Genomic DNA, 72,089 nt, shown 5'->3' with positions numbered 1-72,089 from the left:
TAAAAGAATTAGAATCAATGCTTATCCTTTGGAATATCCGAAGGAACTTATCGAAGCTGGCATACAGAAAGCACGTTCTATAGAACAAAAAAATTCTAAGACAAACAAGGAAGAAGATTGATCAATTGAATAATATTGTTTTCGTATCTACATATAATCCGAATAATGGAGACTTTTCAAATTCTATAAAACGGTCAATGTCCCTTTTGAATAATGATGCTAACCTTAAAAGGGTATTTAATCAAACTAATTATGTTGCAAGCAAAAGACAAGCTCCTAATTTGAAGAAAATTTTGACAAAAGCATCGTTAGACAAATCACAAGGAGGGACGAAAAAGTTTGATAACCAAAGTTTTGCAAAATTTCTCCCCACACCCATCAATTCTTCCCTATTCTTTAACCCCACAAATGTTCAGGAAATAATTGAAATAACAAAAAATCTCAAATCCATCAAATCACAGGGATATGATAGAATTAGTACTTTCCTTCTTAAGCAGATCATACATTATATTGTCTCTCCAGTGTCATATTTTTAATCTGTCGATCAGCACCGGTAAATGTCCAGATTCCCTAAAAATTGCAAAGTAAATCCTGTTTAAAAAAAAAGACAATCAACACGAAATAACAAATTATAGGCCTATTTCTATTCTCCCCAGCATATCCAAAATATTACAGAAGATTATTTACAAAAGACTTTATAAGTTCCTAGATACTTTTCATTTTATAAATTCAAACCAGTATGGATTCAGGAAAGGGCATTCAACTGATCAGGCTTTGATACAAATATACGATAAAATTACAAATACAATGACAAATAAAAAAAACACATAATAGGAGTATTCATGGACCTAAGCAATGCATTCGACACTCTTGACCACCAGATTTTACTTTAAAAACTTGAAAATTATGGAATTCGGGAATCACACTATCATGGTTTGAGAGTTATTTGTCTGATAGAAAACAATATGTCACTCACAATAATATTTCTTCTAACTTTCAGTCAATAAAATGCGGAGTTCCACGAGGATCGATCCTTGGCCCCTTACTTTTCCTTATATATATTAACGATTTGACTACTGTAACGCCTTTATTATCATTTGTATTATTTGCCGATGACACAAATATTTTGTGTTCAAACACTAGCTTAGAAACTTTAGTAGATACATTTAATCGTGAATTACCTAAACTATCTTTGTGGTTTAAATGTAATAGGCTCTCACTTAATATAGACAAAACAAACTTTATGTATTTTAAGCATACAAGTTCACATATTACTGAGTTTCCGTACGACATAAGCATAGATAATATTCCTCTCAAAAGGAAAAAAGAAACAAAGTTTTTAGGTGTCACAATAGATGAAAATTTAAATTGGAATGATCATATACGTTGTATATCTAATAACATCTCCAGAAACGTAGGTGTACTTTACAAACTGAAAAACATAATTCCTCATACTACACTTGTTTTACTATATTGCCGTATATATCGTACTGCAATATAGTTTGGGCAACGTGTGCAAAAACTAAAATTAATACAATATACTTATTACAGAAAAAAACAATTCGAATTTGTACTAATTCGCAATATTTATCACACACAAATCCATTATTCCATAAACTAAAGACTCTAACTATTTTTGACATGAATTCATTTCAAAGCTTACTGCGTATGTTCAAATACGTAAATAACATGCTCCCACCTTCATTTCACAATTTTTATACTATGAACACATCTATCCATTCATACCCTACGCGGAACTCTTCTAATTTCCATTTAATCAACCCAAATTGCTTATTGCGCAGAGATCCATAAGACACCATGGTCCTGATTTGTGGAACTCTCTACCAGAATCTATAAAAAGATCCACGTCTCTTTACTCATTTAAGGCAAACGTTAAATCTATGTTGATATCAGAATATTTGAAGTAAAATTTCTGTGTCGATGTGTCAACTTTAAAGCATCATCACCATCATCATCATCGTCTCCATCGCCTTCATCTTCACCATTTCACCATCATCTTCATCCTTATCATCTCCATCTTCATTGCTCAAATTACATTACTGCTGTTTTTCATTAAATGTACTGTATATCGATTCTGCTGTATTAATGTATTTTCTCCTGCAAATTGTAAATGTTAGCTAATCTGGTATGAGATCAGTTTTGTTTGTAATGATAATTTTAGTACATTTAGTTATGATTCATGCCAAAAAAGTTATCAATATACTATGTTTGTTATGTTATGGAAAATGTATTATATACGAATGATGTAATTGCAGAAGTAAACAATAAAATCAAATCAATTATTATTTTCTTTCCGTGACGGGTGACATACTTTGTTATTTCATCGTATATATATATATATATACATATATATATATATATATATATATATATATATATATATATATATATATATATATATATATATATATATATATATATATATGGATCATTCTAAAAAAAAATGATACAATTCACAAAAAACGTGTCTCGACTATCTTATGGCCGCTAGCTTCACAACCATGAACATTTTCTACAAAATTTTTATCAAGAAAATGACAATAATAGACTAGTTTTACAAAGCATATGCGACCAGTGACTTGTAAAGCTCTAATTTTATTACAAAAGCCTTTTATTTTTGCTTTTTGTTAGAATAGACCTTGTCTCGGGTCAGTTTTAGATTTTACTATCATTCTCTTTTATAAGTACTCTGTATTTCTTACCTACATTGATGTTTGGTGAGGGCAGCATGGTGTAAACGTCTGACATACTGCGCTTATCCTAGTTTTTGATGATCACTTTGTGATTAATTTCACTTTTAACTTTGTCCCAAATTTATTTTAACCTCCGTAACGAATACTGCCACAAGTTTTTTCTCCCTTTCAAACTGAATTATATAACATGATAATGTGTCTGAAAGTAGAGTGATAATCAATAATGAATAATTGATAGGGAATTATCATATGTGTTTCCTGTTTTACACGAAAATAAAGGACTATTCTTACAAAATGAAATGTATGACTAAACAGATTTAACATCCGTAACGCATCTTAAGAAGATATGCACTTTAGCAGTTCTGTTGAGAATTCAGCATTATATAGAATAAGAGACACCTTTCATAATACAGTTTGCAAAGTTAGGGCTGCTACATAAGGACCAGGTTGGACCTTAAAGCATAAAGACATTAACTTTCGTAACGCATTAACTTCCGTAACATTTTTTCTTGAATATGCTACAAATTTGTGCTATAGTGAATCACTCCGGATCATATAGATATAAATCATATAATGTACTCTCCACCTACTCACCCATAAAAATTATAGCTATTCATCCTTGTAAAATTATTATTACACACCTTATTTTCGACATCACTTTGTAAAGAGGGAAAATTGCCAGCGAAAACAATTTCCCGCTAATTATATACGATATTTAATGCTTTTGGAATTTTAAATAACTCATACTACAAATTTTGAATATTGGCTTCTTCTTTAGAACTTAATAATTTTAACTTCCTTTGCTATATAAAGTGCATTAACTTCCGTAACAATTATTGTTACGGAAGTTAATACACTTCTTTGATGTACTTTGCTGAGATTGATAGTACGATTCTAGTTCCAGAACATTTGACATGGCTTTGTCTAATGCTGAAGTCGGCAGAAACGGTGGAAAGAGAGGGAATAAGGAGAAACAATAAAACTTTCATGGACAAGGAAACAGAACGGAAAACTATTTGCAATGACTCATGAGCAATGATGAGGAGGGTTATTTTACCGATCAAAAATGTGAGCGCAAAGCGCGAGCTAAAACTTGTGTATAGCCTTACCTGAAAACTTGAGATTCTAAGCATTTTTGTAATGATCAGGAGGATATCTGAATAAACTATTAATGTGAGTACAAAGTGCTAGCTGATTTTTTTTTAGTATTCTGACTGAAACCTTGACATTCTAAACAGTGTTTGTACCAATTACAAGGATGGGTATCTTAATTGATGCGACTGTAAATTTGTTAAGTTTTGATCTGAAAACAATCATTTTTGGACGTTTTAATTTGAGAACAAGATATATATCCAATAAACAATTATTGAAAAGGTAAAACGTGCGCTTTTTGAAGTTTAGAACCCAAAACGGGACATTCTATTAACTTTTTGTAATCATAAAAAGGATGGGTGTCTTGCTAAGGAACTGATGCGCAGCGAGTGCAAAGCGCTAGCTGAAAATGTGTCATTCCAATATAAAATACAGACATTTTAAGCACACTTTCAAATAAAGAGGATATAGATTGAATAAAAAAAAATAATTTCATGCAATAGAATACAAAAGAACAAGTGGGGTTACATGTATGTACACCATCAATCAACTCTTTAGATATTCATGAAGATATGCATAGACCAAACTGTTCCCCTAAAATAATGCAAATCTTTAAAATGGCATAACTTCGTTATTCCTTGTTCGATTTTGATCATATTTACAGTATTTTATTTTTTCAGATTATTATCTGTTCAGAACATATTTTTTTAGCCTGGATGACCCCTTTAATGCGCATGAAAAGAGCTGAAATATTTGATATAGGTCTACCTACATGAAAATGTAGAAAGGGGTATTCAAACACTCAAGGTTTGTTGGAATTTATTAATGAAATACGTATTTCGATAATCAAACATTTAGGCTATTCATCATTTTGTAAATCATTTTTGTAACAGGATGCGTAATTGGGTATCTCGATGAAACAAAATAATGAAACGAAAATCGCGATTAGATCATATAGATTCCATTAATAATTTATGTATTTCTGATATTTTAGCCTCTTGTTTCATTCACGTCACTTTATTATTATTCGTTTCCCCATGTCCTTTTAAACGGTTTTTTTTCTCTCTCTCTATCTTTTTTTGGCTATTGGCAAGCGGCGGGATTCCTCGTAACCCAGAGAACTCATCCTGGTTACGGGACTACGATTGTTATATTTTGTTTATTGCCAGAAACTTTTAAGATGAACTGCAATTCTGTGGCCCTGTTATTCGGTTTTCTCATTCCAACTTTGAACAAGAACGACAATAAAATTACAGTTTCCGTTTCATGTTATGTTTTCACATTTTTAGGGGGTGGCAAATTAAGCTATGCGCGCCACATTTATCTTTATTTATTAAAAAAAGGTAATACGAATACCTAAATATGGATTTTCCTAAGCTAACAATAAATATTGCAATTTGTAACTTGATTTAACTTCCGTAACGAAGATTGACAAGGGTAAAGGCCACTCGATGATTTGATGGTAAAGTATCTTGGGATTCCCAGAATTGGTCATGCATTTCTTAGGATCTTGCTTAGGATTACTTGAGGCCAGAAACTTCTAAGATGAACTACAATTCTGTGGCCCGGTTATTCGGTTTTCTCATTTTAACTGTGACCAAGAACGACAACAAAAATGACAGTTGTCCGTTTCCTGTTCTATTTTTAACATTTTTTATTTGGGGGGTGGGAAAGTTCCACATTAATCTTTAAAAAAATTATATACGAATACCTTGATATGGATGTTCCTAAGCTAACAAATTAAGTATTGCAACTTGTAACTTAATTTTAACTTCCGTAACGAAGATTGACAGAGTTAAATGCCATCGAGAGAATTTAATGGTAGACTATCTTTGGATTCCCAGCATTGGTCATGCATTGCTTAGGATCTCAGGTTATGGATGAAACTTATTTTAAGGTTCACTCATTCAAATTATGAACATTATACTGAACGAAAGATGTGCAATGATTTTTATGGTACTTTTTGTTATATGTTATTTGGTAAAATCCTAGTTCTGAAAAACAATATTGAATATTTTTCCATCTTTCAAACATTTTGGCTTCAGAGATAAAATTGTTGATACCACACTGAAACTAAATTGTGTGCATTTCAATTCCAATCATTTCAAAAGTGATTTAATCGAGTAACATAAGTGGGCAATGCTAACGATTAACCTCCGTTGATATACAGTGCTCGAGTTAATCCGACCAGTACTTCAAATTGACGCAACAGCGACTTGCCCCTTTTCTGTTTCCACTTTCTCATACATGGTACTTTCACAATATGCATCTTTCAACCCATTCTGTAGACTTCATTTTTACGATTTCCCCCCCCCCCCCCCATCAATTGGTGCATTTTTCTGAGAATGACCCATATATATATATATATATATATATATATTTGTTTTGCATCACTTTATTGTACGAAAAGCAATAAAGGAACAGTGTAAGAATGACAAAAATACATATACATTTACAGAGTAAAAGAGAGCCCAGGACATGGTCACATTACTGACGCAAGCAGGGCAGATTAACATAATGTTACAGTTATATATAGTTAAACTACCAAATAAGATGGAACATTCGGTGAAAGTATAATAAACTGTTAATCATCAAATTAATTTGTAATTAAAGTAATTATAGGCCTGTAGATAAAATCATTTTAGATAAAAACCAAACATTGAGAAAAAAAAAGACCATGACGTATGTGGACTCATGCATTAGCATGAATTACACTGTGAATTGATGTGTACAACTTTACGCTATGTACGCAGAGGAATCTGATTTTCCCATTGGACGTTATTTTTTGAGTAGTATATTACGAAAGATGATGTCACTGCCAATTTAGAAAGGTTGTCTCTGAAAATTTTGTAAGGGGTTGGTTTGCCAAATTCATTTAAAAGCATTTTAAGTCGTTTTGTGTTATCCGGGTAATGTAGCCTCTTGATCCCACCTACGCCTACCATTGTTCTCTTCATCAATTTATTTCACTATATACATATATATATATATATATATATATATATATATATGTATATATATATATATATATATATATATATATATATATATATATAGGCCTATATATGACTTATCTATGCTAATTTATTCATGAAATCGTAGTTTTTGTTCTAATTTTCTAAATCAACTTATATTTTTAGAAGGCTAATCTGAAGTGAAAATATTCTTTATTCCATTCCCTGTGTATAATTTTCTTTCATTCATACACGATGTACTTACGACCCATAAAAGCCCTACACACAGACCCTCCTTTGTACACTCAACCCAGTCAAACGAATACACACAGCCTCACACATTTACCATAGATCGTTTAAGATATTGACCTTGTTTTTCTACACAGACCTTTGTTAGTTGTTGGCAGGAGCAACCGCCTTTTGATAGGCGCCAAATGTAGATTCGCGCCGTAACATGTTTATGGGAATTCCCCCATTTATTCCGAAGGCCCGTTTCGAAGTGTTTTCAAATTATTTTGATTATGGGGGGGGGGGTTCTCCGCCATTAACGAAGGTTTCAAGGACAGAGAAAAATGTAGTAATTACGACAAAGTGCAACGAAGAATGTCTTTGATGTCTCAAAGATTGGCGAATTATGATTATGAAGAGCGTTGTGGCCCAGTGGATTAGTCTCCGGGCTTTGACCAGTGTGAGGTGAATGGTACCGGTACCGGCAGGATTTATTCCTTGAACGCTTTAGCGCCTATTAATATGGCGGCATAGCTACAGCCGGGAATAATATGATACCAAGTATTAAAGCGCAGTTGGGTACATGTATTAATAGACATATTATTATTATTATAACAGAAGAAGTATTTGAATATTCTCGACAGCTTAAGACAAAACGGCAGTTCCGGTTCATCAAATTTCGACAAAGACTTATCAGCTCTTCTCTGTCATGTGAGGGGCCTTTTCAACATAGGCGGCGGAGCAGAGGATTATCTTTTGTGTTTGGGAGGGGGGGCGCAACAATAGCCGCCCCCCCCCCCCAACACAAAAGATAATCCTCTGCTCCACCGCCAATGCTTTTCAATACACTTACTGTATTTTTGAACCCTATACGTAAGACACGAAGCAAAAGACTCTCCGTGAATGGGCCAGCAACTTGTTGATTAGAATAGTGTATTCCGAATTTCCAATTGTTTACCTACATTGCAAACATTAATCGCAATCATTGTCGGAGTGCGTGTGCATGTGAGGGTGTGTACGTATGTGCAAATTAAACGTAGGTTGAGGGTTATTAGATGACTTTGAAACCATTTCGAAACATGTTTATTGATTTAAGGGGGAGGTCTCTTCAAAAGCGCCAAGTACCCCGATTCGGTGCCTCTTCAAAAGATGGTTATTTTATTATTTGATTTTAATATTAGTATTCATGCCCTATTCTTTGTTTATATTGGAATATGTCACCATGTTTGATATTTGTGTTTGTTTACGAAGGGCCTAGACAAAACTGGGCTACCTTTTTATAAATATTTGAAATAAATAAACGTTTTAGTTTGAGGCAATTACATTTATGCATACTGCAGTCTATTTTTTTCATATTTCATTTCTATTGTGATTGCAAGTTAGTCATAATGTTAAATGAAAACATCCCAAGCCTTCGTTGTTTGTATACGTTGGCATGCTATCAGTTATTGCGACACTAAATCATGGAAATACCCCTTTTACGCTACGATTAGGAATTTTTCGCACCTTTTGAAATTAGATTTTTTTTTTTTTTTTTGGTAGACTGGGGCAGTCCTCAACTGGCGTATTATAATTTCTATGAATTTCTTGTACAATGTATAATGATATTCTCTATATATCTAAAAATTGTAAATCTAAAATTCCGGTGACCCGGGTTCGATTCCCAAGTGGTGCGCTGGTGCCCTTTGGTAAGGCATTTATCCTCATTACCAGGTCCTTCGGACAGGAACGTAAGCCGTCGGTCCCCTGGTTGCTTGCTCACAGGCATTCGTGCTTTCTTAGCAGTCAGGTAAAAAACCTCGGTATAAATTTAATTGTTTTAATGAAATCATTAATTTCATCGCTTGCCATTTGTAACAAATACCTAAACAAAACAAGAACAATATATTTTTACATGCTCCATGGATTACACAAACATATGATAAAATATCTATGTCCAAATTAACTGATGCCTTGTGGAAGAGAGAGTGAGAGAAAGAAAGATAGTTATCGACAAAGAAACAAAACATAGAGAAAAACAAAAGTCAATACAAAACGAGTCCAAAGAAAACAGCCCCTCAAAAATATAAGATATTTAACGAATATTGCTCAGCCCCATTTAATTGGTTTTCAATTCTACATCAGAGTCACAAATACATCCCTTAGTTAAAAAAAAAATAATTAATAAATTTCTGCAATACTCGTTGCAAACAGGTCAAGCTGAATAACTAATTTAATCATACTCGACTTTTGTGTATATGCGTATTATATGCCCTCATACTATGGACATAGTCATGTATATTATTTGTTTACTTTTTTCTTCATAAAATTACAATTAGCCAAAGTACATGCACCTGCTGCCCGCTTGCTTTCTTCTTTCTTTCTTTCTACTTAGTGTACTGCACTCCTCTGCCCCTCCTGTCTACCCACTCCCCTCCCCCTCTCTTATAATATTGTAAAACGTAATATTTTCTCACACAATTCATCAGTTACGTTTTTGTCAAGTGCACAAAAACTGTTTGTATTTATTTTTAAACAAAATTATTATTAAGACCCAATATATATTTGTTGTAATTTTGTAATGTAACTAAGAAACCGGCTTGCCTCTTGTACAAGCTTTGCTTTTTTCGGCAAGTCCCTCCGTTTTACATGTAAATACAAATGTCAATTGAGATAACTTTATTTACTGAATTGTGTTCCTTAAATTTAGGATTATGTTATATATATATTATATTTTGTCTAGTAGTATTTTCGACCTTGTTATGTTAATCATATCATGTATAATTGTGAAACGGAAATAAATAAATCAAATAAAATAAAATAAAAAAACAAATAATAAAATTTCCGATATTTGATTATATTCATTGGAAAACTCTGAACAAAAAGACTCAATAAAAAATAAAGGGTAAGGATTGGGAGATATCAAAGACATACATATATTTGTTTTGGTCTTGTTTTGTTCTTAAAGAAGTATTACAAGAGTTATGGCTCGACTTTGCAGGCGTGGCTCAAATCTTAGTTTCAAACTTGCTTGCCTTGAGGTTCAAACACATAACATTCTGATTACAGGGAGAGAGTCAGAAGTGCTACACCACGACGCACGGGCAATTTCAGATTTTTTATTTTTGTCATGCCGAGCTGAAAGACAATACTTTGAAGAATATTTCAGCAAAATATTTCATTCCGGAATTTGCATAAAAGTTGTTGATTTCCTACCTCAAATCGTAAAATGTGATATTTTGCGAAATGTCGCGTGTATGACATCCTAGTTGAAAAACAGGCCATTTCACAGGAGGTTTTTCATGTAGGAATCTGAAATGGCTCCCACATAATCCTGATATATTCTTTTTTCGTGTGAAAGGGTTCAAAGTAGATAAAAGACACCTTTTAAGAGGTTTATAGGATGAATTTTCCTCGAAATAGGCTGAAAAATCCATGTTTTTTGCATTTACAATAGAATAGTTTAGATTTCCGTGGATTTCCGTCTAAATTCTATAAACATCGTTTTTCCCGATGTCTAAGCTTTAAGTCGATACCAAATTTAGCTGCCCGTTTTTGCCCGTTTTTATATTAGAGCCGATTTAACTTGACACAAGACCCCCAAAACCTGTTCAAAAACGGTCATTTTTATACCGCGCAGTCATCGTAGCGCACCGCATGGGGGTACATTGCTGTTCGCTTTTGCACGGCGAGGACGATTCCCCTTCCATTCCATGAAAATGACATGAATTCCGGGCTTAATGTAAACAAAATAAATGTTGCTAAAGCAAATAAGGGCTATATCCACAACTCTTCCAGGGATAAAACTTACTTGTAGAATAATTTCAGCCCCAAACCCTCGTCATAGTGATACATTCGTGGTGTTATATACTCTGCGTTTTACACAAGTCAACACAGCTTGATATCGCACGGTTAATATTTTTCCGATTTTAAATTTTTTGTTTATAAATGTAATTAATAATCATTTTGATGCAGTAAAAATTATTTTCGGCATCTCTTAAAACACTTTTTAGGCATAAACTAACATTCACTCTGGCCAACTTTAAAGTAGCACATAACACAAAGTTTATATACTACACAATTTACATAGTGTAATTTGTCTTTTCACAGATATTTCAAGTAGCCAATCAAAATTTGGTATCAAGGTGACGTCATATCGGCTTAAAATTATGTTCAGTCGATTCTACGCCCAAAATTACCCATAATCAACATGTTAAAGTAAAAATCTAACACGGAATATAATTTTGGCGCACTTTCAACTCATTCTGGCCCACTGTGCGACGCCCCCACATGAAATGTAAGATAACATGTCTATTGCTTATAGACATGTATAAGTCCTCCAAGGTCTGAGTTCTTCAGAGCTGTATCAAGATCTACCATGAATCCACCTTTGTCCTTCCATTTCTGTAATACTTTTTCGAAAGCAACAGTCGGGTTCTCTTTATGTATCCATCCTAACCACAACATTTTTAGTCGGATGTTGTTAGTAAATCCCAAATTTGCACACAGCTGACTGTAACTTCCGTGAGGGAGGTGTCTTGCTAGCCTGGTGATCTCACCATCAGTCACTAGTCTCTCAGTAGATCTGAAAATTAAGTGAAATCAAAAATTCAAATTTGATGCTATTTCCAACATAACATAAAATATGATACGAATTAATTTCATACATCTGTACGCGATTAAAAATAGCAGCAGTATACTGGCTTTGAAATTAACTATTGAATAAATATTCACAGAAAACACTGTTCATATGATAATAAAAGACTATATTCAATGACATTGATCACTGTGCTTCATCATGTGACCTAAGACTCGTGCAAACGGGTAACTTGATTGACCATAAATTTCCTTTGACCTTGGCTATGTGACCTGAAACTCGCGCAGGATGTTTAATCATAATTCTTATGTCTAAGTGTCATGAACAAGGTCTACTAACTTGAATGTTATGGTGGCAATTACAATAATGACCCAGGAAGTGGCCAAAGTTACTTGACCTTCAGTGACCTTTGTCACGTGACCCAAAACTCAGGCAGAATATTCAGTGATATACCATACCATTTCCCCTAAGCCAAATTTCCATGAACTAGATTCGTAAACTTTCAAAGTTACGATAACATTTCAAAAACTTAACCTTGGTTAAGATTTCAATGTGGATTCCACCAACATGCTCATTGAACATAAATGACCTTTGACCTTGGCCATGGGACCCAAAACTCAAGCAGGATTCTTTATGATACAATCATTAAAACTTTGTTCAGTCTTCATGAACTTGATCCAACAATTTTAAAACTTACTGCACGATGTTCTTTCAAAACCTTAATCTTGGTTAAAATTTCAATGTTAAAGCCTGTGTAAAGCTTTGGTAAAGGGTCAATAATGTGATTGATAATCGAATATCATCTAATATGACAGTCTTACTGAAGCGTAGAGACCGTTAGATATTTTTCCAACTGCACTTCTCTGAGAAAATTTCAAATATTCAAATCTTGGATATATAGCGCCCTCTCTCGGCGATGCTTGTTTTAAATTTAAAAAAATGGGCATTCAAGCACTTATCTTATAAATTTAGTGATTAGATATCCAAAAGTTACAGACAAAGAACATATCTTGAAAGTTTCAGCCCATTCCATGATTTGGAATAGGATTTAATTGAAAGACAAAAACACACAGATATTTCAATTTGATCGGGTGACCCGATCAAGTTAAATTTCCATGTAAAATCGCAAATTTATCCTGTAAAACACATTTCATTTAATATCCTCCACATCATAATTGTTATAGGGCATATCCATTCATATTAGCTATGAATGAATTGGAATAGTGATAGGTGCATTTTGGTGGATTTACCAAAATATACACAAGCTTTAATGACGCCGCCGTCGCCACCGGCACTTATTGTAAGTCTCACTCTGCTATGCAGATGGCACGAAAATAAAATAATGGCAACTCGTTAATTATAGAAATGTATGCAAATGTATTATATTCATAACTGTCGATTGCTTCATCAAACATTTAAAAATGTCAGCATCAAATGTAAGTACCACACTTGATTCACGTTCATTCACGTTCAGGTCTATATTTTATATTGTGTTTATTATATCGTGTTACATTTTACAATCTACATTAACAATTCTTTAATTAAAGGTTCTATACTGGGCACACATTAGTAAGAAACAAAACAAAAGGGAAACCTTTTTCATTTGATGAATGAAAAGTAAAATTAATTCCATATAATAGAATGATACTTACACATGTGCATTGTCAGTGTTCGAAGCTGCAGTAGAAGGGTTTCCTGCACTTACTCCATGGGTTGCGACTAAAAAAGAAATGAACCAATATAAAGGGGAAAACAACAATAAAATCATTGGGAATTTTATCATAAAACGCAATTTTATTAGGGCTGCAAACAATCCGAAGAAACCCAATGCAATAAGGTAAAGCAGGGGTAACGAATTAAGAGACCAAGAAGGGGGTGATCGAGTTCTTTAAGGAGAGTGGGTTTCCATTCTAGGGTACAGAGCTTTGGCAAAGGCCCTCTACGTGTCAACATTTTAACATTATTTTTCAGGTTATAGATTTTTTTCAGGATAAATCCACTCTCTTGCGTTCATTTGTCATTTTTTTTTAATTATCATTAAAATGTGAAGTATATGCCAACACCATTTTTTCTAATTATGTATTATAAACTGATGTATGTTTTGATTCATCCAGGAAAGTCAAATATCGATGGAAAAAATAAATCTATTCATCTGGACTTACTTGTTGAAACAGAGGACAGTTTCACGTCCGATCCGGGACGCTTCTTCAGCTCTTCTGAACTGGCGGGAATTTGTCGTTGCCGATGGGTGCCGAAGCACCGTCGATGTTATTGATGTTATTCATGTCGATGTTATTCCTCGACGTCTCCAAGACAATAACATCGACGGCGCTTCGGCACCAATCGGCAACGACGAATTCCCGTCAGTTCAGAAGAGCTGAAGAAGCGTCTCGGATCGGACGTGAAACTGTCCTCTGTTTCAACAAGTAAGTCCAGATGAATACTGAGATTTATTTTTTCCATCGAAATTATGTATTATGTTTGTATTTTATACATTATGGATTACTTTGTATATTACAAACAGTGTAAATATATTAGATAATGTATTGTGAACCCAGAAATGAAAATAAAACAAACAAACAAAAAGAAGTAATAATTGTCCCAAGAGTGTTACAGTGACTTGCTTTCTGTTGTGAACTTAACTTTGCTGCCCCTATATTGGAAATCTCTCAAAAAACACCGGGAAGACGAAGGCTAGTGGGTGATAGAAGGAACCCCTTCCTGATTAAAACTTCATTTATTGCTCTCAGTCGTCATTCACTATCAATCTATCTGCCATTAACGTTTTGAGCTAACGTTTTGGGATCCACGCTCTACAAGCAATGCTTTTTAGTGGATCCCCTCATTTCCATATCAGATTCTGTTAAAACTATTTTACAAATGTTTTGGAATTTGCAATTGATTTGTAATCATTGTTATCATATTTAATTTGTATTTGTTTATATTTATAATATATGTTTGATTTGTATTTTCTTATAATGTTGATAATGGAAATGGAAAATAAGACTTGAACTTGAAGCTATGAAAGGAATCTTATCCAACTCATGGCAATGTGCATGCCATATTGTCACTTTAAGAAGCCTTCTTGCAAGATGATCCAATCGATCAGGACACTTTCTTAACATGTCATGATTAAAATAAAATAGTGTTAAGGTGCATGCAATTTAATATTATTCGTGTTGTGTACAGTACTGTTTGTGGAAGATAAAAAAATTGACATCAACAATTAAGGTCGACATTCGACAGCAAATAATCATGTTTTCATGCGAATTACTTGTACATTAGCATGTAGATAAGATTACACAAGCATAGCTTTTTACTCATATTTATCACCAAAATTTAGCATTGAAATCTGGCAAATATTTTATAAGCACAAAAGGGTCTGAAGGTGAATATTTTGTTAATGGAAGACGGAAGCTATCATTGCATTGCTCGCTTGGTTGTGAAATCATAAATGACCCCAAAAAGTACTCCATTGAGCTATGAATTGAAATCTCTACTAAAATAACTTTGGCATGCCAATTGCTTCAAGCAGTTCAGTGCTTAAAATAGCTGGCCTCTGCATGTTACTCAACAAACAAAAAGCATATCACATGCTCTATGTACTATTTATTCATCAGTATTTGTCAGTATTGTTCATCTCTTCTATTGTCACAATTAAAAATGCATTCATTTAATATCTTTGTTACTACATGTGTACATGTTAATGTATTATTGACTTATGGATACAATGCAGAAATTCCCCAAAAAATAATATATTGATATTTCACCAGAATTGATTTAACGATTTTATATTATTTTACTTTATTACCTAAAGGACTGAAAATGCAGGAATTCAATCAAAGTATACCAACACTCTCAATTCAGTGCAAGTTTAACACATTTAAGGTATTATAAATCCCCATGAAGAATCTAATCAAAGGAAGTGATTAAAGGAACCTACAGTAGAATTGTAAGAAATTTAAAGAAAATATATGAAACCTGTTTGCATGGTTTTTAAATTTTGGGAATCTCTTGTGTTCTATTTTTCGGTGATGAAAAGGAAAAGATAATTTTCAAATATCTGTATTTTTTAGATAAAGGATTCTTCATGTTTTAAACTGTACTTAAATGATTAGGACCGGGATCAGGATTAGAATCAATGAGAAAAAACATGCGTGACCCTTCCCCCTCTCTCCTCCCAAAGAGATTTTATCATCACTCGCTGAGAGCACTTCCAGTAATCAATTTTTACAATAAAATTATTAAATTGCATCATTTTATAGGGGTCTAGCTTTACATGTATTTTAGGACTTATGTTAGGCTACCTTACCACCTCCAGCATTTCCGGATGGAAAGAAATCATCAACTAATTCCGCAAATCCAGATTCATTCAGTGCTTTGATGAGATCAGGTATTTGCTGCGCTCTCGGTGTCTTTCTCTTCCAGTCGAACAGCATGGAGCTGGTTCCTTCCAAGCTGTCATTTCGTTTATTTGTACTGATGTACATTCTGACCGTGGGCGCCTGAAATCCCAGTTTCACACCGAGCTTCAATATTTTTTTATCGTCAGCTACAGCCTCTGCTAGGTCGATTAGTTTTTCCTCCGTTAAGGTCTCCGTCATGGTGCTTGGTTAATTTTGCCTGATTTTTTTGTTCGATTAGAAAGTAGGTTAAAAGAGAAGAGAAAAGGGCATGATTATATTTCTTCATGTGGGTGAGAAAACCGTGAAAATTTAATACTACTGCGGTCATTCTCTATGTGGACCGCAGTTTATTAAGTTTCCGTAAAGGTTACATGAATGCGAAGTACCCCAAGATTCTGTCGGGGAACCTATTCTGTTTTCCAGTAGTTCGAGGGTCCAACATCATAGTTTTGCCACCATCTTTCCAGGTGACGTGCAGATAACATTGTTCTTCTTCTACTGTTACTACTTCTATTTCTACTACTACTACTACTACTACTACTACACTACTGCTACTACTACTACTACTACTACTACTACTACTACTACTACTGCTTCTACTACTGCTACTGCTACTACTACTTCTACTACTACTACTACTACTACTACTACTACTACTACTACTACTACTTCTACTACTACTACTTCTACTACTAGTGTAATGACTCCTACTATTTCTACTATTCATCTCCTCCGCCTTTTCTTCTTCTCCTTTTTATCCGGATGACGCCATGATGTAAACATATTTAGCGATGTACTCATTTGCATTTGTATTTTTTTACTACTACTTCTACTACTACTACTTCTACTACTAGTGTAATGACTCCTACTATTTCTACTATTCATCTCCTCCGCCTTTTCTTCTCCTTTTTATCCGGATGACGCCATGATGTAAACATATTTAGCGATGTACTCATTTGCATTTGTATGTGTTAAACAATGGCAAATGATTCCAAGTAGTTGCAACTGTAAACCATAACATTCTGTTTTCATATGTTTATAGTCAACGGGCGTTCTGAACATATTCATAACCTTAGCTTTGATCAGAGATAAGTGAAAAGTATAGAAAGTGATAAAAATATCTACTTACCTCGACGTGTTATCCTAATTTTGACTTACAACACAGTCACAAAAATACACTTTTCATCAAACAGTCAAAGATACATGTAGATTGAGAACTTACATTATAATTAATTGAAATCGTTCTTACGAAGAAGATCAACGAGAAGCCTGTGATGGCGTGCTTCATATTCAGTAAAATTCAAACATGTAATATGTGTCATGCATGCTTTCAAGATTGTAAGCATCTCATTTTTCTATCAAGAAAATATTTGTTGAGCTATATGACCTAAACGATCTTACTTTATCCAAAGATTATAATGATAACTGTTTAGCTTTTTAAGAGATCTCATTAGAAAAGGAGATTTGTATTATTTGTTGTTGATACCATTAGCCTTTCTTCTCTTATTTTTTTTCGCATTGTTTCGAAAGAGAAATTGTACATTGCGTTGGTAGTGATACATTTCTTTGTTTCCTTTAATAAACAACATCTAGTGTTAGTTATGAATTGATCAATATAAAGAGTAAGAAATTACATAAACAATGTATTGTTTTAGTTGTTGTAAACTGATCGATATAAAGATGAAGAAGTGACATATTATTCCAAACAAAAACTTGTAGAAAAAAAACACGTAAGGTTCCATGAAACATCGCCCAGAAGGAAAGACCAGTAATTTTTTTTACTGGTTTCTAGTATAATTTTACTGGTTTCCAATATATTTTTACTGGGCCAGTTGATTTTTAACTGGGCCAGTAAAAATCAACTGGAGACCAGTTCCAACAATTGCATTCCTGTTGAAGCAATTAGTAATACCAGTCAAATTGTTTTTCATTAAACTGGTGTTACTGGTCCAGTAAATGGTTTCCAGTAGATTTTTACTGGTTTCTAGTATTTGTTTACTGGACCAGTTGATTTTATCTGGACCAGTAAAAATGAACTGGAGACCAGTTCAAACAATTGCATTGTGTTTACTGGTCAAATAAATAATGACTTTATTTTAAGACAGATCATTTAACAAATTAAGAAAAATGAATCTTGCAATTCAGAGAAAGTTATTATCGTTATCATTTATCATTGTAATCATCATTGCTAGTATAATTATCACAATTATTGTTATTATGATTATTATGATCATTGTTGTAATCATTCTTATTACTGCTATTATAGCTATTGATATTGTAATTATTATTATTAATATTATCATAATTACCAAGTATTAATATTATCATTAAAATAATTATTTCCTCTAATTATAATTAAGATCAAAGCAAGATGTATTCCTCTGATATACTCAACTGGTCTAAAGTAATTCAATGTTTGAAATTAAACTGGTCAAGAATTCTGATGATGCTGATCACGTGGTTTACCACATTTGCATATTTCCTGTTTTTTAAAGAAAAATCAGGATTTATAATGGTATATCCTTGCAATAGCACTCATTGTTGTTTAAAAACCTTCAAAATAAGTGTGTGAACTAATTCACAATGAAAATGTGTAATTTCATACATTACATTCAAAATTATGGTAGAAAGATTAATTTACTAGACATCTTTTCCATCACATTTCACTGGCCATGGTATATAACAAACCAAATGCATGTAATAAACTGATCCAGTAAGACCAGTACGAGGACCAGTTCGACCAGTTAGAGGACCAGTTAGACCAGTATGAAGACCAGTGAGACCAGTATGAAGACCAGTGAGACCAGTAACAACCACCAGAAACAAGACCAGTATAAAATTCCAGTACTTCAAGACCAGTTTAATTTTTAACTGGACCAGTAAAATTTTAACTGGACCAGTATGACAAGTAATAGACCAGTAAACCGATTTTCCAATTTCCAGAGTTACCAGTTAAAATTATTCTGGTCTAACTGGTCCAGTGGAAGTGGTTTTTCCTTCTGGGCGGGTAAGAAATTACAAAACAAACACCCCTCCCCCCCCAAAAAAAAAAACACCTCTGTCTACATGGTCTACGCCACGTCGCTTTTCCTGACCAAGGTTTCGAATTAAACTTAAATTTCAATTTTAGTGTATTTAGATTTCTTTGGGGGTGCATTTAGTCATTAAACAACTTGAAGGAATTGTCCAGGCTGAATGTACACCCTAATAAACAGAGTAAAATTCACTGAGCAAAATGCTGAAAATTTCATCAAAATCGGATAACAAATAACAAAGTTATTGAATTTTAAAGTTGAGCAATATTTTGTGAAAACAGTTGTCATAATGAATATTCATTACATGGGCTGTTGATGTTACATATCCACTTGTTCTTTTGTGTTTTATTATATGAAATTAGGTTTATCCAATTATTGTCTTCCAATTGGATTGACAACTGATTTAGTGCATTAGATATTTATTGCTGCAACTTATTTCATTATAAGGGATACATATTATTTACACAAGTATGAATAATGAACAAAAATTATGTAATAACATAAAAATACGGAAAGTGGAGATGTAACATCATCAGCCCACCTAATGAATATGGAAGCGTCGTGGTGTAGCGGTTCTGACTCTCGCCTTGTAATCAGAGGGTCGTGTGTTCGAATCCCACCATGGCCTAGCGTCCTTTGACAAGGCGTTAATCCACACTTTGCCACTCTCCACCCAGGTGTTAAATGGGTACCCGGTAGGATGTGAAAGTCTATAATATGTAGTATGCCTAGCAATTGAGTCTTGGAACTCTTCTTGGAATGCTCCCCAGGGAGTGGAGAAGGTGCACACATTGTATGCGGGCATGCAAGGATCCGATGACCGGGTAATAATATGTCTGTAAAGCGCTCAGAGACGTCGCGACGTGGGCCAGAATGAACCCAAAGTGCGACAAAACCCTTTTTTCACATATTTATACGATTAAATTTGGTAGATAGGGGTAATTTCACCCGTAGAATTCAATAAAAGTATTTTCAAATATTGATGACGTCATTAAAATACTGTTTTCTGATTGGCTGTTAACATTTGAGAAGAAATTACATGTTTCTAATTCTACAATAATTTTCAAATTTTCAGAAACTAGTTTTAGAGAAATTTCAGCAATAAGGAAGCATATTAGCAAACAGAAAACACATAAACAGGCAAACAAAAAAAAAAGTCTGTGCTCGGGGTACAAACAATTCAATTTGTGACTTGAGTATCGCTTAACCCTAAAAAGACTGGGGGCTGATTCAGCCCCCCCCCCCCTCGACATTTTTCGCGATAAATCCGCCGCGCAAAATTTTTTGACCGCGTCGCTCACTGACTTTTTACTTTCAAGTCTCGGGCAACTTTTGAGACCAAAATTGTGACCCCCGGGTACTCGGTTCCGAAATTACGCAACATTTTGTAAGTGCATGCAGACCCAAAATTACTCAAAAACGTGAATTTGTGTACAAATCCAATGCAAATAGTGTTTTCAGCCAAAATTCATAAATGTATCATTATTTTTCCTTTTACTGCTTAAAATCAATTAATTAAGCCCCTGACAATTTACATTGAAAAAACAATAAAAAACAATAATTCGAAAAACAAAGAAATACATAAGAAATTTAGAAAACAATAGAAAACATAAGAAAATAAATGTGATGTTGAAATTTTTTAAAAATAAATTTGATCAGATGCCTATCTAGAGTATGTGAAACAAAAATAAGCAATTCAGGGGCATTATTTTATTAATTAGAGCAAACTTATGGGTTTACGCATAAATTAGCATCATTAATGAGACATGAGATTTTTTGAAGAATTTGATGTTATAGTTTTGTAGGTAATGCCAAGGGTAATGCGTGTGCCAATTTTCGTCGCGATCGCGCGATCGACGGCCGAGATCATAAGGGGGGGGGGGCTGAATCAGCCCCCCCCCCCCGTCTTCTTAGGCGTCGAAATAGCCCAGTCTATTTAGGGTTAAAGAGGGCGCCCTACCATGAATCCGGAATTGTAAAATTCAAAGTGAAATTGTAAAAAAAAATGCAAAGGGGTATTTTTATTCAATGGGTACAATGATTAACCACACCTACATGAATTAAAATGGATTGATGCCAGTATTGGACAGTGAAATCTTTAAAATAATTATCCCAATGATGAATAATAGAGGCCGGGTCCTCTGCAGGTTAATCGGTACAAGGCCTACCTATATATTTTACCAAGAACAGCGTATACAAAGTTATTCCGAAACAGAGTCTCTCTCTGTTATCTCAACAACCATTATGTCTTTGGTGAGAGGATCTTTTAGCATACATGTACTTTGAACATCAGGAGGAAGAGGCTGTGCTTGTTGTACTCTTGAAAATTTGCTACTAATCACAATGTCACTTGTTACCATTAGTCTGTGGAATACATATAAAGTCAATAAGAGTCATAGACCAATCAATCCTTGAAATGATAATATGCACTTCCTTCTTGATTGATTTTAACAATAATTTATAGCAAATTTAGAATGAGCCAAGAGATAAACGAATTCATACGTGTATGTGAAGTTACAAACCCTTCATTTTCTTCTTCTTTTTTTTTTGGGGGGGATAAATACTAATAATGATAATGCAACTTTATACATGTATAGATCCCACGTATCTGTCATTTTCATTTTTGGCAGAAAACTGAGTGAAACCAATCACATCCCTAGTCATGTGTGTTATAGCGATATACAGTAGGACTTGCTTTATGATAGCGATATGCAGTAGGACTTGGTTTATGAACAACAAAACAAATTAATAATCTTACCCGGGAATCTTACCTTAAGAATTAATCTTCTCAGAATGACAGCATATATGCAACACGGGATGGAACAGTTTGACATCAAAATGAAGTTGTTTTACATGTATTACTATATAGTTAGTGGAAGTGGAAATGACAGCTTGTCTTAACGTATGTTTAACGAAAATATTTTAGGAAGATACCAGTCTAAAGAACCAGACACCTGAGCCAGACACCCCCCCCCCCCCCTCCCTCTCTCTCTCCCACCACGCGACGGTGAGTTTCACAGAGATACGGTCTTATACGGTCCCGAAGGGAGCGGGGAGTTTGTTTAATGTCACCCGCAACGTTCGGCACGCGTATAATGGGACACTAACTTGGAACGAATTTTTGTGATAAATACGGCGAACATGTGGTTGGAAAATTGGTTATATCTCCAGAAAATGCACGTATCTGCAGCTAAATTTGGTATCATTGTAAAGCATGAACTATAACAAAGACCGTCATGGTATTTATAGCGCAGCAATCGGCAGCAATTTGTAAAAGAAATGCTCATGAAAAAAAAAATTGCTAAAACCCCCCATTGTCAAATGGTTTCGTCCAAAATTACCTCTGAAGGGATCATCATTTTATCTTGAAAATTTTTGATCACTTAAAACAATCATTCATCAAAAAGTACCGTGAATTAGAAATAAATTAAGCTATCCGTTTTCTTGAAACAGTGAAATATCTAAAACGTGTCATTTTCACATGCGGTAGCCGTAAAGGGTCATTTTTCCGGTAATATTGAATAAAATGGGCAACTAATAATCAATTTCATGGAGAAATATTGTATGGAGACATCCTACAGGTTCTTATCTTTGCTTAGAACATGAAAAAAACAAAATTTGTTTCATGACCAAAAACCAGTTTTGGCGCACTTTTGCTCTCTCCTGGCCCATCGGAACTACGCGTCGTTCCGATGTATTAAGCGCTATATAAATGCGGAATATTATTATTATTATTGTTAATATTAATGACGACTGTTTTCACAAATATAGCTGAACTTTAAACTTCAGTAACTTTATTATTTGTTATCCCATTTTGATGAAATTTTCGGCATTTTACTCAGTGAATTCTACTCTGTGTACTAAGATATAAATATTTTCAGCCCGGACCATCCCTTTAAAACATGTGACACCATTTCCTTTCTCATTTGAAATTGGTACACATCCCCGACTTCTACTAGTCCTCTTTGTTCCAAGTTATAATTACATAGCTGCTTTCTCTATCCTCCAGTCATTGATGAAACAATCACCGCAGGGCCAGCACCGCCCCCCAAACTTAACCGACGTAGAGGGCGTCACCACACTGCCATTATAATTGCGTTCAAATCCTACAATCGCGCTCCGATTGGTCGAATATTTCATGGTTCCCGACTTAGTTCCCTCTGCTCGTTTTCCTGCCCAAGTGATCTTTTACCAGACGATTACCTCCGGCTAATTCAGGAATAAGTTACACGTTTTCCCCAATACTAAGTGGTATGATATCTCAACACTTTCAACTGACAGATATATTTACTACAAGCCATCGTAAGTGTTTTTACCCTGAAATTTGACATTTTGTAGATAATGCAATTCTGTATAATGTCATATTATGAATAAATAACGCCTACTGTCAATGTTGCTGCCCTCTACGTTTGTTGTGTAAAACATCTCTCGCCACACAATAGCTGATCGCACCAAATATAACAATATAGTAGTGTTAGTATAGCTGTCAGTTTGAACCTCTTCTCATTAACGGTTCTGATTGACAGTTGAGCATGGTTCCAAAAGATCTTATATTTGTCCCATTTATAATCACCATCACCATCATTCCCTTCATCATCACCGTGACCACCTGCATCATCACCATCACTACCACCACCTTCATATCATCATCAACGTCAGCATCACCACCAACACCATCATATCGTCACCAACACCATCATCACCGTCAACATCATCAACGTCACCATCATTACCTAGTCTGCTGTGCAAACCCTTCACTCGAGTAAAGAGTCTGAACTGCAGCCTACTCATGCCTTGTGTGTTGAAGGCCCTCTCACTCAGGCAAGTTTTGTATGTGTTAGTCTTTGCATGGAGACACACTTGTTGATCAATAAGGGTCTGTGCCTGCAACTAATCATTACCTTCATTATTATCAGCATCACTGACATCCCTACCACCATCATCATCAGCATCATCACCAATACCACCACCATCATCAACATCAGCATCATCACCACCATCATCAACATCATCACCACCACCATCAACATCAGCATCACCACCACCACCACTATCAACACCAGCATCATCACCACCATCATCATCAACATCATCACCACCACCACCATCAACATCATCACCACCATCAACATCAGCATCACCACCATCAACATCATCACCACCACCAACATCATCACCACCATCATCAACATCAGCATCACCACCAACATCAGCATCATCACCATCATCAATATCAGCATCATCACCATCATCAACATCAGCATCATCACCACTACCATCAACATCAGCATCATCACCACTACCATCAACATCAGCATCATCACCACCACCACCAACATCAGCATCATCACCGCTACCACCACCACCATCAACAACATCATCATCGTATTCATCAAACATTCTCTCACAGCAAACATGACCACACCGAACATTAAGATACTAATGAAGAGAACTGCAAAGCTTGATTTTTTTTGTGATTCACACACTCTAATTACAACTTAAATCATATTGCCTACATTAATGTGTAGGAACATTTTGAGGTCACAGTTAACAACACTGTGTTGCTATTACACAACCAAATCTCTCTTAAATGTAGTTAATTCTGTTTGAAATAGGTGCTGCAAAAAAAAAATCTAAATTTTCTTAAAATTTCAAAATGTGAACATTGCATAATGAAAAATCATGGTAATTAACAAAATGAAATAAAAACATTAATCTTCGTACACAACTACAACACTTCATTCTCGAAATAGATGTCTCTAGGCTCAAAATACATTTTAAAAAATTCATTGTTAAAATACAATCCTACAAATAAAATAAATTCTTTAATCTTTTAATGTCATTAAAAAAAAGAGAAGAACTCCCTGGATGGAATAGCCTTTTGGAGGAAAAATCACAAAAAATAATGAAAAAGAAAATTATTTTATTCATTGACAAGCATTCAGATCTGAGAAGAGAATAGTTTCGTAAAGTAAGCACAATATATGTGCAAGAATATTTTCATGAAAAAAAACTATTTTTAGCTGTATTAAAATAATTCAATGTTGGTGAATAATGCTATAGTGTACACCACAAAAACATTGATTCAGATTCATCTACTCAAACCAGCATTGTTGTGCATGGGATACGAAACACAAATTTGATGCAAAATCTACTATTGGCCCAAAGAACAGGCAAAACTTTACAAGCATCTTACAGTATTTCTGTTCTGTTTCTGTTTGTGGTAACTCCCGTAGGAACTCGGCAGGACAGCATTTTGCTGGTAAACGCCAAGCTGGTATATAACCAATTACCTATGAAACATTTTACGTCTAGGTTAATCAATCATAGTGACGACAGATATCACTTTCGGGCCTTTTATCAAAGTGGAGACAATGGCAGGTTGCGATTCGAACTCACAACCTTGCGATCATGAGCCCAATGCTCTAACCACTGGACCACGCAACCCGTAATTATTTACTAGTAGTTGTTTTTATTTTGTGAAACAAGATCATGAATGTGTACTGCAAAACCCTACAATCATTACTGCATTTGAAGGAATATGAGTGTTCATGTAAATCTGAGAGATATGATTCCCTCACAATGCACAATTGAGAAAACAATAGTTAGTGTGCTAAACATAGAACATGAATTAAAGTCAGCAGTACTTCATTAGACAAGGCATATTTCACAGAAATACATCAAACATGTGTGATCACCTAAATATCTAAATAGATTTTCTTTTGACTATATCAGACACTGTAAGACACCATTAGAATGGAATAGGTACAATTTGAATGATAAATGCATGTATAATTGACTTGAAAGACATTGGCGATATATCATCATACTTTCTTCAAAAAAATATTTAGCAAATTGTTTACAGTAATGCTATTGGAGGAATACAATTATTTATATGCCCAATTACATCGATTACCGAATGTTTCAAATATAATGGTAAATGAGGTCTAGATGATATTCCTAGAATAACGATCTTGAAATTTGGTTCGATGACATTTGCTCTGGTGACAATTGCTCCAGTGGAAAATCTGGAAGTTTAGCCAAACATGAAACCTAGCTAACCTTCAAAATTAAATAAAACTCTAATCCTAATCTTTACATTATTCTGAACCAAAAACTTGAATACAATGCTAATTCTACACACTAAGAAATAAAGGTTCAAAATTAAACCCCGAAAGGTTGATGCAAAATCAGCACCCTATGGGTTTAAACATTGAACCCCTGATTAGGGGGTTCAAAAATTTAACCCTGTGGCTGGGGTTCATTTTTGCACCCTGCAGGTTCAAAACTGCACCCCAAGGGGTTCAATTTAAAATTTAGGGGTGCAGTTATGAACCCGCAGGGTTCAATTTTTGAACCACAAATCAGGGGTTCAATTGTTGAACCCATAGGGTGCTGATTTTGCATCAACCTTTCGGGGTTCAATTTTGAACCTTTATTTCTTAGTATGTAACCCTATGCCCCTTTTAGATATTAAGATCAGTCTTACAAAGAATTACGATCAATTCAATCTATCGTAACTCTATGGAAATCCATCAGTGTCATAATTTCTTCTACAGGAAATTTGTGAAGTGTCCTTTTTAAACAAAAGAGAACACACCAAGATTGTTAAGAAATCAATGAATTTATGGACATACATTCATATCTAGAATTTTTTTTGAACAAACAAGCATCTTGTATGTTGACGCTGCTGGCCGTCCATAGTTGCGATTGATCGGATCAACCGCAACTCTTTGTAAGACGGGGCCCAGAGCAAATGTCGCAGGAACATAATATGTTGTATAAATGAGGAGCATGAATCTTAAAATACGGGTACAACCCATACGTTCAATTAGTCCACAGCGGCCAACCTTTCAAAGTAAAAAGTAGTAATCTAGATGCTCAAAAGTCATAATTTTGACCTAAGAGTCATACTTTCATTTTGTGGTATTGTAAATTTCCTTGAAGATGTAATATAAAGAACAGAATTCTATAAAAGATATGAATCTCCTTTCTTGTATGGCTTAGATTCAGAATCATCTCTAGTACTCTCTTGAGTCAGTATTAAAAGGACAAGTCCACCCCAATAAAAAAAATATTTGAATAAAAAGAGTAAAATCCAACAATTATAACACTGACAATTAGATAGCGATTTAGCTTTCGGTTACAAAGCACTGCAGACACCCACATCACATTAATAATTCACTTATACTTCTTTCCTTTAAAATAGGAAAAGGAATTTTAAAACTATGACAGAGAAGTTTGAAACTATGAAAACAGGTAAGAACTGGACGGAACATCAGTGTTTCCTACATAGATTTTAAAATCATAACAAGTGGAATGCCCCTGGCGGTCTCACCTGCATCACGCGATTAACATAGCAGCAGTGATGACTTTGAAAACTACTATAAAGTAATTATTCACAAAACACACCATTCATGTATGATACAATACAACATTTATTGACCTTGACCATGTGACCTAAAACTTGTCAGTGATACTTGATTACCCCTATATCCACATTTTATACACTGTATCTATAAACTTTGAAAGGTCATGTGACCTGAAACTCGCACAAGATGTTCAGTGATACATGATTACTCTTTTGTCCAAGTTTTATGAACTAGACCAATAAACATTCAAAGTTATGACGGTAATTCAACAAATACCCCCAATTCGGCCAAAGTTCATTGACCTTAAATGACCTTTGACCTTGATCATGTGACCTGAAATTCGCACAGAATGTGATGTGGTACTTGATTACTCTTATGTCCAAGTTTCATGAATCAGATCCATAAACTTTTAAAGTTATGATGGTAATTCAACAAATACCCCCAAATTGGCCAAAGTTCATTGACCCTAAATGACTTTTGACCTTGGTCATGAGACTCAAAACTCAAACAAAATATTCAGCAATACTTGATTAACCTTATGTCCAAGTTTCATGAACTAGGTCCATATATTTTCTAAGTTAATATGACATTTCAAAAACTTAACCTTAGGTTCAGATTTTGATGTTGATTCCCCCCAACATGGTCTAAGTTCATTGACCCTAAATGACCTTTGACCTTAATCATGTGACTTAAAACTCTGGCAGGATGTTCAGTAATACTTTATTAACCCTTATGGCCAAGTTTCATGAACTAGATATACTTTCTAAGCTATGCTATCATTTCAAAAACTTAACCTTAGGTTAAGATTTGGTGTTGACGCCAAAACTTTTTACTTTGTGAAAACCAAAGTAATGTTTTTTTATTTATGTTCAGTGAACTCTTACCCGCAGTTTAGAGTTGGTTTGGGGAATGCAGGTCATCGATAGTGCTCGGTCCAATCAAGATTTAATTTACAAGATAAGTAGAGGGCTTTGTCAAAGGCATAATTATCAATGAAGCATTTCATATTTGGTATCATCTGCATATCGATAGAACTTATCAATCTACAAGTACATAATGTCAATTTCAAGGCAGAACAAACTCTTAAAGTGTACTTCTATAAATATATTAATTCACAATATCCTCAATAATAATAATAATTACTCTGGAATGATGATATGTACATGAATATTTACATTACAAGTGGAATAGAAGACAGAATATCAAGGTGTTAGAGGTGAAAATAGTTGCATTTTTAGATTATTTTTCTATGATTTTTTTTCATCATTTTCCATCAAATTAAACATACACAGTAATACACAGTATGACAATCTACGATACTCTCTTATAAAAATATCAGCAAAAGTGAATGAACGACTGAATATCGAAACATTATAATAATAATAGGTATATTTACCCAGGCAAGCCACTTCAGGGGAGCGTTTCATGAAAGGACTTGTCAGACATTTTATCGGACAAGTCCTGTTTTATCCGACAAATCCCGTTTTATCTGACAGTTACTATAGTAACAGTACTTCTCAACCAATCAGAATCCAGAAAAGTTGTCAGATCTGACAACTTGTCGGACGAAAATATTGATGAAACGCCCCCCAGTTCTGAAAACTGTCCTCCCAGCTGGCCCTGCTATTATTATTACATGTACCCCAGCTGTAGCTGGGTTACCTAGGCACTCGAGCATTCCAAGGAATTTCTTCCCATCAGGTACCCATTCACCTCACCTGGGTCGAGTGCAGCACAATGTAAGCTTGGGTAATATATAGTATGCCACTGAATTTGCAACTAGATAATCAGTGCTACTGCTTCATAAATGCTATATATTAATATTATCATAACTTGTTTCTATTCACTCAAGCGATCTACACAACAAAGTTGTCTGCTACCCATTTTAAAAAAGTTTATATTACTCTACGAAAACAACCATTGGAATTACAAGCATAATTTGTGGTAATGTGTGTATCCATGACATAAATGCTGTACCGCGACTTGCTTTGAAAATTACACAAGCAAACCTCTACAAATGTTGTCAGCCTCACATTTTAAAAAGTTTACATCACTTTACAAAAACAATAAGTTGAACACAAAATGGTGCAAAGAATGGATGGAAAAGCATATCAAGGTGAAAAAACAACATTTTTAAGCCTCTATTTCCCTACAGCCTACATGCATATTGTTGGGAATGCTGATGTACATTACATTAATAATATCATTTCTTGTTTTAGTTATTTCTATTATACAGTACTTTAAATTCCTTATCAAGGTCAAATTTTGGTATTGATTTTCAAGGTGATATATATGTAAATATAGACGTAACACCACACATCGTATGATAAACTGTGTTGGTACACCATACATTTTCTCTCAGAGAAAAAGTGCATACTAATTTTACTTAGGTGAAACGAAATTGCGATACAATAAGTATAAGAACGTGTGCAAAACAATTCATCTCACACATTTATGCAACGAAAGATGATGCAATGTACCAATCATAAATGAAAGATAAATATAATATACATCATCGGCGGATCCAGGGGGGGTGCGCAGGGTGCGCGCGCCCCCCCTAATATTTGAGTGGCGCCGAAGGCGCCGCTCAAAATAAAAAAATAAAAAAAAGTAAAAGAAAGAAAAGGCGCCGCTTGAAAAATTAAAAGTAAAGGAAAGAAAGGGAAAAGGCGCTGCTTAAAAAAAATATACACTGATATAACATCAGCAACAGTAAAGGAAAGACTATCCCCAGCGAAGCGTAATCATATCATCTTCCTTATTTTTTCTTTTAACTACCCTTTTGCCAACAACTTCGCCGGTAGCAGTGCGCTGCCTGCATATAACTGGCGCCAATCAAGAATAATCAGCGCCACCTTAATCTAAATCGGTGCCGGACAAGAATAATCAGCGCTATTTAGTTATAAATCGGCGCCAGTCAAGAAAAATCGGCACTGCCAGAGTCTTAACCGGCGCCGATCAAGGATAATTAGCGCCACCTAAATCTAAATCGACGCTGGACAAGAACAATCGGCGTCATCTGGTTATAAATCGGCGCCAGTCAAGAATAATCGGCGCCTCCTGGTTCTAGATCGGCGCCAGTCGATTATGGATTGCCGCTGCCTGAATCTTACGTAACGTCGGTAAAAATAATCAGTACTACTTGTTTAAATCGGCGCCGGTCAAGACAAATCGGCGCTGCCTTTGTCTTAACCGGCGCCACCTAAATTTAAATCGGCGCCGGTCAAGAATGATCAGCGTCCCCTGATTTCAATAAATAAGCGCCGGTAGAATAATGAAGAAGGGCCTATTGCTAACCAAATCTAGATCGGCGCCGCGGTCAAGAATGATCGTTTTGCCCTCCCCCAATAATTCCGCATGTGCAAAAACAATAAGATGGTAATGTTACACAGAAATCAGCAAACGAGATTGAGCTACACAACTCGTTCTTTATTAAAAATCGTGCTCAAATTATCCGCTTTTCAGATTGGAACATAAAAATTTTCAGCTCGCGCTTCGCGCTCGCATCATTTCTGTAGCAAAACCCCATACTTTTCATGATTAAATAGGTGAATAGAATGTCCCGTTTTTAGTTCTGAACCTCAAAAGAACTCCCGCTTCGATTTGCAATATCTTGTGTTGGATATAATCTTGTTCTTTATTAAAACGTACATTAAACTGTAATGTTTTCAGATCGAAATATCAAAATTTTAAGCTCGCGCTTCGCGCTCGCATTTTTTTAGATACCCATCTTAATCATTGGTACCAAGAATGCTTAGAATATCAAGCTTTCTGGTCAGAATATAAGTAAATTTCAGCTCGCCCTCGGCACTCGCATTATCTGTGTAGTAAGATTTGTATCCTCCTCATGAGTTACTACAAACAGTCCTAAACAGGCACCTTTTTCCTGTTTTCAGGTCAGTATACTTTAAAAATTTCAGCTCGCGCTTCGCGCTCGCATTAATTTGTCGGTGAAATATGTGTCTCTATCTCATGAGTCATATATATCTATATGATATGAGTCATATATATATATATGCATGTGTGTGTGTGCGTGTGCGTGTTTTGACAGGGTCAGGCATTACCCTTTTTCTTTTTCAACATTTTCTTTTATGGCGCCGGTGAAGTGCAAAAATATGTGCGCCGCTCGGCAGTGCGCCCCCCCTTTCGCCAAAAGCTGGATCCGCCTATGTACATAATAGTGAATTCCAAAAGATAAATACTCACTGATACAATGCATGTAGAATGCACTAAAAATATAAATATAGATAAAGTGTAATTTTCAAGGGGCACACAAACAATTTGCAAAAGGTGTGAATTTCAAAACCTCCTAAAAGTCCCAGTTTATGCCGCAAAAGATTACCAAACCAGGGTGCCATCTTACAAAGAGATATGATCAATCCAATCAATCGTAACTCTATGGAAATCCATCAGTGCCATAATTTTCTCTGCAGGAAATTGCATCATGTCCTTTGTAAACAAAGGAGAACAGACCAAATTAACAATCAATCAATGAATTCATGGATATACATTCATGTCTGGAAAATCTTGGGAACAAACATGCATTTATATGTTGACTTTGCTGGCTTTCCATAGTTGCGATTGATCGGATCAATCACAACTCTTTATAAGATGGGCCCCTGACGTTTATGATTATGCTGTAGTATGTTTATTGCAGTCTGTGATATATGTGTACTTTTTAATTCTGTAAATAATTCCACTGTTATGAGACTGTACACAGTATTTAGGTTACTGCTTGAATCTTTATACACCAACTAGAGCTCTTAGATCGGCCAGTGATCACCTTCGCCTCACATATTCATTAACTCGTACATTAGCTGGTGACAGAACTTTTACGGTGTCGGCTTCAAAGTCCTGGAATGAACTGCCACTAATAATTAGACAGTCTCCATCATTAGCAATCTTCAAAAAGTCATTAAAAACTCATCTCTTTCATACTTTGTAATTTTTTTTATATTACATCTTATCAATTCATTGTAAGCGCTTTGGGCCTAATGGGAAAGGCGCAGTACAAATAATAAGTAATAATAATAACAGTAATAATAAATTGTATGTATAGCCATTTGCAATTCAGTCTTCGGCCTAGATAGGGCTAAGCAAGTACTGAAGTTTGCATGATTATTTTTCCCCAATTGTAAGGTTTTCCTTGCTCATATTCAAGTTGCGTGATCTTTGCTTGTAAAATTTTGGAATAAGTGTTTTGTTTGTAAATGTTGACTAGCCTGGTTCACCCACAGGCACAGTACACACCTTATTTTGTGAAAATTCCACACAAACTAGGCTTGAGTAATTTACAACTCTTCACTCCCAAGACGCCCAGGGGGGGGGAACAAATCTCAGAATTGTGGACATTCACATCCGTTATAAATTGTTTGTGCACCATCTGAAAATCGCTCATTAGAGGTAAAAAGTAGTCTTTGGTGTGTACTAAGCTTGCACAGTATCAACTTTCAAAACATAAGGTGAGTCTACATCTAAATTTCTATTCAAAATTTCTATTCAAAAGTACTATGGAGCATAGCAGTTGAAAGTCACTCTTTTGGAGATGGTCAAGTTTATATTTGATCCTTTCAGATGCAATGTGCAACAATCAATGGACGGAAAAAAAGTCTGTCCAATTTTAGATGTAATAACTTGTTTTTATGGATTTTCATTCATGTGAAAAAGTTGAACACATCTATTCATTCACTGTCAAGATATTAGTAATAATATTTTACTTGGAATAATTCTGGAAAATAGCATCCAAGACTGATGCTGATCTTGCTAGCATTCAGTTTTTGGTCTACATTTTTTTCTTTTCTACTTCTGATTTTTACTTTTCTTTCAAATACAGAAAACATGGAAATATCAAGGATATAACATATTTTTACCCAAATAGTCCAATTAATCTGCAAATGTCAGCACGGCTGGCAAACTCTTATAATACTAAAAGTGACAATAAAAATAATCTAAAGAAGCATCTACCACGGCAAAGTAATTTTTTGTTTTAATATATCAATTTAAGTACTTATCGATATGAAAGACGTGTTTTGCTCTCCCCTCTGGTAGGCAATGCAAAGCAACTAAGTGATAGTAAATTTGCTATCACCACAATAAATTGGGCCACGTATGTCTATCAATGCAATAAAGGAAAAACTTGATTCACCATCATTTTAAAATCAAAAGTACTTAAAGCTAAATCAAAGATTTATCACATGGAATGAATATGGTAATAGTCAGTTGCATTTAAAATGCACAAATGAGGTTCAAAACAATCTACAAGACAGTATATCGAGATAATTGCAAATGCATAATGAAACATTGTGAATGTGTTTGTAGATTTTGATTGAAATAATCAAAGGATTGGTAAAAAAGTTAAAGGAAACTGAGGAGCTGAAACAAAAAGCTTAGCGATCGATCATGGGCTTAATGTTACGTCTGATCATACGCAACAACCAACGCAATCAATCGTATAAACAGGCACCGTGATCAATTTTTTAATCCAACCCAAATAAAAAAAGATGTTTTCAGAAGAAAATGAATAATCACACAAGTTGAAAAATGAAAGTTTGAACAATATTGGACATAACTTTCTTCTTATTTGTCTGATTTCTTTCAAACTTTCACCATTCTGTTTTGTCATTTATCTCCTTTCCAACATGACATTTTAAGACCAAGGTTGAGTTCCCCTTTAAGTTATATGTTATGGGGCCATGGTGTGTTGACGATAGAGTGCTGATGTACTTGCAATTTGATTGCTTTCAACTTCTCTACCTACTTTGATCACGTTTAAACTCATTTTTTGTGGGTGTGAAGGCATCGTTTCACATGGCTGGCTCCTCATCTGGAATGAAAGAGGTCAGAAAGGTTAATAATGGTAGGATAGACAGATGGTATGGAGATAAAAAGGAAGACAGCAACAACAAAAAAACACTCTTGTTAATCTTCAAGACACAAATTTGCAATGGTTAACCAAAATGATTGTTGCACGCAATATTTGTTAAAATTAACTCTTCGAACCCTGAATTATTTGGGACAGTAGTGACCCTCACCTTTAACTATATGCAGATAAAGCATATTGGCAAAATGAAGAAAAATACATTTGAAATGACTTATTTCATATTCCATAGCCAATCAAAACCATTCATAAATGTGACATTTGTGTAAATATTTCACAAGATAAAGAAACCAATCAAATATATTGTACCACAGCCCCCTTTAATATTGATCGTATGAAAGTAATATCATTATTAAGATGCTTCATCTACCAGAATCTGGTCATTAAACATGCAGCGTACAAACTCACCTACTTGGCCATGAACATACTGGATACATCACGTTGTGGATTACGGTTCTGTTAAAAGAAAAATACAAATAAAAAAGAAATATCAAAAGTGCTTGCATACATGATGAAAAAGCATCTCAATAATTGTGAATTTTTTATAGTTTTGTCCTTGAATAGACAAATATATATTGTAATTATGAGGTGCTTATATCAGGTGACTACACAATGGTGCACAAAATATTTCCTCGGTTTTAGCAAACCTGCTAAAGGCACTTGGTGCAATCGAAAAATAATTCCTGCCGGGTACCCATTTACCTCACCTGGGTTGAGTGCAGCACAATGTGGATCAATATCTTGCTGAAGGAAAATATGCCATGGCTGGGATTCGAACCCACGACCCTGTCTCAGGCGAGTCAGAATTCCCTGACGATGCTCAACATCATTTTCAAAAATTGCACTTCGTTTGTCTATTTCAGGGTTCATCTCAAAGAAATTCGTGTATATTAATAGTGTAGCTGCAATACAGTTTATATGAATGGTCCATATTTTATCATTATTATTATGTAATTTAGATCTCTCCCCCCCATCAAAAAAAATCACCCTGACAAATACCTTAAATTCAATTGGGTGAGCCACAAGCTAATGCAAAATATGTACTATCTGTAACAATCTAAATTATGTACTTACAACTCCGTTAGAGGCGCCATTTACCATTCCGTTTGCATTACCGTTGGGTTGGTTCTGCGCATACTTGTTGGACTGCCCTACGGTGAACAGCTCTGTAAAGTTTGGTTGATGATCGTTGCTGAATACGTTGGCAGCATAGCCATGGTGCTCGTACGCATCGGGGTTATTCTGAACCTGGCCATCTGGGGTGTCGATGACACCGACTTGCGAGGTGCGGACGTGGTAGGGAAAGTTGTGATTGGCTGCCGACGGTCTGGTCAGAATCTGACCGGGAGATAAAGGGGATGGATTGTACATGTAGAGTCACATGCATATCTGACACAGTGGACGGACACTCTGATAAATAAATTCCTTCCCAATAGATGGGATAAAATCATTAGTGGAAAATGTTGATTTTAAGGAGCAGATTTTTAATAATTCTAAATTAATACCGGTAGGTCTAAAAAACAGTGATTGAATGTGAAGAGTCAAAATCATTAACTGAATATGAATCATATGTTTACATGTTTGCCCAGTATAATCTATTACTATCATATCTATCTACTATTATTATTATAAAAAAATAATTTTTTTCCATTTCATTGTCACTGTCACCACCATTTTCATCATCACTAAATATTCTTATCATTATTACCAATTTTATTATCATCATTATCATTTTTATTATCATCATGATCATCGCACTTTTCGTGCGGGATTGAAATAACTCCAATGACTGGGGTAATAATAAGCTGTAACGCGCTCTTAGCCATTCTTGGAAAAGAGCTTTATAAAAATTGGCTAATATTATTATCATCATCACTATTATTGTTATCATTACTTATATTTTACTATTGTTATCATGACTAATATTTGTATCATTACCATCATTATCATTAACATCATCATCAATTTCATTTTTATATATATATTTATCATCACTATCATAACCAGCCCTGGTTACAAACAAATATATGACTAAATAAATTACAAAAAGGATTGAATGACTAATGAAGAAAGTGAGATAAGACAAAGTAACAATTCAAATTGAAACTTACCAAAAAGCCAAGCTGTGCCACAAAGGCGATGATGAGTTCAATGGCATTCATGGCCTTCTCTCTCCACCATTTAGGCATGGCTAATGATGCTATAATGTTCATTACAGGCATTGCAAGAAACCTGTAAAGAGAGAAAAAAAGGTACCATTTTTACATGAACAATGTGGCTATGACGATAGGCATTGCAAGTAACCTGCAAACCTACAAACTGTACTACAAATGCAAGGAGTTCAATGGCATTCACGGCCTTCTCTCTCCACCATTTAGGCATGGCTAATGTTGCTATCATGTTCATTAGAGGCATTGCAAGAAGCCTGAAAATAAGAGTGTCGCTGGGGCGACCACATCATACACCACGGCTGTAATTCAGAAAATGGAGTTATTGGCCAAGAGCGGAAGGTGGCGACTTGACCTTTGACCTTTTGACCACAAAATCTATAGGCTTACTGGGATCAATGCTAGTAACATACACACCAAATTATATGAGCCTGGGTTGGGTTTAACTGAAGCTATCACATCTACAAGGACTGCAGAAGGGTAAGATGAAAAGATGTCACTGTGACCTTGACCTTTAGACCTCAAAATGAATAGGATTCCTGGGATCCATGCTAGTAACATACACTCCCAATTATATGAGCCTAGGTTAAGTAAAACTAAAGTTATCACGTTTACAAGGACTGCAGAAGGGCACGATGAAAACATCTGTGACCTTGACCTTTTGACTTCAAAATCAATAGGCTTCCTGGGATCCATTCGTCAACATGATTTGTTATCCAACAATTGGGCTAAGCCTGAGAGTCACTGTCGGACATTTCATTCGACAGTTACAATAACTATTTCCTAATCATCATTTTGTCTATGAGCATTTCACCTCATAACCAGTTCGTCTAATATCAATTTCATTAATTTCCCACAATAAACACTTAGTCCAATTAGTCCAAATTGGATACGTACTAAATGGCTATTGGACCAACTGGTTTATCAGACGAAATGGTGAGTGGACATTTTGGCAAATAGACTGTGTGGATAATGGACGAACTGATGGTAGACCAAATGATAGTGGACAAGTTGGCAATTGGACGAATTGGCATTGGATGAATTGGAAATGAACCATTTCACTTACCACATTGTATAGCAGAAGAAGAAGGGTATGTAGAAAGAATTCTTTTCAGGATAGTGCTTCAATGTGAAGAAGATGGCGTAGATGAACCACAGCCAGGTGAGCGCCCTCAACGCCACTAGGACGTACCCTGCAGGGCTCTCGTACAGGTATAGCACCTCTCCCGCATCAAAGGCCTTTAGGAAGAGAAAAGGGCATAGGATTGGAACTAGTTAGACATTGTGAAGAGACATAAACTACCATGCTATCATGCAGGTGTGACACATCTCTAGTAACAAATGCCTTTAGGAAGAGAATACTGGCATGGGAATGGAACTAGATAGAGATGTGAAGGGACACACGTAAACTACCAAGTGATCATACAGGTATAACATCTCTCCAGTATCAAATGCCTTTAGGAAGAGAAAAGGGCATAGGAATAGAACTATTTATACATGTGAAGGGACATAAGCACGACCATGGAAAATGTTCACTTTAGAGAAAAAAATGAAGTTTAAGATTTCACTTCAGCAGTCAAAATTTTTTAAAAAGTAATCTATAAAGTCTCAATTTCCAATAGAAAAATCGCAATATTGATAAAATTTTGTAGTTTTTTCAAATCATCAAAAAAATAGAATAGTAAATTGCAAAATGTAAAAAATGTGGCTATTTTTAAACAATTCATCTTTCCTGTCTTTACTAAAAGCAAACAAGGTCCCAGAGGTCTCTTTTAACTTTTGAATAGTTGATTAATGTTTAAATCAACAGAAAATAATCGTTAAATTTTATGCCATTCATCAATTTTAGAGAAATCTGTCTTCAGATTTGTGTGATTTCTTTACCATTATCAGTGTCATGTCCGTTACGTTTTTCACTTAAAGTTTTCACAGCTTACAGGAAATTTGTCTAAAGGTACTGCAGATTCAGATTCTATGTTAGAATTAAACCCCCTACCATGTGTAGCAATCATTTTCCCTCACCACTTCTCATTTTCATAAAAATGGCGTAACGGACATGACAATTCGCGTAACGGACATGACGCCTTATATATGGCAAAAGGCAGCATTCACAAAAACAAAATATTAGGCTCAGTGTCACAGACTGAGGCCAGCCTCAATTGTTTGAGGATAGCTGAATGTAATATTTCCTAGAATCTGCATGTCATTCAAGCTATTTTTAGAAGTTGGTGAATGATGAAAGTTCAGCTCTTGTTCTGGTAGATTTTTCTGAGAATTAACGGTATGCCACATAATATTAGGATAAGATGCAGCTAGATCTGGCAACATACTCAGATCACAATCTGCATCATTTGTGTTTGAACAAACATTTGATTATCTTAGGTTTTTGCACTGACAGTTTGGAGCATTATAAAACTCCAACTTGTGAATTCATGATCATTGATGATATTACTTCAAAGTATCTGACTTTCACCAACCTCTACATACTTCTTCAGTGATGGCATGGGCTCACATTTAAAAGCAAGTTTGTATTCGGATATCTGTGTTACATGATGTAGCTCTATGAATCCATGAATCTACAGTGGCATTTCTTTGCAGTATCACAAAGCAAAGGGCCGTGGAAAGAATGTGGCGCGATCAATAAATTATGTCATCATAGTAGTATTTTGGTCAGCCATAATCATGATTTGAATGATGTATCTTCAATTGTACACAAGCAGCGCGGACAATACAACAAAATTAGATACAGCCACATTTGTCAGCAAGCAAGATCGTACGATTTAGAACATCCAAGATTTGATGAAAGGATGATTATACTCAGGATGATAGTTATTTTGAATGAAAAAAAAATCTCAGAAGCTATTTACAAACATTCTGATTACCTTTCAACTCATACATAATCGATAATGAAAAACCGGTTTCCAGGTACTGCTATTGAATTTTTATTAAAATATTTTTTGATACCATTTTTTGTAATCTTAAAACTGACATTAATACGAGTACATGTTTTTATCATACAATACATTCCATAATATGTTCATCTTGGATTTATACAGGTCTGGTATATTTTGTTTTCTTCTCACAAAAAATGAGATTTGGTCTGCTCAGTGTGCAGTAGTGGTATGATAAACATTGTATTCAATATAAAATTATCACTTAGGCTATAGCTATTAAATTAATGATACCTGCTAATAATATCTACATATTTTTCTTTAGAGTGTTAGTAAAGGTACTTTGCTGCTACATAATTACTTTCATTATTCATATTTCTTTCATTTTCAAACTAAGAAGTGCTGATGAAGTTCACTTCATAAGGGTGTCATGTCCGTTACGCTAGTATATGATAAAATATTAAGGCGTGAATAAAAAAATAATCTTTTCTATCAACTTTTCTCCTTTAATTAGGTGTGGTGGATGGTAGTAACTTGAAAATACTCATTAACTGTTGTTAACCGGTGTAATTAATTTTTCTAAATATTTTTTTGTTTTATAAATATTGTACAAAAAGACCCCCTCTCAAATTGCAAAATAATAGGAGATATTACAGATTACCAGTTATGATATGTCTCTCTAACCTCTAGCCTTAACATGTAAACAATTAGACTTGTACCATATCTTGTAATAAAATAATTATATTCGCTTACAAAAAGTGGACGAGACTGTCATGTCCGTTACGCTTCGTGTGTCATGTCCGTTACGCTACATTTTGAGCTAGGAATACAGAATGCACTGCAAAACTGTTGTTAAACACCATTTTATGGATAGAGCATGATCTTAAGATTAAATTAACACCAACGTCAGGTGCATGCAATCTAAGAATTCACAGGAATTTTGATAAGCAATAGGAGGTAAAAATGCTTCGTCCATTTCGTATCATGTCCGTTACGCTCACGAAGAGTGCAATTTCTCCGCAACTGTTCAACGAAACGATTTGAAATTTTATGTGTATGTAACAGATACTTAAATGTGTCTGATAAGCTTAGTAACAATTATCAAAAGACTGCTAATTCTACTGTATAACTCTTTGAATTACAAAAATTTGTCTGAACGTCATGTCCGTTACGCTGGAATTGACCACATTTAAACTACCACACTAGAATAGAGGTGCAATACCTCTCCAGTATCAAATGCCTTTAGGAAGAGAATACTGGCATGGGAATGGAACTAGATAGAGATGTGAAGGGACATATAAACTACCACATTAGAATAATACCTCTCCAGTATCAAAGGCCTTTAGGAAGAGAAAAGGGCATAGGACTGGATTAGAATAATACCTCTCCAGTATCAAAGGCCTTTAGGAAGAGAAAAGGGCATAGGATTGGAACTAGTAAAACATGTGCAGGGAAATAAAAACTACCGTATTACTATAAAGGTATAACATCTCTTCAGCATCAAAGGCCTTTAGAAAAAGAAACAGACAAATGAATACTAGTAGCACCAATCTCAGTTCAGTTTCCCTTGGAAAATGTCTCTAAATATGACTCAGTTTGTTAAAAAATGTGACATCTTTAACCCCCCCCCAAAAAAAAAAAACACATTTGATTTGAAAAAAATACTTACATATACTTCATAGATGAATAAGGCTGCATACAGCATACAGTATATAGCCATTAGAATGGTGATTTTTACCGTGCCAGAATGACTGAGGCGTCCTCTGATAAGTGAAATGAAAAGATGAAGATAAATTCAACTGCATGTTTTCAACTCCTTTAATATCTTCACTTGCGTTGGTAAACAAAGGTACATACACTGAACATTTGTGATAATTTTTTTTCCAAAACCCCTGTCTTTAAAAAAAGAAGATTTTTTAAAAGTGATTACAAAATCACCAGCTTAAACTGTATAGGGGAAACAATAATTCAAAGATACCAGTTCAGAACAATTACGATTGTTGAAAATTGTTAACGCTGCAAAGTCAATTCTGCTCAAAACAGTAATTGACAACTACACTTAAGCTTTACATCAATGGAAACATGTGACAATGAATGGGAAAACACCAAATATTTGTACCAAGTGATTTTCAGTAAGAAATTCAAAGTGGTTTTGGTCAGCGCTGTAATTTCAGTTTTCAGTATTCTTGAAAGAGGATATTCTTACTATAGACAATAGGAAAAGTGGATGTACCAAACAAAACCAAAATTGCTGATTTGACAGTGTAATTTACATAGTGATTACGAAAACTCCCTTGTGAGTATGTAGTGACTACTTTCTTTATTTTCCAGTTTGATTTGCTACTTTTTTTTACCACCAAACAATAATTTTGGGTGTGGTGATATTACGTCACAGAGCGCAAAACCACATTACTTTTTTAGTCAGGTGGGTCTGGTATCATTCCACTGAGGGAAAAATAGTCCTCACCTTTTTCTATCATAATCATATATTGTTATATAATTGTCAAAAACATATGCAGGAATACAACACCTTAAAACCTAAAATAAAAACTAATTTTCCTTTTTGATATTTTACCTGGTAATGGTATATCCCTTTGCCATGAGGATCAGCTGAAGTAGAAAGAGGGCGTCGGCACCCGACTGGAACGCCCTGGCGGTGAACTTTAGCCCTCGGACCTCCGTCCCGTCATTTGCATAGTCAGCATAGAAGATGATGTAGAATACAAGGCTAAGAACTGAAATAAAGAAAGAAAAAATGAATACAATAATTACAGCTGAGCTGACAACCTTTAGAAGTAAGAAGTAATAATCCAGAAGCTCAGTCATCATTTTGACATAAAAGTCATTATCTCATATGCACCACTTTCATCTCTGGTAGTCTCTCATTTGCGTGAATCCATGATAAATCCCAGAGGAAAAAAGTAAAATGTCAAGTGGGTTAGCCATGCCCGTGTTAAAGGCAACTGGGAGTGGTAATACACGTTCATCTTGTCGCCAGGCCCTTAAAACCTAGTTTATCGAAAGAATAAAACAAATTTAACAATGTAGAGCAGCACAGAACCTATGTTTTAGAAAAGAGAAAAATCGTGGCAAACTTGTATCATACTTTTTATCATTCTTTTGTGCCAAAGGTTGCTACGAGAATGTTGCAACTCTAAAACCAAGCATCTTCTGAGCTGCCCTGGGGGAAAAAAAAGAAAATTGGGATACATGTACGAAGTTTTCACAGCCTAGCAATGATATGCCGTACAGGCCCTCTATAAACAGTATTATCTATTACAAAATATGAACACGAAATACATATGAGAGGCCAAAGTACATCTTGTAACTGATCTCGAATTCAATACGTACAGTCTTATCATGCAGAATAGCGAACTTTCATTTCTGACTGCTGCAAGAGCTAACCCTAATTTAAGTGGGCTATTTCAGAAGGGGATTCAGACCCCTTCACATCTCGGAAGCTGATTGCGCGATTATTTCGAAAATTGGCATGCGCGTAGAGCCGGATGTAAACTACATGACTATGTAGTAAAATTTTCAAAAAAAATGTGTATATTTTGGTGTTAATTCATTATGGAAATAAGCATATAAAATTTGCCCTACTTTTTGTTATGTTTCGCCTTTATATATGCATGTACCTAGTAGAACGCTAATTTTTGGTGAGAATACTAATTTTTACATTTCTAACAAATATATACCAAAAATTTGCCAAAAAATAATATCATATGTACTTTTTCATTCTGTTTTTTCAAACCTTTGATTTTTATTGGATTTTTTTTAATGAATTTTGTAGGGGACAATTTTGCGATAATATATAACATAAAATAAATTGATTCAAACCCAAAAAAGTAAAAATGATCAAACATTTAAGCTATTTGGTTGAAAAACACAATTTGCATTGACTTTGCACACGGAATCATGTTTTCAAGCAATGTTGGGTCTGATATGTGCTCACAAAACGTTGCGTAATTTCTGGACTGCACATCCGGACGTCATGAAGTTGGTCTCAAAAGATGTCCAAGACTTAAAAGAAATAAAATGTCAGTGAGTAGCGCAGTCAAACATTTTTGCACAGCAGCGTAAAAATGCAAAATGTTGAGGGGGTCAATTTGACTCCCCCCGCCCAGTTAAGTAAGGGTTAAACGCACACAAGGAATCAGTCTTGTTCTGAAGGAAAAATAGGACACACAAAAAATCAACACACACATCCACAAGGGCATTGATACGATGGCTCAGCCAAAGATACCATGGAGCCATTGAAATACACACAAGAAAACGCATCTTTTCAAACACGCTTGAAGGAATTAGGCAAATATAAAGTGCAGGTGTAACTTGCAATTGCCAAAGTGAGTGTTGATATTTGACTAATATTTGCACAGTTAAATCTACATTGTGTGCACAGGAATCGGGGGGGGGGGTGTTTCCATGAAGCACCAAGTCACTGATTTTCACGATACAGATTTGGTCTGAGCCAATCGGATGCAAGGATCTCAGAAGCTTTTGTGCAAAGTGGTGCTCAAAGTTACTTAACCCCACCAGAAAATGAACATATTCGAAAGCGGTCAAAGTCTGCCATCTTTTGGATATTTAACCCGAAATAGACTATGTCGACGCCTTAGACGATCTCGGCCATCGATCGCGCAATCGCGATGGAAATTGGCACGAGCGTTACACATGGCATAATCTACAAAACTATAACATCAAATTCTGCAAAAAATCTCATTGCTCATTAATTATGCTAATTTATGAGTAAAATCAAGTCTGCTCTGTTTAACAAAATAATGCACCTAAAATGCTGATTTTTGTTTCACACACTCTTTATGGGAATCTGATCAAATGTATTTTCAAAACATTCCAACATCACATTTAATTTCTTATATAGTTTATTGTATTATAATTTCTAAAGTATTTCTCTGTTTCTTATTGTTTTTTCAATGGAAATTGTCAGGGATGTTATCTTGACCATAAACAAGATAAAATTAATTGATTTTAATCAGTAAAAAGAAAAACAATGATACATTAATGAATTTTGGCTAAAAATACTATTTGCATTGGATTTGTACACAAATTCATGTTTTTGCGCAATTTTGGGTCTGCATGCACTTACAAAATGTTGGGTAATTTCTGAACAGCGCACCTGGGGATCACAATTTTGTTCTAGAAAGCTGGCAAGGCTTGAAATTAAAATTTCAGCAAGCAACGCGGTTATAAAGTTTGTGCGGCAGATTTATCACGAAAAATGTTGAGGGGGCTGAATCAACCTCCCCCCCCCCCGTCTTCTTAGGGTTAATTGTGAAGTCAGGTGATAAAATATTACATTCAATATAGTTTATTTCTCTGGGCTTATCGCCAGGAATTGTAGTATTGTTGTCTACGCTAAACACTCAGCATTAATTAGTGTGTTTTCTTGAGTTGTTCATTATTAACTTTACAGCACCACTGTATAACAGGTATTCAGCGACAGACAGTGAATACTTGCTTCGTGAAATGCTCCCTATATACAGGAGATATTTATTTATTTATTTATTAGAACATATTTAATCAGGTACAAAAGATCAGTATAAAACTGTTTTTCATCAATGACCTGATGAAAACATAAAGAAAAACATAAATCATCATATCATACATGAAAATAAGGTCAAAATCTAAATCAAAGATAACAAACATAAATAAACAAATATTGTTACTTAAATGATAATATGAATCAAACTAAAGTATTTCAAATTATTAAAAGGGAACAGTAACTAATTTTAATCCTATAATTTATTCGCTGATAAAAACAATGAACAATGAAATAATTCTGGCACAATAGAAAATCGAGTGAAAAAATGGCAACCAGTTATAAATGTATGTCTAACTATAAGATATCAAAGGGTTAGGATTATTACAAATAAAAGCAATGTAACATCAAAGTTAAAGAGGAATAGGGGAATTGTAGAATACAATTATGTTGAAGGGATTGCATGTACTTACTGTATAAGAAGAGAACCCACATGTACATCTTATAGGTGGTGTGGAAGAGGGACCTTGAAGCAAGTAACACTGTAGAGAGAGAGGGGAGACAAAGAGAGAGACATAGAGAAAGGAAAAGAGAGAAAGAGACATAAAGAAAGGGAAAGAGAGAAGAGACAAAGGGAAAGAGAGAAAGAGACATAAAGAAAGGGAAAGAGAGAAGAGACAAAGGGAAAGAGAGAAAGAGACATAAAGAAAGGGAAAGAGAGACAGAAAAAGTGAAAGAGAGAACGAGAGACATGAAGAAAGGGAGAGAGAGAGAGAAACAGAGAAAAGGAAAGAGACAAAAAGAGACATCAATTATAATAATAATTGGATTTATACAGCACTTTTTCCACAGGATAAAAGCACTGTTGATGGCATTAGACAAGTTAAGGTCCAAGTGTGTTATATAAGTGTTTTTTTAGATGTTTTTTGAAGAGGTCAAGGGTAGAGAGATTTCGCAGAGATGAAGGGAGTTTGTTCCAAGGGAGTGAAAAGAGTTGAAACTGGCCTTTTTTTCTGTATTTTCCGGACGTTCATGTAGAGAAAGGGGGAGCGAAAAAGAACAAATATTCATATTGTCCAATATGCGAATGGACAATGCCGTAAAATATTCCATGAAATATTCCAAGATTTCGGAGAGATGGAGTTTGTTCCAAGGGATTGAAAAAGTTGAAACTGGCCTGTTTTCTGTATTTCCTGGACAATCATGTAGAGAAAGGGGGAGTGAAAAAGAACAAATATTCATATTGTCCAATATGTGAATGGACAATGCCGTCAAAATATTCCATAAAATATTCCAAGAAAAAAGCATGCCCCAAAAAAAATTCACAGAGACCTACATGTAGGGAGAATTTGCCCAATAGATGCCAAAAGACCACTGGACGATCAAAGAAGAGAGTCCAAGGAAATCCCCCATTACCCATTAACTGCAAAGTTTAAACATATTGGCCCGAATTCACAAAGGTGATTTTTAAAACCACCTGTACTTCCTTGCTTGTTTACCGTGTATACTAAAAAATGTCCAATGATGATGCACGCTTTTGTCACAGTTTGCCAAATTGACGCCTGTTGCAATGGTTAAGTACGTTATTTAATAGATGATTCCACTCTTTAAAGTGTAGACTCATTAATTCAGAACAGAAAGCTCTTGAATAAAATACCGTGGGTAACCACGGCAACCGGTGTCAATTTGGTGCACGCTGACAAAAGCGCGCATCAGCATTGGACATTTTTTAATACACACACGAAATAAGTAAAATTTAAACAGGAAATCTATTAAACCATGGGTTCAGGAGATGGTTTTTAAAAACCACCTTCGTGAATTCAGGCCCTTCATCATATAGGCAGAAGGTTGACTGTGTCCAACTCCCTATATGTAAAGAATTCCCAAAATGACATACAGCATTAGACGTGTATCAGACTATTTATCCCAAATTTACCCTTATGCAATTAACCTGTGCAGATCAAAATCTTCCTGTCTAGTAGCAGAATAATTCCAAAACTGCCAAGTCTACAAACATTCTCGTGTTATACTGTATAATAAAAAGAAATGGCATGTACATGATGTAAAAGCAAAAATCCATCTAAGGAAATTGTCAGATACTGTAACTTGATTTTGACTGTGAAGCCTGCACGTTACCCAAGTAAGGGATATGACAGCTGGCCGCCATCTTACAAAGAGTGAAGACTGATCCAATCACTTGTAACTCTATGGAAATCCATCAGTGTCATAATGTTTTCTACAGGAAATTTGCACAATGCCCCTTGTAAACAAAGAGAAGCACGGTGAATTTTCAAGAAATCAATGAATGCACGATTAGCCAACATAGTTAGAAAATATTTTGAAGAAACATGCGTAACACTAATATTGACGTTGCTGGCCGTCCATAGTTATGATTGATCGGATCAATCGCAACTCTTTGTAAGACAGGGCCCAGAACTTACTTGCGACATATATAGAGCATCCAAAGAGGGCCATAAACATGAATAGGAATGCAATGTCTGTTGCTAGGATACCTGTAAACAAAATGAGAAGAGGTCATGAAGAAAAGAAGCAGCCATTATCATCAATATCATCATTTTAGCTTGAATCATTATTTCTGCCTCTTTTTTTTCTATTCATTTAGCCATAGCCGGGGTAATATATAGTGAGCCATTGAAGAGGCAACTTGATAACAGGCACCTATTAAATGCTACATATTACTATCATCTAGATCCCTTTGACTTCTACTAATCATTCTATTCTGTAATTAATCATATCAATAGTATTTTCTTAATAATAAATACATTCAATAGTGTGTGAGAAGGTCTTCATATCCTAGGTAAATCAAATTGTTCGTCTAACATGCTACACTGCTGGTTACATTTTCACTTGACTATACACAGAAGCTGACTGAACATCTTGTAAGGTTTCTTTTTGGTTTCATCTTCTTTACATGTATGTCTCCATAAACAGCAAGTTATGTAAATTGCTTTGTGGTATTCTTTACTTGTATTTTTTTCTAATTATGAAAATGAAACGAAAGTTCATAATTTATTGTTCGGAATAGAAATCTGAAACTAAAAAACTAAATTTGTTTCACCAAATTGATCATGGGCCGGCAGCCACTGTGCAGCACCAGATTGACGTACATGTAGCTCATCTCTTGAATGTTTAAACATCAAACAGGGTAGCAACAACTCCCACATTTTGACATCTTTGGTCTGACGCAGCAGGGGTTTGAACTCCCGATCTCCCTGTTGTGAGGCGGAAGCTCTACCAACTGTGCCAACGCACCGGTAATTATTTGCCTTGTCCAATAAAAAGCTTGAACATGTACGGTTTCTTTTTGTCTCTTGTAACCTTGCTGATTTCCTATCTACGTGTATGAAGCTAACAAACCTCTAACATTACCGGTATTACCTTTTTTTACCTTGAATTACAGTCTCTTTGAACATTGGGGATTGTCAGGGGGGGAATAGGAAAATGAGGATCTTCACCAAAAATTGGAAGAAGGGCAAGTTGAATAGCTGGGCTATCCTAAACCCAGTTGAGTCACTTAGCAGCATAGGAAAATTAGGATATTCACAAAAAATATGAAAATGGTAGAAAAAGTTAAACTAGTTGAAGGGCTGGACTATCCAAAATCCCGGAATGAGACACTTACTGAATTAGGAAAATTAGGGTCTTCACCAAAAATATGAAAACGGTAGGAAAAGTAGAATTAGTTGAAGGGATGGACTATCCTAAAACCGAATAAAAACCCCTAGGAGTCACTTACCAAACTGATCAGCAGAGAAGTGCTTGTACCACCAATCTTCACCATTGGTCATCGTCAGTTTGTAGTTCATCAGCAACCCCTGAGGATGATAAACCATTTTGTCCCAATTTTATTCATGGCATCATTTTGGAGATACATTTAGAAAGGAAGACCTTCTGGTTGGTGTATCATAAAGCTGTTTTAAGTTAAAAGCGACTTTACAAACGACTGGTGATCCTTTCTTGTGGCAAGTGATACACACCGCATTTCTCTTGCCGTTGATTTAGTTCCCAAGAAACGACTGGTGATCCTTTCTTGTGGTACATGTAGGTGATACACACCTCATTTCTATTGGCGTTGCTCTAGTTCCTAAGAAAAGGGTCACAAGTCGTTTGTAAGTCGCTCGTAAAGTACTAGCAGCTTTATGAAACACTAACCTGGGGGCCGTTTCATAAGGCTGTTTGTAAATTAAGAGCGACTTTAAGAACGACAGGTGAACCTTTCTTACGCACTTAACCATCGCCAATGAATATACCATTTTCCACAAGAAAGGATCACCGGTCGTTCTTAAAGTCGCTCTTAACTTGTGAACAGCTTTATGAAACACCCACCTGGGCCCTGTTGCATGAAAGCTCACCATAGGAACAATGCTAATCAGCCAATCAAAATCAAGGACTGAATGAAAGTTACTACTGGATGGTAAAGTTACCACAATAGTAACTTTACCAAAATAGTAAATTTTGTGCAAAAGGGCACAGGTTATTTTTTCATATCTTATTTCCCTTTCCCAGCGTCCATGTGATATTCCTCATGCTATTGCTAATATTGCCACTCAATTCTGTAACTGTATGATAATAAATGACTTTTTAACCTATTTGAACGCTGAATTAACTTTGGGGGGATAATAAAGACAATTGTTTCCATGCTATTTTCTTTGAATCAAGATTTTCATTTCGAACCATTGATACTGATGATTATTCTGTAGATGTTGTCCAAGAACTTTTGCAATTTATTCGCATCTTTAACATGATGTTACATGTAGGGGAGAAAACTAGTTATTAGGATTGTTGAATTTAATTGTACGAATGTGCAACATTGCAACATCAGTGTGCAAAGTGTTAATAATAGCTTTCTTCCGCATTAAAGGGGAAGTTCACCCAGACAAAAAGTTTGTTGTCAAAATAGCAGAAAAATTAATAAAAAAATATTGCCGAAGGTTTGAGAAAAATTCATCAAAGAATTAGAAAGTTATTAGAATTTTAATTATTTGATTTGTGACGTCATATGCAGGCAGCATTCCTACTTAGCGAATGGTAAGAAATTATTGAAATCTCATTTTCTTTAAAAATGGTTTTTACTGTAGTTTTCATATATCAATATACAAATCATTTCACACCTGGTCATGAATAGAAACAAAATTAAGTCATCAGGAACCATACAAAGTTTGAAATTCATGCATTTTAACCCTAAATAGACTGGGATATTTCGACGCCTAAGACTGGGGGGGGGGCTGATACAGCCCCCCCTTATGATCTCGGCCGTTGATCGTGCGATCGCGATGAAAACTGGCACATGCGTTACCCATGGCATTATCTACAAAATTATAACATCAAATTCTGCAAAAAAAGTCATGTCTCATTAATTATGCTAATTTATGAGTAAAATCTTAAGTTTGCTCTAATTAATAAAATAATGCCCCTGAAGTGCTAATTTATGTTTCACGTACTCTAGATAGGCGTCTGCTAAAATTTATTTAAAGAAATTTCAACATCACATTTATTTTCTCATGTATTCTATTGTTTTCTAAATTTCTTATGTATTTCTTTATTTTTTCGACTATTTATTTTTTATTGTTTTTTCATTGGAAATTGTCGGGGACTTTATTTTGACCATAAAAAAGATAAAATTAATTGATTTTAAGTGGTAAAAGGAAAAAAGATGATACATTTATGAATTTTGGCTAAAAACACTATTTGCATTGGATTTGTACACAAATTCACCTTTATGAGTAATTTTTGGTCTGCATGCACTTACGAAATGTTGCGTAATTTCGGAACCGCGTACCCGGGGGTCACAATTTTGGTCTCAAAAGTTGCGCGAGACTTGAAAGTAAAAAGTCAGCAAGCGACGCGGTCAAAAAATTTTGCGCGGCAGATTTATCTTGAAAAATGTCGAGGGGGGCTGAATCAGCCCCCCCCCCCCGTCTTTTTAGGGTTAAATCACATAACATATGGGGCAGCTGGTCGTTTATGACGTCACAAATCCAAAACTTTGAATTCTGATAACTTTCTTCAACCCCTGAAGGAGGTATATGACCAAAGATAATCAAACCATAGGTTATTGCATTGTAGCACGGTGCTACATAATTTGTTAGAAGCAAGTAAGTAAGGGTAAGTAAATGTTTAAATTTGACCTTTTTCTCTCTTTTGACATGAACTGATCTCTACTTTGTATTGTATTTCTTTTTCCAAAGCGATTTTATCTTGCCTGCTATGACCAAAATAAGGGTCAATATCATATCATATCGACCCTAATTTTGGTCATTCTACCGTGAGAATTTTGCTTTATCCTGTGTGAATTATGCTTGCCAAATTCGGGCAAGTAGTTTTGGTCTTCACTTCAAAAACACTTGCCCGACTCTCACTTTTGCTTGCCCCGGGCAATCGGGCTAGTGCCTATGTGGCACCCTGATTGCAGTATCACTGAACGGACAATCACTGTAAAGATCTTACGTGGCCGGCATTGCAGTTGGAGAGGACGATGTACCACCATCTGTCCCGCACAGAGCGAAAGCTCCGCCCACCCTTGCAGTCAAAGTAGTGAGAGTCGCCGAACAGCCTCCTCCAGTCGCTGTCCACGTCCGTTTCCAGCTGAACGCACCCCGACCAGACGTAGGACGTGGTCAGGTTCACCACTTGGTGGTTCTCGGGTTTCAAGACGGACTCTTTCTCTAAGCATGACTGGAGAATTGAAGAAAAGTAGTACATGTACCTCGAAGGGATGCGAAATGTGGTGAATAAGCCAAACTGTTTATACCCGTTAATACATGTATGCATACTTCTTTCATTGGAACCTGTCAACAATAGTTACCTACACAGGTCTACATGTGAATGTACCCTTTATTACTTGAAATCACTTTTATATTTGACTTGTTGGTATGGCTGGCAAGCTTTCGCGTTGTCAAGAACCTAAAAATATGCATACAATTTGAAGATGATAATAATTACATGTAGGTCTAAATTCTACATATACATGTATGTACATGACCAGTCCAATGGTTTTTGGCGGTATAATCTAATCATATTCATTAAGGGTATTCATACAGTTTTAATATTATCATTTCTCACCTGCAAATCTTAAAACCAGGCCAAACTTTTTTTGGGGGGGGGAGGGGCTACATTTCCCAACCTACTGGCTGAATCTGTGACATTGGGGAATCTTTAACATTGCAGTGAATGAAAGTGAGACTGGGAAACAAAAAAAAAAAATTTCAATCAGAAAACAAAGAAACCTTATAAAGTTAAGAATGGATTTAGATCAGCAGACAAGGACTATTCTCATCGGACAAAAAATTACACTGCCCCATATTTAGAACATTAGACGGAAAGGAAAGGCCAATGGTGACGTTTCCTGAAAAACACAAACGGTCACTTTCAAACGTGAGTGACATGACAATCTGAGACGGTAAAGGGCCCATATCTTCAAACTTATTTATCATGAATCGATCATGACTACGTATGTACATGGAGGTGTCTGTCTTTTACACTAATTAATCATATTACCAGACGTCTTTCCGAACTGGAATACTTAGCACAATGCATGTAGGGAGTTAACCTGTAAAGTCAGGGATACCAGGCACCCTGGTTTCACAACACACGTTACTTGGCTCTTGTGCTACAGGCTTTCATGTACATGTACGCAAGCTGGGGGTGTACGTGTAGGTCTATACAGATACATACATGCACATGGACAGTTTACATACGTTACATGTACATCAGGGGAAAAAATTATAAAGGGGGCCCCGAGGCAATTTCACTCAAAAAAAATGCTCAAATAACCACTGGAAATCCCCATTCAATGGAATGTTTAAGATTCTCAAATGTTGCAGATTTTATAGAAAGAAGGCTGTGAAAACTGTTCCCCCCACCCCCCCCCCCAAAAAAAAAAAAATTAATTTAAGAACATGTAAATGAAATGATAAGGAGCAATCAGCTTCAATGTGGTTACAGTCAGATGAACTGGGCATGCACACTGCTTCAACCTTCCTGATTGAAAAATAGGGACAAATTTTCTCGAAAATAGGGAAAAAATAATATTTCCTATATTTCCTATATAGGAGTGCAAATTTTTTTTTAAAATAATAATGATGATGAAATCTTGAATTAATAGCAAGAGCCCTCAATGGTATAAATTCAAAATGATTGAGATATATCTGGCGCATAAAGCTTAAGTACCATGTACATGTATAGGTCAAGGGTAGAAGCGAAATTAGGGGTCAAAGGTCACTACTTACCTGCAGAGGTGCTGTATCTAATGGGTAGACCGACGGCCACTGACCCGGCTCATCGTAATACAGAATTAGGTTCTGGGTTTGAAAAGACTGGATGGGAGAAAAAAAAAAACAATCTTAGAACTACAGCTACATGTATTGAGATTTACATGCACAACTCTGACCTGGCAAGGTTATCTGCTGCATGTACTTCCATCATTCTCAAAGCACTATTTGATTTTAGGACTGTCCAGGAGCCCTCAACAACAACACCAAATCAGGCACAAATTTACACTGAATTTTCTAAAACAGGCGCTTAATTCGAGGACCTGAAATGAGCTGGCGATCGATCCCAAGTGCTTTTCATACATCCTCTGATTTTCAGACTGCATTCTCAAATGAGGTTTCCACTGTACCAATGGCAACAAAACCATGAGCTACATGTATACAGATTTCTTGTATTATCGTGCTTCAATTAATTAATAATAATAATAGCTGGATTTATATAACACTTTTTGCCTGAGGATACAAAGCGCTTGTTATTATTACACCGGCTTTAGCTCGAGCTACCATCACTAGCGCTCAGTGCATGCAAAGAATTTAATCCTGCTGGGTACCCTTTCACCTCACCTGGGTCAAGTGCAGCACAATGTGGATAAATGTCTTGCTGAAGGAAATTACGCCATGGTTGGGATTCGAACCCACAACCCTCGGTTTCAAAGTCCGGAGACTAATCCACTGGGCCACAACGCTCCATTTCTTTTACTATCGCACTTCAATTAGGCGCGTGTTGCCTACATGTAAAGCGTGCATTCATAATTGGACCTTTCTTACTGCAAGTGTTGAAACAAGCAATATCAATTATGCACACTAATCTGCTTAGTCCCTGGTATCGTACAATTGAAACTTCTTCAGACCTTAAAGGAGAATGAAACCATTGGAACAAGATAGCTTGTGTGAAAACAAAAAAATCAACGAAACAGATCAACAAAAGTTTGAGAAAAATCGGAAAAATAATGAGAAAGTTATGAGCATTTGAATATTGCGATCACCAATGCTATGGAGATAGCAATATGGCAATGCGACAAAGATGTGTGATGTCACTTGTGAACAACTCTCCCATTACTTTAGTATATATTTCACTTGAATTGCCTCTTTTATCACATCTATCCATAGATCATGTGTTCTTTCTCCATGAGGGCATGTAATGCATATTTTTTTAAGAATACATCATGGATAAAGAGTTTGTATCTTCATAAGAAAAAGCAAAAAGAGACATTTTGAGGGTATTTCATAGTCCACCAATGGGAAAGTTGTTCATCAGTGACCTTGTCGCATTGCCAATGGGAGGATCTCCATAGCATTAGTGATTGGCAATATTCAAATGCTCATAACTTTCTCACTATTTGTCCGATTCTTCTCAAACTTTCTTTATTCTTATTTTTTTATTTTTCTGTTTCTACACAAGCCTATTTGTTCCAAAGGTTTCATTCCCCTTTAAAGTTGTGAAACACCCCTATTTACAATGCACATGTACTGTATATGTATGCAGTGGCCTGGGTTTGAGCTATACTAGATTCAAATCAAACTCATGCTAAGATTGATCACAAATTATGTACTTTTAGATCTATGGGTATTAGGATTTATCTAATAAATATCAATTTTATTTTGATTTAAACTGATCATAATTCTTTGTAATACAGGGCCAAGATCTTTCTTACCTGAGGATATTGAACTTCAAATCGTAACCTTCCAATGTCTGACAGAAAACAAAATCTTGCTAGAAATATCCAATTCTGTAGGAATTCAAAAAGATAGAAAAAAGGGTTGGTGACAATTCACAATGCACACGAGTCAAAAGTTTGACCGACAACCTTCCAGACTTTTTTCCCCACACAGGGTCAGGGTAGTCTACAGGCACAGACCCTGATTGAAACTATGATCAACAAGTGTGTCTCCATGCAAAGACTAGCACATACAATACATACAAAACTTGCTGTTGAGCAAGAGGGCCTTCGGTACACAAGGCATGAGTAGGCTGCAATTCAGACCCTTAACTCGAGTGAAGGGTTTGCACAGCACAGTGACAAATTGTGTACAACGGATAGCGGAGCGTTTTGCTTATTCATGACGTCATCCAGCCACTGCTGAGAGCCAATTCATGAATGAAAATATAGTACTAAGCATACACAGTGCAAGCCTTCCATTTCCCCACACTGTGCCACACGCATTCCAACGAAACAAGTGTGCAATTCTCTTTCACCTCGTACCAAAATTGACCTAGAATTTCACTTTCCTATATTTTATATGAATTATGAAAGGTATTCTCAGAGGATCTCGGAGGGTTTTTTTTCTCACCGATACCGCGCAGGTAAGCGAATTTCCATTACTTCTTGCTTTTCCGTAAAAATCTTGCAAATTAGCGTCGATATGGCATCGTCTTCGCTGGAATTTGTAAAGTCTATCACAAAGTCAATTGGCTTCCGCGTTTCTTGGCGTCGCGTAAATATATGCATGAAATTGCAGAGTCTCGATAATTTTCGATCGATAAAGGAGCGATCCGATCACGAACCAAGACCATTTCGTACACAACGTGACCGGATATCGTTATCGCTATCGATACTTCCGCACGCAGTCCGAAGGAATTATTTTGGCGAACATGTAGTCATGACGTGATCCACGCGATTGACCAATCAGCGGTCTCCGAATTGCTGTGCCGAGACGATCTATCTGTTGTACACAGTCTATGGACGATTGGAAAGACTTCCATATGTCCCCTCCACTAATTTTAAAAAATACTTCTCCAAAACCCCCTTCTTTCGTTCTTTTTTTTCTGTTTACTTCCGGTTGGAGCTTGGATTCGAACCTCTCGCTGCTGATCGAGGCATCTTCTGTCTGTCGCCTTACTCACTGAGCTAGCAGGAATTGTTGAAAGCCATGGGTTTCATAACGGTTATCAACCGATATTACGACTAGTCTACTCTCCAAGAGTATTGGGTATTTATTTTTCTGACTAAATAAACCGATGCCATTGGGAATTACACACACTCGAATTTTTGAAGGAATAAAGCCATATTTTGGTATGTATCCAACTTTTCCTTCTTAAATCTCTTAGATATATGTTAGATAATTCTTGATAAACCTTCTCCATATTTTTTTTTCAATTTTAATGGAGGGGACATATGGAAGTCTTGCCAGACGATTTGTTGTTGTGCACAGCAGACTAGGGTCAAGGAGTTCTAACACTATAAACTGAGAACAAGGTTATATTGACATTGATTCAGCAAACTTAATATTCAACTTGCCCAAGGTCCTATAGGGTTAAGTCAGACTACGCTACATGCACTCATTCAATGAACAAGGTTATGATGGTTACATGAATATTCATGCAACAGAATATAGCATAATTTCCAAGGAGTTGATCAGCTCATCTAGTGTGGCGCGATGAGTAAAGCGATGCATGCGCTATTATGAATTCACTGCAGTCAAGATCATTGTTGCAGGTTCGAGTCTAGACCAAAAGCTTCAGTCTCTGTATTTTGGTTGTTCCACTGAACTACGTTGGCTCCACTCACCAATACATAGACTGAAGAGATTGGAGGCCTGTACGTACAGCCAACGTATAAGTGAACTAAAGTTTTATAGGTCGCGATTTAAAACTGTTTTTTAAGCGAAATTTACAATTTCATGGAATCCATTACCAGGGAAATATAAGTAATTGCATACCTTGGACCAGAGTTATTGATAAAAATCCTCTGGATGATCCAGAAACCTTTCATCTAAGACATTTTCACCTGAGCCAGCGGTTTTTCTAGCAAGTTGCCATCTTGAATGACGTCATTATCGTTAATGTCTCGATATATCAAATGTTGTCTGCTGCCTGTGATTGTAGCGGTTTTGCTCGCATGTGGAGCAGATCGCACAATTATTAATATCGAAAGCAATAACGATATCACATTCGTAAATTGTCGATGCACTCTCCGTTCGTTTGTAATTTTGGCTGCTTTTTTGGGAGTGATTCGGGCGTCCAAGTCTCAAGAAAACATCGGTAAAGTACCATTTTCATTATTCTTTATATATATTTTTGTCATTTTTCATTGATCAGAAATTATGAATTGATATCTTGTAGATGATAAATCCTTAGTGTAAATTTGACGTAAAAAAGCACATCCAAATCTGGACAGTCAATCGACAAAAGGGAGGGCATGATAACACATGCGAGCTCTCACTAACACTCTACCGTCGGTGAATGGGGATGATAGTAAAATGTCAGAAATTGTTGAATAAATCCCCAGAAACGACGGTTATTCCTGTCTAGTTTGAGTCTTGCATTCAACGATTTTTCTCAGGTCTTTATTTTTTTTATTCAAAAAAAATAGAGGCAAGACTGAGAAATTACAAGACCAAAATTTGTAACTTTTTGTTAGTTTGATTCAAAGCCTCCAAAAACATGCTCCAATGGAAATTAGAAAAGGGGAAAAAGGAGACAGAAATTGTGTACTTATAGGGAAAATATGACTATTATTTTTCGATATTTTCTTTTATTATTAGCTTCATAAACTATTTTGTTTTTGCACACTTTTTTTTACAATAACGAAATTGCCGAATCTCGGTAGATGCAGCAATGTGCAGGGGTGAATTAAACCTTGTTTTTGACAATTAATATTTAAACAAATATGGAATAAAATACACAAGAAAAAAAAAGTGAGTGATGCCATCGCTTTCCCCACCTATAAAAACCTATAAATGTCATAACGTTTGTACATTAAATTTTAATAAAATTTCTGCTTTTTTTTTTAAATTATACTTGTTTGATTTTTGAAATATGCTTATTCAAATTTTGTTGGAGAAGATTTCTCATACAAATGAAAAGTATGTAGTTTTTAAAATAAGTAGGAATGAAGTTAAAGAAGAACCCTCCCTATCATGGCCCCGAGACAGAGGCAAATAAAATATTGTAAAAAAAATAAAGAAAGCTTCAAATGGATTCAAATAGGGGGATGTGAAAATCAGAACATTTGAAAAAAGAGAAAAGCACAAAGGTACAATAAATGAGAGAGAAAGGGAAAAGACAACAGTTAATTTCAACAACATACCGAACCTGTAATCTCAGATGCAAATGCTTTAGCATCATCAGCAAAAATTATCTTTATCAAGATCATGGTGCAGTGCACCTGCAGCAGCCGGGCGCTGCGCTGCAAGGCAGCAAAGTGAAGAAACACTGCGTGCCAGGAGAAAATTTTACGTTGTAAGAGCACATTTGATTGGCTAATTCAGCTCAGTAGTGGAGTGGCCTAAAGGGACTTAATTGAGCGCTTAGAGTTTTCAGAATACGAATTTGGAGGTACATTAGCGCTCCATTAAATGGGTAACTTAAAGGAAATTTAAGTGGAAACTTACAAGACTTTTCAGAATACCCCCCCCCCCCATATGTTTATGTAGTATAATTTCTGATAAAACAGGAAGTGAAGTTGCGCAATCGCGCAGCAGCCGAGGTAAGTCACTGTTTTTGTTTCTTTTAACTTGATTTTTCCCAATTTTTTGGCATTGAAATGCCAAGAGGGAATATCAATTTGCATTTAGGTATGTCGTGTTACCATGGTTACTTAAATTTCAAAATTTTTATTCATTAAAGACAAAAATTGAAGAGCCCCGACAAGGGGATTTTGCATTGTAAGTCCCCTAATGGTGGCTGCACGATAGCGAACCGTCTGTGTATGACTGAGCCCGAGGTCGAGGAGTGAGGAGAAATTACAAAAATAAAAAAAATTTAAAACTCCTCGAAACAGACGGCTACCAGCCAGATGTCTATCAAGCGGGTTGCCCTGGCGCACCATCTTTTCCATACACAATGTAAACAGCCTAAAACAATTACTAATCTAAATAGCATTTAGGGTCATCAACAGTCCGGTGATTTATCTCCAGATCTAGATCTAAGCCTAGTCACGGAACTGTGATTTTCCTTATTGGACATGTGTCGATAAGGATTGCGCGCGCCAGTAAATGAATGATGAATGGCCGTTATCCCGGTACGCGATAAAGGTAAACACATACAAGAAACGAAAAGAAATTCGTCGATTTCTATACTCACATCGGTTGTTTCTATTCGACCTTCTTGATATAGGCATAATGTACTCTGTAATAATGAACTTAATATGGCAAGAAATAGTAAAAATTGTTGAACAACGAAGATTTGCTCCTTCGTTCTTCTGTCTAGCTGCGCCATTTTCTTTGCTGATTATCGATTTTTATTTTCATATTGCGAAATGCAATGGCTGTGGCCGTGGGCGCGCGTACGGTACGTACGGCCGTACCGTGCAAGCTAGCGAGAGTTACGACAGTGGTTACGACGGACAGTAGAACATTCCGTCGAAGGCTGGGAATAACATGTACGTAATTCGGTAGCGTTCGATCGCCTAGCAACTGTACACTACGAGTCTTTCTCAGTACAGTCTGTGTACTGTTCAAGCTAGGCGTAATGAGCCAAAAAAAAATGAGGGGCTCGATATATATATATCGCGTATTGAGAAAACAAAGTGGCTTGGTATTCCAAGAATCAAATTTTGTGGCAGAATTTGACAAAATGTTAAGAAAATTAAATTTCTTCTTTTTTCTCAGTTGTGGTCGATTTTTTTTTTTGGGGGGGGGGGGTGGCGGGCATGCACCATCGGTATAGGCCTACATTAGTAGGCCAATATTTTTCAATGGTCCTTAATTTTGATTGATTTTTTTTTTACACAAATCCAAATTAACCCCTAGAATGTTCAAAATGTTGTGACGAAATACGCTCGTTATCCTTTTGATTTATGAAGGTATGCATGAGCAAAAATTATACTGCATTAAACAAAACCTATTTGCTCACTGCCTAGTTTGGGAATAATGTCCATTATTTTTCGTATAGCTTTGTATTGTAGGCCTATATTTTTATGATCAGTTCTAACAAAGAAGGAGAAAAGGAATACCCTGTAATTAGCTACTCTGCCACCCCCCCCCCCCCTCCATTAAAAATGTCGAACCCCCCCCCCAAAAAAAAAAAAGAGGGAGAGAGAGGGGGGAGGACAAACGGACACGAAAATTGCTGTTGCAAACAATAAAATTTGTGAAAAAATATATCACAAAATTTTATTTTCATTTCAGAAATGGCAAAAGTCTTCGCTTGTTCCCAACTTTATGCCACTGACTTGAATAAGGGCCTGTATAGGGCCATGCACGATGCCATGAGATTTGCTCCGCTGTAAGTTCCACACACTAATGGAATGACCAATCATGGAAATTAGTCAATTGGGTCACAAAAGTGATATTTCAATATTTTTTTAAGAGTGTGCTCTGATTTGAATAACACAACATCCTATTCTATATAATTATGCCTAATCCTGACATTATTGCAACCTTAACTCTATTGTCTAGTGACGAAAAAAGTCCGGAACAACTTTCGCCGGAACAAATGTCATTGTCTTCGCTATGTAGGGCCTAGCAGGGGTCGCGGAACGGTTTTGAAAGTGGGGAGGGGGCTGAGCTAAAAGTGGGGGGCTGACCATTTTTTTTATGTTTTTGTACATGGTTTCGAAAAAAGTTCGGGGGCTGAAGCTCCCACCTCCCCTTTGTTTCACGGCTCCTGCCTGCCTCACTTAAGGTTGCACCCCCCCCCCCATTCCTGATAATACATAGACACATGATAGATGAGCATTGACAGGGGATGTCTCCAGCTTCCACGGTCGCCACGGTCTTGCCACGGCTGTATTCCTCTCGTGTTGCATTGTTGTTTCGTTAATTGTGTGTTTCATTGAAGTCTGAGTAATGACGAGTGATGACGTCATCTTGCCTAACACAATGCGTATCGGAATACCTCGCCCCGTGAGATTGTAGAATCTCGTTTGCTTTGATATTGTTAAACGTAAAAAATAGGCCTAATACAAGTATCCCACTTCAAGCTAACGTAGGCCTATATAACTATACATTATGCTCAAGTCAGGGGCGGATTAAAGATTTTCCAAAGGGGGGAGGGCATATTTTCCCGAGGAAAAATTTGACAAGCAAAAAAAAAGGGTTTCCAACCCCAAATTAGGACATTTTGTCCACACAAAAAATGACAGGCAAAAAAAGGGGGAGGGTTTTCACTTTCAAGGTGGGGGCACGACATTGTTTACAAACAATGCAGCCCCCCCCCCCCAATGCTTTGTCTACTCCGGGTCACGGTCCGCTACTGTAACTAACATCATATTTTTTGCGACTTGTCACGGTGATGTTTAACGCATGTTTTCGTTAATAAACATTTAAAATGAATCCCCCAAAAAGAAAAAAAAAATTCACATACAGCGATATGAGTTCTATTTTTCATAATTATTTGCCTGAAGTTCATGTGACGCTTATAGGCATTCATTACCATTATGTCTTTATCGGCCTATTTACAAACTTTGAGGAGGTGCACCGTCAGGGCTTTGAAAAAATTACGAACGACAGATTTATTTATTTATTTATTTATTTTGGTCATTAAATGATCAGAAGCAAAATGACACTGCACTGCCCTTATGGAACAAACACAGTGTTACCACAGTGTGTTCACATAGTTGACTATGTGTAAACTATGTGTTAACTATGTGGTCACAGTGTTGCCACAGTGTGAGACTTCAGATCACATAGTTAATCACATAATTGCCCACATAGTTGGGTAACAAACACAGTGTTACCACAGTGTGTTCACATAGTTGACTATGTGTAAACTATGTGTTAACTATGTGGTCACAGTGTTGTCACAGTGTTGTCACAGTGTGAGACTTCAGATCACATAGTTAATCACATAATTGCCCACATAGTTGGGTAACAAACACAGTGTTACCACAGTGTGTTCACATAGTTGACTATGTGTAAACTATGTGGACACAGTGTTAGACTTCAGATCACATAGTTAATCACATAATTGCCCACATAGTTGGGTAACAAACACAGTGTTACCACAGTGTGTTCACATAGTTGACTATGTGTAAACTATGTGGACACAGTGTTAGACTTCAGATCACATAGTTAATCATAATTGTCCACATAGTTGGGCAACAAACACAGTGTTGCCACAGTGTGTTCACATAGTTGACTATGTGTAAACTATGTGGTCACAGTGTGAGACTCAGATCACATAGTTAATCACATAATTGCCCACATAGTTGGGTAACAAACACAATGTTACCACAGTGTATTCACATAGTTGACTATGTGTAAACTATGTGGACACAGTGTTAGACTTCAGATCACATAGTTAATCACAAATTTTGCTCACATAGTTGGGTAACAAACACAGTGTTACCACAGTGTGTTCACATAGTTGACTATGTGTAAACTATGTGGTCACCTGCAGTGTTAGACTTCAGATCACATTGTTAATCACATAATTGCCCACATAGTTGGGTAACAAACACAGTGTTACCACAGTAAGTTCTTCAATAATACCCGAGAAAAATTTAACAAGCAAGAACAAGGGTCTTCAAGCTCGCGCAGGGGGGGGGGGGGGGGAGCAGGGAGGAGTATACTAAACTTGAAAAATTGTTTGATGCACTATTCCCAATACAATCTCCATTTAGTTTTTAATTTACACTGAAATTTTGCCGGTAATTTTGATATTTGATGATTTTTTTATTTTCTTTTAAGATCATCATCGCAAGCTCTATGGATAAACTATCAGTAAAGGCTATAACGTTAATAGAGTTATATAGATCTATACTAGATATGCGGAACTCTTCGGTAAATCTCGGCCTCGGAAATCTATTTTCGGCGAGGCATGCTAGCGCGCTAGTGTAATACATGTGCGTTTCAAATTCACTCGCTAAAGCTCACCGACGCCCGTTACAGTTTAGGCACTCCCTTCATACTGTAGTGAAAACGGCCAGGCCGATTTTGGCGTTTTCAGCTACTGAGTCCTTGTCGTCTGCTCCCATCCTCTTCTACCATGGAGACCTCGTGGAGGACCCAGAAGAGTGCCGGGCGCAGCTCTATTGGAGACGGCCAATCAGCAGCCCGGACACCACTGGCAGGGACCAATCAGAGGCCAGGATTTGGTGCCATGCGGTGGGGGCTACGGCGGCATCGCCATCTTCTGGGAACCCCGGCAGATGTACTACAGAGGACCTTTTGGGAAACCCATTGATATTGTTGCTGTGTTTTACTACGTTTTACTGTTTTGCTTATTCATCCGTTGGACAAGTCTTGCGGTGAGTTGGCTTTATATTTATTCATTGTATGACTGGATGCATGAATGAATGCATCCCGTCTTGTTTTTTAGTGCATCTCATTGCTTGTTCGACTTGAGCAATCGAACAACATTGGCGTAGTCAGCAGTGCGGACTGCGTTTGCGGCTTCGTGGTTACTGCTAGGCCTAGAGCTGCCCGCTGCTCGCTCGGCAGTGGTCGGCTGTGATTTTTTATATTGATTGCATAAGTGTCAGTGCGGGGTGAAAGTTGCTTGCGTTGGCGGGGGAGAGGGTGACAGTGGGACTGTCAACTTTCCAGGGCTGAGCTTGTAATATTTTGCAGGGTGCTGAGCTTGTGTGTTATGTGATTTAGATTCACGTTTTAGTGTTTCGCATTGTACACGATCCGATTGGTAATTTAACTTGCTCAAGTTGTTAAATTTACCTATCGCGTCCACCTCGCAACCATCTCGAGGTGAGTATTTCCCCACGTGAATTTTGGGGATTTTCCATGCGGCCGCGAGTATCGTTTTGGTATCGCCGCGGTTACATCGGACACGGAACTTACGATCTGCCGTGTTAAGTGTTGTTATCGTTTGTAGCGTCTTGCACTATCGTTTCGTTGTGACCGACCCGAACAGTGAGAGTGTGCTTGTCGTCATATCGATACTTTAGCGTTGCGTCGATTTCGCAGTGGGAGTGTGTCCGGCGCCTGCATCGTCCTGTCAGAGTGAGTGTGTAGTAGCAGCTTCTGTGTGGGCTGTGCGCTACAGATTTTAGTCTAGTGTTTGATTTCTTTTATATTTTATTTTACGATTTGTTTGTACGACAACGGGTAGGCACTAGCTGAGTCCCAGTTGTATTTTATTTTTGGATATTTCAAAGAGATTTGTGGATTAAAGGGATAAGTTTCCCTGTTAATTACAGCGGTTAGCAAATACATATTGGCTCTTTTCAACAAAATATTTTTGGATTAAAGGGATAAGTCTCCCTATTTAGTCTATTATTACCAAATTATTTTGAGACTGTTTTTTGAGAATATTTTGGCATTAAAGGGATAAGTTTCTCTAGTCTAGTTAGTAAAAGAATATTTTTAGGCTAGTTTTAAAAAATTCTTTGTACCTGTTTGTAGAAATAAAATATATATTTTTTGGATTAAAGGGAAAAGTCTCCCTATTGAGTTTAGTAGTTGCAATTAATTTGTGCTTGATATTAAAATATTTGTGGATTAAAGGGATAAGTCTCCCTCCTTAGTCCCACTGTTAGAGAAATATTTTATAGAATTGTGGATAAGTGTGTTTGTTTATTGTTGTGGTGTGTGTGCCCTTGAACAAAATCTATACAACTGTGTTACCTTATTGTTGATTAAAGGGACAGGTTACCCTTGTTAGCTTTAATTTTCAGAGAACATTTTGTGAGATTAAAGGGACAGGTTACCCTTGTTAGCTTTAATTTTTGGGAGAGCGATTTTGCATATTAAAGGGTCACCTTTCCTGGATTAATTTTTCTATTTTAGGAATTAATCCTTGTGTTCTTTCCAACTTAAAGGGACACCTTACCTGGATTAATTTTTCTATTTTAGGAATTAATCCTTGTGCTTTTTCAACTTAAAGGGACACCTTACCCGGATTAATTTTTCTATTTTAAGAATTAATCCTTGTGCTTTTTCAACTTAAAGGGACACCTTACCCGGATTAATTTTTCTATTTTAGGAATTAATCCTTGTGCTTTTTCAACTTAAAGGGACACCTTACCTGGATTAATTTTTCTATTTTAGGAATTAATCCTGTGCTTTTTTAACTTAAAGGGACACCTTTCCTAGATTATTATTTTTTTTTTTTTTGTTTTAAGGATTAATCCTTGTGCTTTTTCAACTTAAAGGGACACCTTTCCTGGATTAATTTTTCTATTTTAAGAATTAATCCTTGTGCTTTTTCAACTTAAAGGGACACCTTTCCTGGACTAATTTTTCTAGTTTAGGAATTAATTTGTGTGTTTTTGAGATTAAAGGGACACCTTCCCTTGTGGATTATTTTTTAGAATTTAAGGCTTCCTTCCCGTGTTTTGAGAATTTAAGGGGTTACTTTTTAAGCTTGAAACCTTAAAGGGATACTTTTGTTAATTTTTTTAACGGTACTGTTTGCTATTGGTCCTTGTCTTTGGGCGTTAAGGAACCGTTTTAGGATTGTGTCTTTTTGTGAGGATTTTTTGCTTGTCTTTGTGCACTTTGAGGCATACCTGGTGTAAGGTTGTGTTCGGTGCCTGAGACTGGCATTATTTTTGTTTTTTTTACAGGGTACGCAGGATTTATTTTGCAGCTGCCTTCCTTTGGCTTTTTATTTTCTTTTAAACCAACGAAGAGTTGGTATATCTGGTTTTAGGCCGATCGAGTGTTGGTATATTTTTTTTTACAGGTGGTGCGTTTGTTTCTTTGGAGTTTGTGGCCACCGAGGTTCGCCTTTTTCTTTTTCGGCGGGGAGTGGGGTGTTACCCAAGTGTGTTTTGAGGATTTTGTGTTTTGGAGTTTGTTGTTGTGACTTAATTTAAAATGTTGTCAGATAGAGTTAGTCCTTTTGAGGAAGTGATTGAAGGCCCACTTCCGGTGAACGAGTGTTCATATGAAGAACTCGTGAGCATTCCTGGGTAAGCCATGCTGTTGCAGGCTTGCTATTAGAACGTAAAGGAGGTATCACAAGGGATTATTTCTCATCATTGGTGTTATTGCCGGAAGAGATTTTGGACCAGCTCGACTTCACACCCTTTAGTGTGGCATCACAACAGTCTACTGGGCTGGCACAAGGGTTGCTTGATCATGATAGAGGTATCATGGGTGATCCTATAGGAACTGATGGAGGGTTGGTTCAACCTTCCCATGCACCCAGCCCGGTGCAAGAGGCTAGCCCAGCACTTTATCGGTGGCAGAGGTATCCGCCACCTCCAGGAGTATCTGAGAGGTGGTGGCAGTCAGAGTCCCAACCAGGTGTTGGTAGTAGAGTTGTACCGGAGGGGTTGCAAGTAAATCCCTCCCAGCAGGTCTTACACCCAGCCCAGCCAGAAAGGGTGCAAGCTCCGACTCTACAACCGAGCACTGGAGTCCAAGAACCCCAACAGTTTCTTCATCAGACCAGACCAGGTCCCAACTTGTCTGAGTATGATGTTTCAGTTAGGCGACTATCTGGCCCACCCACAGTGCCGGCGACACCACATGCCTCATTGGTCCCACCGGCTCAGCTGTTAGCGACCGAATCACCGCAGAGTGTGACGGCTCAACCTATTACAGATCCAGGAGGTCCTCCGCCGCGATTATCGACAGGCCCTCCACCGAGAGTATCGGCGGCACCAGTGCCGCGCATGCCTACTGTATGGTATTCGCGTGCACCACTGAGGTGTAAGCAGGTGCCTGCACCACCACAGGCACCGCCACAGATGCCAGCGGCACCGCCGCCGCAGCCACAGGCAGCACCATCAATGCAACCAGCAGCAGCGGCACCCTATCAGATGGCTACGGCGCCGCCACCACAGGTCCCCTTATCCCGACATGCATCGACCAATCCGGTGCAAGTACAACCAGCTGCTTGCCAGACAGCACCGCCCCAGTCATGGGCGGCTCCGCCACCGCAGCCCGCATCACATCAGCCACCCCAGAGCCCCACCACCAGCCAGTCTTCTGGGCATACTTCAATGCATAAGACTACTGGCCGCGGCAGGCAAATGGGTTCACAGTCATTGAGTCACATGGGTTCGCTCCCCAAGACCATTAACTTTGATGGCCGAGGGAGCTGGAGAGGGTTTTACCTTAAGTTCATGGCCTATGCAGACGAGCAGGGCTGGTCGCCCATTCAAAGGAAATATCAGATGTGGTGGAGCATGAAAGGTGTTGGAAGTGATTACTTCTCGATGCTGATGTCGCGTGATAGAGATATGTCTTTCGAAGATCTTGTGCGAAGAATGGAGCGCCGTTTTGGTGCTGATGACCCGTTGGAGGTAGCTCAGATGGAGTTCATGCGGGCACACCAGTTGGCCGATGAAGGAATCATGGAGTGGGCTGACCGTGTGGTTAGCCTGGCTGTTAAGACGTTCCCTGGGGTTCCAGAGTCCCAAGTACAGAGACAAGGGGTATTGAAGTTTTGTCAAGGGTGTTCTGAACGGGAAGCCGGTTTGCACGCCCTGAACCTACGGCCGGACTCAGTGGAGAAGGCTGTGGATCATGTGACTTGGTATATACATTCAAAAAAGGTTGTTTATGGCAGGCAGAGGAGGCCAGACGTCAAGTTGGTCAATTGGCCACCTGAAGCTTGGTCATCTGAAGATGCAACGATCCAACAGATGGGAGCTCCCCCGCCAGGTAATAAAACCCGCCTGGAGAAGAATAACTCAGTGCCTAGCACTTCGAGCAAGACGTCTTCGGAGAGTGAGAGCTTGACCAAGTGGGTTTCAACGTTGGATACTCGCACGCGGGCCGTGGAGGAGAAAGTTTCTGATTGGGATAAGAAGTTCGAGAAACTGCAGTCCTCAATAGATAACCTTACTAGAAGAATGTCACAAATAGGAAGACGAGGGAGATCGCCATCCCCTGCACCAAGGACCGAGGGCTGTTATAAGTGTGGGAAGCCGGGACATTTCAGGAAAGATTGCCCTGACAAAAGCCCTGAGGCCTCCGCTTCAGTCCTTAGGGAGGAGGAGGCGTCAAACTCGAGCGAGTCAGAGGAGGAGAGGGAGGCCACACCCTGGCTCGAGCATCCTTAGGCCACCCAAATACAGAAAGCCTTGAGGAGGATGTGGCTGGTCTTCCAGAGTTCATGAAAGTGTTAGCAGAGTATGCAGACCAACTAGAACTGGAAGATGATGATTCGCATTCCTCAGAGGTAAATTCATCAGCTAATGAAGAAAGCAATGTCCTCCCTACTCAATGGGAAGAACCAGAGTTGGAAGCTCCACAGGAGGTAGTGGTCTGTCAACTTCGTTCGTCCTCGATGCTGAGAGTAGAGGTGAGAGTGAATGGCGTTACACTTAAGGCAGTGGTAGATTCTGCTGCAGAAGTGACCATCATCTCGGATCGAGTGATGAAACTAATTGACCCTGCCCCGCCCCTGGTGAGGGAAGTTGTTTTGAGCACCGCTGCTCGAGACACACGCTTGCCCGGGGCAGTGATAGGCCCAGTGGAAGTAGGGATTGGAGGAAAGCGTTTTTCTGGTGAGATCTACACAGCCCCAATAGTAGATGACATGCTGTTGGGACTAGACTTCCTTGAGAGGCATTCAATCGATATCCTTATAAGTAGTAAGGAGCTGCTTATGGGGGAAGAGCGAATACCAATGGAGGTCGGAGATGGTTGGAATGGTGGACGAGTGGCCAAAGTTAGCACCTCGCACCGGATCACCATCTCACCCAACACACTGAAGCGTGTCACAGGAGTAATAGACCAGAGGATGAAGGCTGGTGTTTTTGAGCCATCATCTGTATTACCCGCTCTAGCACCTAGGTCGTTACATGATGGAGGGACGCACATTCAGCTGTATGTTCTGAACCCAACCGACAGAGTAGTCCACCTGGAGGGCAACAAGATAATAGGCCGCGTTTTCGAGGCAGTGACGGTGGCTCAGGTGCCATCTTCTCCTCCAAAAGGAGATGATGAAACCAGGCCACAGTCTGCGCCTCAGAAGCTGGGACCTAGAGTCAACTGCCTGACAGAGGACGTGGCGGAAGGGGTGCCGGAACATTTACGAGATCTGTATGACCGATCTTCGGAGCTCCTGAACTCTGAACAGAAAGCTGAACTTAGCAGCATCCTGGTGGAGTTCGGAGATGCGTTTGCCCGTCATGACTTCGATTTAGGAGAATTTACAGCTATTGAGCACAAGATAGATACAGGTACATCAGCCCCGGTGAAGCACAAGATGCGAAGAACGCCAATGCGTTTCGCAGAAGAAGAAAAGACAGTGCTGAAACGAATGAAGGAGGCTGGCGTTATTCAGCCTTCACAATCGGAGTGGGCGTCGGCACCTGTGTTGGTACGGAAGAGAGATGGAGGAGTCCGCTGGTGTGTGGATTACCGAGGACTCAATCAGATCACGCAGAAAGATGTGTATCCACTCCCAAATATCGAGGAGTGTTTGGATACCCTTTCGGGGACACGTTGGTTTTCCAAGCTTGATGCCAACTCCGCATATTGGCAAGTTCAAATAGCGGAGGAGGATCGCAAAAAAACCGCTTTTACCACAAAGTACGGGTTGTACGAATTTGTGAGGATGGGTTTTGGATTGTGCAACGCCCCCGCGACTTTCTCACGGGCCATGGACTTAATCCTGAGAGGTTTGAATTGGGACATAGTCCTAGCCTTTCTGGATGATGTGGTAGTTCTGGGAAAGTCGTTTGAGGATCACATGAACAACCTCAGGGAGGTCTTACAAAGGTTTAGAAGCTTCAAGTTGAAGCTGAAGCCTAAGAAGTGTGAACTGTTCCGGCGCGAGGTAGAGTTCCTGGGCCGGAATGTAGGAGAAAATAAGATCTCTCTGAAACCAGATCAGATAGAAGCAGTGAGGAATTGGCCAGCACCGCGGAACACTAAGCAAGTGGAGAGATTCTTGGGGTTAGTGAATTATCACAGGACCTTTATCAAGAACTACGCAGCTGCGGCCGTTCCTCTGTACAAGATCACTGGGAAAAACATGTTCCACTGGGGACCTGAACAACAGGAGGCATTCGACTCTATAAAGGAGCTGCTTACCTCCGCCCCAGTGTTGACCATGCCCAACTTGCAAGATACATTCATCCTGGACACTGATGCTTCGAATGAAGCTATTGGCGCTGAGCTACTCCAAGTTCAGGATGGACAAGAGAGAGTAGTGGCTTATGGAAGCATATCATTGTCTCCTGAGCAGAGAAGGTACTGTGTGACAAGGAGAGAACTATTAGCAGTGGTGAAGTTCACCCGGCAGTACCGCCACTACCTTTTAGGTAGCTCGTTTCTGGTGCGCACAGACCACAGTAGTCTCATCTGGCTGATGAACTTCAAGCATCCTCAAGGGCAAATAGCCCGATGGCTGGAAGAGTTAAGTCAGTATCAGATGAAGGTGATACACCGCCCGGGGAAGCAGCACGGGAATGCGGACGCGTTGTCCCGAGTTCCCGACACTGAGCCCTTCTGTGAAGAATTCCGGCTAGGATTCAAGCTAGAAGATCTTCCCTGTGGTGGTTGCCCCTACTGTGAGAAGGCTCACAAGAACTGGGCTCCGTTTGTAGAAGAGGTGGATGACGTAGTTCCCTTGGCATCAGTCACAGGAGGACGGGGAAACACCATGGGCCAAAACCTTGAGTCAGGGATTTGGACAACACACATGGTGGTGAAATCAGACCCTGATCTTCGGTCGGAAAAGGTAGTTGAGGGTTCCGAACAAATCACCGAGGAGCAGAAAATATCCCAGGTGATTGAGGAGCCAGAAACACTTCCAGCCGGGAGATTGAAAGAAGAGCAGGAGAAAGATCTGGAGTTCCTTCCATTACGGGAATGGTTAGCCACAGGTAAAGAACCTAGCGAGGGAGCTATGATGTTATGGAGTCCCGAGCAGAAAAACCTGTGGATCAACAAGGATACCTTTCACCTGCAGAATGGGGTAATTTGCCAGGACAAGGGCGAAGGAGATTTACTTCTCATTCCCCACTCTATGAGGGAGGAGTTGGTTAGACTTAACCATGATCTGCCCTCTGCGGGGCACGCCGGCAACGTTAGGGTGATCTCCAAGATGAAGAGGCGGTTCTTCTGGTATGGCATGGGGAGGGATGTGAGTGACTATATTCGCAAATGTCCAACCTGTAACCAATGCAAGAAGTCTGCCAGACACGGGAGGAACCCTATGATCAGCTATCATGCAGGTTACCCAATGGAAAGGGTGCATTTGGATTTCTTGGGTCCCCTGCCAAAAACGGCGAATGGGAACGAGAATATCCTGGTAATGGTTGATCAATTCACGAAATGGGTGGAGTGCATACTTTTGCCTTCACAGACTGCGGAGGTGACAGCCCGAGCAGCGGTGGACCATTTCTTCAGCCGTTTTGGGTGTCCTCTGCAGATCTTCACCGACCAAGGCCGCAATTTCGAGAGCCGGTTGTTTACAAGCCTGTGTAAGATGTTACAAATACATAAGGCAAGAACAACGGCTTATCGTCCATCGGCTAATGGTCAGGTGGAGCGATTCAACCGGACGCTGATGGATGCAGTGCGTTGTTTCGTAGGCAAGAACCAGCGAAATTGGGATGAAGTCGTCCCACAAATCGCAGGAGCTATACGATCAACGGTGAATAGGAGCACCGGATTTACTCCCAACAGGTTGATGCTTGGAAGGGAAGTAACCCAACCGGCTGATCTACTGTTCCCGTTGCCGCAAGCAGCACAGCCAGTGGAAAGCGAGGCGTACTGTGCAAGTCTGCGTAAGACATTAGCCGATGTACACTCGCTGGCCAGGTCCCATCTGAAAGAGACTCAAAAGAGACAGAAAAAGGACTATGACATGAAGGTGTTCCAGAGGAAGTATGAGGTAGGTGACCGGGTATACTTGTTGGACACTGCTCAGTTGAAGGGGAAGTGCAAGAAACTTTGCCCTCCCTGGAAAGGTCCAGCAGTGATTGTGGAAAGACTGTCTCCATTCTTGTACCGCGTGGAATATAAGAATGTCAGACTGACAGTAAACCATGACCGCATGAAACCATACAGAGATCGGACTATTCCCCCGAAAAAGAAAGGGAAGACGCATAGGCAAGAGGAGGTGTATTGCCTTTGCAGGAAGCCCTGGGGAGGAAAGTTTATGATCCAGTGTGATAAATGCGAAGAATGGTTCCACGGTCATTGTATAGGGATGTCCGAGGAGGAAGGCGAG

General features: G+C 37.3%; 1 protein-coding gene and 1 long non-coding RNA gene across 3 annotated transcripts; both read right to left on the bottom strand.

The window, feature by feature from the left end:
• Nucleotides 1-11,472: 11,472 nt before the first annotated feature.
• On the bottom strand, nt 11,473-15,887 carry LOC121419980. 2 transcript variants are annotated; one of them, XR_005970675.1, is made up of 3 exons: nt 15,872-15,887; nt 13,217-13,283; nt 11,473-11,552 (listed from the first exon to the last, which is right to left on the bottom strand). It is a non-coding gene; the product is annotated as an uncharacterized LOC121419980 (long non-coding RNA). The 2 variants fall into 2 exon arrangements; XR_005970674.1 differs by having other exon boundaries at nt 15,877-15,887.
• Nucleotides 15,888-33,367: 17,480 nt separating this feature from the next.
• LOC121419979 (transmembrane protein 145-like) lies at nt 33,368-59,292 on the bottom strand. The gene is made up of 14 exons (XM_041614488.1): nt 59,130-59,292; nt 54,760-54,834; nt 53,063-53,149; nt 51,282-51,509; nt 48,571-48,649; nt 47,255-47,326; nt 45,287-45,355; nt 41,889-42,048; nt 40,983-41,076; nt 37,489-37,661; nt 36,366-36,486; nt 35,329-35,592; nt 34,663-34,710; nt 33,368-34,200 (listed from the first exon to the last, which is right to left on the bottom strand). Exons 1-13 carry the CDS (start codon nt 59,262-59,264, stop codon nt 34,663-34,665), a joined length of 1,605 nt encoding a protein of 534 aa, XP_041470422.1. The 5' UTR covers nt 59,265-59,292; the 3' UTR covers nt 33,368-34,200.
• Nucleotides 59,293-72,089: the final 12,797 nt, after the last annotated feature.

The sequence above is a fragment of the Lytechinus variegatus genome, chromosome 8 (assembly GCF_018143015.1).
Source record: "Lytechinus variegatus isolate NC3 chromosome 8, Lvar_3.0, whole genome shotgun sequence".
NCBI classification, from domain to species: Eukaryota; Metazoa; Echinodermata; class Echinoidea; order Temnopleuroida; family Toxopneustidae; genus Lytechinus; species Lytechinus variegatus.
The sequence above is the reverse complement of the archived record's forward strand: the minus strand, read 5'-3'. Positions and strand labels throughout refer to the sequence as shown.

Bases quoted from the DNA above. Each gene is read 5' to 3' on its own strand.
- LOC121419979 (XM_041614488.1), bottom strand. From the start codon at position 59,264: ATGGCGCAGCTAGACAGAAGAACGAAGGAGCAAATCTTCGTTGTTCAA. The intron at 54,835-59,129 runs GTGAGTATAGAA...GAATTCCTACAG, and splicing joins GTCGAATAGAAACAACCGAT to AATTGGATATTTCTAGCAAG. The intron at 51,510-53,062 runs GTAAGTAGTGAC...TCAATTCTCCAG, and splicing joins TAGATACAGCACCTCTGCAG to TCATGCTTAGAGAAAGAGTC.